The sequence below is a fragment of the Sapajus apella genome, unplaced genomic scaffold, assembly GCF_009761245.1.
Source record: "Sapajus apella isolate SASKATOON/1434 unplaced genomic scaffold, GSC_monkey_1.0 scaffold4, whole genome shotgun sequence".
NCBI lineage: Eukaryota > Metazoa > Chordata > Mammalia > Primates > Cebidae > Sapajus > Sapajus apella.
The window spans coordinates 15,085,532-15,157,620 of record NW_022436944.1 but is presented as its reverse complement, the minus strand read 5'-3'; the positions used below and the strand labels follow the sequence as shown (position 1 = coordinate 15,157,620).

General features: G+C 38.8%; 1 protein-coding gene, 1 long non-coding RNA gene and 1 other non-coding gene across 3 annotated transcripts in view; 2 read left to right on the top strand and 1 right to left on the bottom strand.

Moving 5' to 3' along the window:
- The first annotated feature begins 3,098 nt into the window (after positions 1-3,098).
- On the top strand, positions 3,099-3,253 carry LOC116544930. The gene has a single exon (XR_004266107.1). It is a non-coding gene; the product is annotated as a small nucleolar RNA SNORA62/SNORA6 family (small nucleolar RNA).
- A 14,399-nt stretch (positions 3,254-17,652) lies between these two features.
- Positions 17,653-25,504, top strand: RAP2B (RAP2B, member of RAS oncogene family). Its single transcript, XM_032262940.1, has one exon. It carries the CDS (start codon positions 18,121-18,123, stop codon positions 18,670-18,672), a length of 552 nt encoding a protein of 183 aa, XP_032118831.1. The 5' UTR covers positions 17,653-18,120; the 3' UTR covers positions 18,673-25,504.
- A 36,570-nt stretch (positions 25,505-62,074) lies between these two features.
- LOC116539786 overlaps positions 62,075-72,089 on the bottom strand; it is a 13,614-nt gene continuing 3,599 nt past the window's right edge. The window contains exons 2-3 of the long non-coding RNA XR_004264189.1: positions 65,195-65,204; positions 62,075-62,161 (exon numbers count right to left, since the gene is read on the bottom strand). This is a non-coding gene — a long non-coding RNA (uncharacterized LOC116539786). The remainder of the gene's footprint in view (positions 62,162-65,194; positions 65,205-72,089) is intronic.

The following is a 72,089-nucleotide window of genomic DNA, read 5'->3' as shown; positions in this document are numbered from 1 at the left end:
CCACTGTACTCCAGCCTGGGCAACAGAGTAAGACTCAAAGAACAAGAGAGGAGAGGAGAGGAGAGGAGAGGCGGGGCGGGGTGGGGTGGGGCGAGGGGGGGCGGGGGGCGAGGAGAGGGGAGGCAAGGGGAGGGGAGGGGGGAGAGGAGGGGGAAAGGGGGGAGGGGAGGGGAGAAAAGAAGGAGGAAGGAAAGAAGGAAAGAAGGGAGGGAGGGAGGGAAAGAAAAGCATCACTAGAGGGGAAAGAACTTTTGTGGGCACGGAACTCGCAGATATCCACTCTTCCCTGGGAGCTTGCATATGCAGTAAAACCACAGTGGAATCACCCAACTTCTGTATGGGCCTAGCATCATCATGTTTTGAAAGCTAGATAGAGCCGTCCAAACATTAGAGAGCTCAAGTAAAAATTAATGTCCTTAAGTAATGATGATCCTGTTTTGTTGAAATGCCTTCTGTGTGTAGTTTATACTCTTGTGAGTTGTTGCTATCAATTATAATAAGAGATGGGTTTCCCTCATCCTGCCTCACCTATAAATAGGGATATAGAAACAAGGTAAGGGGCTTCATCCCACTGGCTGTTGTCCAATATTTTTTTTATAGTCATTTAACAAATATTTTATAACCTCCTCTTAGTACATTCAGATATTTACTGATCTGGACACTGGGTATACATACAATGTCCCTGTCCTCATTAGGCATATAGGGGAGTAAGCAAATTAATAAATAAAAAGCATAATTACAGGCAAGGCATGGTGGCTCATGCCTGTAATCCCAGCACTTTGGGTGAATCACCTGATGTTAGGAGTTCAAGACTAGCCTGGCCAATATGGCAAAAATCTGTCTCTACTACAAATACAAAAATTATCCAGGCATAGTGGCATGTGCCTGTAGTGCTGGCTACTTGGGAGACTGAGGTATGAGAATCACTTGAGCCTGGGAGCTAGAGGTTGCAGTGAGCTGAGATTGTGCCACTGCACTCCAGCTTGGGTGAAAGAGTAAGACTCTATTTTGAGCAAACAAACAAAAAACAAACATAATTACATATTTGATAAGTGCAGTCAAGCAAGATATATTGTGTAAAATAGGCTATAGCAGCAGGTGACAAATGTTTCCTGGGAAGGGCCACATAGACTGTATGTGGACTGTTGTATCTTTGTTGCCACAACTCCACTCTACTGAAGAAACCTGAAAGCCATAGAGCTAATATACATGAATAGGCATGACTATGTTCTAATAAAAGTTTATTTATTGACACTAAAATTTGAATTTCTTACAATTTTTACATCATTAAATATTACTTATTTTAACCATAGTTTTTGAAAAGGTTAAAAGCATTCCTAACTCATAAGCTATATAAAAACAGAGGATCAGATTTGGCCTACAGATATGCCTTCTATATTAACTCCTGGCTACATGGTTCAGGAAGAAGGAATGCTGTTGACATAGACAGAGGTTGATATGGCCCCTCTGAAGTGGTAACATCTTAGTTGATGAAAGGAGACCAGTTATCGGAAGAGCTGAAAAGAGAGTACCCCAGACTGAGGAAACACAAACGCAAAGATGCTGAAGCAGTTGGAGCTCTTAGAAACTGCATGTTGTATATAAAAATGTATTAAGAAATAAAACAGTTAAGCTGAAAACCTTTAAAAACAGGTCTTAATGGCTGGGCGTGGTGGCTTATGCTGTAATCCCAGCACTTTGAGAGGCCAAGGTTGGCGGATCATGAGGTCAAGAGATCGAGATCATGCTGGCTAACACAGTGAAACCCTGTCTCTACTAAAAATACAAAAATAAGCTGGGCGTGGTGGCATGCACCTGTAGTCCCAGCTACTCAGGAGGCTGAGGCAGGAGAATTGCTTGAGCTTGGGAGGCAGAGGTTGCAGTGAGCCAAGATCGCGCCACTGCACTCCAGCCTGAGTGGTAGAGCGAGACTCCTTCTAAAAAAAAAAAAAAAATTGGTCTTACTGTATTTGTGGGTATTGATCCATGGTCATTAGGTGATAAGTGTTGTAGAAAGGGATGCCATAGTGCATAAATAATCCTTCAATGAAATTTTATAGTCTCTTCCTGTAATTGTCTCCAGCAAACAATAAAAGGCTAATTTTTTCCACCTTGTATATGATTACTTGGCAGAGTAAGAATCATTTAAAATCTTTGTGTCAATTAAGATAAATTGTCTTGTAGAAATGGCAGACATTTTTCCTTGAATTATCTTACTCTATGTCTATACCATTGAGTATGTAGTCATACGCTTGCCAGCCAAATGTCATAATTCATTTGGGCAGGATTTGTATAGTTAAGTTACATGTACAGATGAATAAAATATTCTTATTTCTATATACATTTAAAAGTATATTCATCAGGCTGAGTGCTGTGGTGCATGCCTATAATTCCAGCACTTTGGGAGGCCAAGGTGGGCAGATCTCTGGAATTCAGGAGCTTAAGACCAACATGGGCAACATAGTGAGACCTCATATCTATTTAAAAAAAAATGTTTTCAGTCTGTTCATCAGTGTTTTACTTATATATAAAAGGTATTTATGCTACCACAGTCTTGAAAACTGGCTCTCTGGGTAGTATGATTGGAGATATCCAATAAAAATTAATGATGAATAGCTATGTCCAAATACTAATACTAATAATATAGGGGCTTTTCTGAACCCATACTTCATTTGTGATTTCAAAGCTTGGCATAAGAAAAAAAATGAAATAGAAAAAGATTACTTGCAGAGTTACCTTATGTTGGAGAGAGATGATACTTCTGTCTATATTTTGAATCTGTGACAGAAATCCAAATCTTACCCAGATGCTGGTAAAGAGGAACATTTTCTTCATTTGAGAAATAATACCCACAGAACACACCCATCTGTCTGTTGTAAGAAAATGTCCAAGTCACATGTTTATCAAAAAAAAAACAAAGTATTAGTGAGAGCTAAAATATTCTAAGAAAAAAAATTCAAGGAAATAGTGGGTAATAGTGTTTTAAAATACGTTCCTGGTGAAAATGGTATCTAGAGTGTCTATTACATAAAAACGATCTCATATTATATTATATTTATGATGTTAAAAGTCTTAAAAAGATGACTATGAGATTCGTCTCTGCTCATTGTTAGAGCTTGGAGTTGAGGCTACCGACTGGCTGATGAACTCGCAAGTGTAGGTGGTGTGCCTGATGAGAGGCAAGTTTTTCGCTAACACCGTGAGGGTTCTCTGGCCCGATGAGTGGAGTTTGATAGTAATTCTTGCTACAGTATAACGTTACTGCAGACAGCTTTGTGGAGAGATGAAAACATTTGGAAAACAGTGTGTTTTCTTCCGCCTTTGTCCATGTTTCTTGTTCAGGCCTGCCAGGCACTTGGCCTTTCTATTTTCACACCAACTTGATGGGTTCTACTATAAGATTCTAAAAAGGTGGATTATGTGATTCAATTTTTTTTAAATAAAAAAAAATAAAATAAGTTAAAAAAAAAAGATTAGTCTCAGATGTGAAACAGAAAAATGTTGAATGATATCATAAAACACTTGGTGTCTATTTCATATTTTTACCAGGTGAAGAAACATATCTTAGTTTGCATAGAAACTTTTACCTTTGTTACCTTGCATCAACGAATAGTTTAAGGACTTACAATTTGTAGGATTTTAAGCATTTTAGATTTTATGATGGGTTATGATAATCTTTGGAAATAACTTCAATTAAATTCAATAATCACTTATCCAATGCCCTATAGGGTCCTAAATGTGAAATAAAAATGAAATATTTCTCCAAGATTTCATATTCATCAGAAAAAACAATTTCAAAGAACTCTGATTTGAAGCAGGGTAATTAAAAGCTATAATAGAGAAAATGCTAAGGGAAGAGAGGAGGAAAATGGTTAATTTTAACGGAAGAAATCTAGGATGTTTCATAGATGAGCTGGCATTTGAGCTGAGCCTGCAACAAATGAAAATGCAAGAAAATGCAAAGGGAAGCACTTTAATACATGGGAAAATATTTCATATGTTTTTGAGCAGGAAGTAGTCTGGTCAGTTCTAGTTGCTTTTGTTTTTCACATTAAAAATTGTAAAATACAATAAATTTATAGAAAAGTATTTACATTGTAAATGTTCAACTTCAGTTTTTTTCTGAAACAAATATATGTATGATTCCCTTCCTCCCAAGTTTAAAAAAGGAAGAAAGAAAAGAAAAGCATTAACAGAACTCCAGAAGTCAGTCTTCAAATTAGGGCTGGCTTCAAGAGTGTGGCAACTTGAGCAATTGCACGGAGCCTGGTACTAAGATGGGTGCTCTGCTTGGTTTAATGTTCCACTGTTGCCATCTTGAAATTAATAATCATTTTTGAACAGGGGATCCAACATTTTTATTTGGCATTGGACCCCACAAATTATGTAGCCTTTCCTGTCCCCAACCCTCATTCTTTAACATATCTAAATGCACAATTCCTCCTATAGTGCTAATCATTATTATTTGATTTCTTTAATCGTTTACTTTCTAATTATATGTCTGAACAAAATAGTTTAATTTTGCCTTTTACGAATGTTATAAACATTCTGTTAATAACATTCTTATAACAGTCTTCTGTTTTGTCTGGCTTTTTTCACTCAACATTATGTCTTTAAGAGTTATCCATATTATGATTCATTCATTTTCCCAGTTATGTTTTCAATGAGCTGTATCTACTAGAATTACATAGGATTGATTGGTACACGGGGGAGAGCAAGACTGGAGGCAAAGAGACCAGTTAGGAGGTGGGGCTAATTGGCAATAACAACGGTGAGGGCCTGGGCCCATAAGTAATAGCACAGGACATCTCTTCTCTCTAGAAATCAGTATTTCAAAACCCTCAGACTTTTAGAACTACTGCAGATGCAGAACAAACTTAAAAATCTAAATCAACAGCAACAACAATGCAAACGCTCTGCCTTGGGGCAAAGAAGTAGGCCCTGAGTATCCAGCAACAAAAACGATAGTGAAGACAGTTCAATGAACTGAAAATTATTCCCAGCATGCTACGTTGACCAAGAAAAAAAGGAATGTTTTAACTGAATATATAATTGGATAGAATACACACACATAAATGTGTTTATGTATATGTGTGTATATATACATTTACACAGACATATGTGTATATATATACTTATATATACACTCCTTTTTTGGCATGAAAGCATTGAGGTATAGAAGTAGCATAAGATAAGAAAGTAATTTCTAAAAAGTATAAAGAAAAATAGTAGAGATGATCTGAGGCTGTGTAGCAAAGTTGGCGGCAGTTACAGTCATGGAGTCTGTGACTCGAAATGGATGGGACAGTGGAAAGGGGCAAAGGGCTAGAGACAAAGCAAAATAAGACTGGACAACTCTGCAGAGTGTGTGGCAGACAATCATCTTCACCGCCTCCTCCCCATATCAGTGATTCAGTAATGGAGGTGCATTCTCCTTGTGGGACATATTAAAATCATCATCGAGACCTTCTAGTGGAAGACTGGTCCTATTTACATTAATAGGTCAATATTTTTTTTTCCTTTTTTGTTTTTTTAAATTTCTACCCAAATGAGAATGAAATTAGGTCAATATTTTATTTAGTTGGTAGCCCACTAAGACACATCAGATCTACCATTCAACATTCTTGGAAAGACATTCATTATTAAATACAAGTGACCTTAAATGACAAAGCCATCCTCACAGCAGTAGGGTGGGAAGGCAATGTCACAGAGCCAGCTGTATATAATGACATGTATTCTACACTAGTTCCAGCAAAAAGCAATGAGCAAAGACATTTTTTAAAATGATGCTAATCTTAACAACAAAAAAAAGGAGTTTAAAAACAGTAAAGTAAACCTGTGAAAATGAATGTGAACAATTCATATCTGTCCAAGTTCTTTGTCACATGGCCCTCTCACAAAGTTTCCTGGACATCTGGAAGAAATGGAAGCATGATTTCCCCTAGAGTGAGAAATTTGGCAAGAGAGACAGAGCCCAGGACAAAAACTGTTGTCTTTTATGGACTAATCTTAAAAGGCCATAAAAGAGAGACCAACCTTATACACCATGGGTAAAGGCTATTCAAGGGTATGAATGCCAGTAAGTGGTAAGATTGGTAGGGGCCATCTTGAAGACTGGCTACCATAGAAATTAAGTTGTCCAAAATTTTACATCTACAAAGTCAAATTTTAAAAGTAAGCCTGTTACACTAAAAATCTAGTGCTCTTTTTACTATAAATTGTACATCAGGACTCAAAAAATGTAAAAAAAAAAAAAAAAAAAAGTTATGTTTTTGCAGATTTCTGTGTAAGTCAAAGTTGGCAGCTGGGTATGGTGGCTCACACCTATAATCACAGCACTTTGGGATGCCAAAGTGGGAGGATGGCTTGAGTTCAGGAGTGCAAGACCAGCCTGAGCAAAAAGACCTCGTCTCCATAACAAATAAAAAAATTAGCTGGGCATGGTGGTGTGTGCCTGTAATTCCAGCTACTTAGGAGGCTAAGGTGGGAGGATCACTTGAGCCTGGGAGCTTGAGGCTGCAGTGAGCTGTGTGATCACAACACTGCACTCTAGCCTGGGTGACAGATGGAGTCCCTGTTTCAAAAAGCATAAAATACTTTTAAAAAGTTGAGTTTGTGAAAACCATACAACCAAACTAGAAAACAAATAAAGCCTTTTAAATATTTTTTAACGAAAGATAAAACATTATACCTTTTGGCCAATACTTATTGCATGGGCATGAAAAAATGATGTGCAAATTCAATAGAAAGAAAAATACTGAGTTTCTGAAGAGTGGTTTTGTGTTTAGGGTAGACACTATAGGCTGGCTTACCCAACACCATTCTCCATTTATTTCTGCTTTGTCTCCCACCTCTGTAGAAGGTGGAAACGTTAAATACTAACTTTTCTAGGCTCCCTTACAGATAGAAGGGCTTCGATGCAGTACCAGCTAAGAAAATATAACTGAAAGTCTCCTGAAGTTTGTGCTTGTGCATTCTTCATTCCACTTTCCCAGGCCACCTTTTTCCTGCCACAAAAACAGACTATGTGTCTGGGACAGCAATTCTTTTCACTGAGCTATTGGACCAAGGCCAATAGTCCAGAAGTCCTCTTTCAGACTTTTCTTTTTGAGACAGAGTCTAGCACTGTCGCCTGGGCTGAAGTGCAGTGGTGCGATCTTTGCTCACTGCAACCTCTGCCTCCCCAATTCAAATGATTCTCCTGCTTCAGCCTCCAGAGTAGCTGGGATTACAGGTGCCTGCCACCACGCACAGCTAATTTTTTTGTATTTTTAGTAGAGACAGGGTTTCACTATGTTGGCCAGGTTGGTCTCGAATGCCTGACCTCATAATTCACTCACCTTAGCCTCCCAAAGTGCTCTGATTACAGGCGTGAGCCACTGCGCCCAGGTCTAATTTTTTTTTTATTTTTATTTATTTATTTATTTTTTTTTTGAGACTGAGTTTTGCTCTTGTTACCCAGGCTGGAGTGCAATGGTGTGATCTTGGCTCACTGCAACCTCTGCTTTCTGGGTTCAAGTGATTTTCATGCCTCAGCCTCCCAAGTAGCTGGGATTACAGGCACATGCCACCATGCCTGGCTCATTTATTTATTTATTTATTTGTATTTTTAGTAGAGACAGGGTTTCACCATGTTGGCCAGGCTGGTCTCCAACTCCTGACCTCAAATGATCTGCCCTCCTCGGCCTCCCAAAGTGCTGGGATTACAGGCATGAGCCACCACGCCCAGCCAGTCTAATATAACTTAAAGCTTTATATATTCAATAAAATTTTATTTGGGCCAGACATGGTAGCCCATGCCTGTAATCCCAGCACTTTGGGAGTCCAAGGCAGGAGGATTGCTTGAAGCCAGGAGTTCGAGACCAGCATGGGCAACATGACAAGACCCCATCTAAAAAAAAAAGTTTATTTCAATTAAACAGAATAAGAATAGGTGGGCCGGGCGCGGTGGCTCATGCCTGTAATCCCAGCACTTCAGGAGGCCAAGGTGGGAGGATCATGAGGTCAAGAGATCAAGGCCATCCTGGCCAACATAGTGAAACCACGTCTCTACTAAAATACAAAAATTAGCTGGGTGTGGTGGCACATGCCTATAGTCCCAGCTACTTGGGAGGCTGAGACAGGAGAATTGCTTGAAGCGGGGGGAGGCAGAGGTTGCAGTGAGCTGAGATCAGCCACCGCACTCCAGCCTGGCACCTGGTGAAAGAACGAGACTTTGTCTCAAAAAAAAAAAAAAAAAAAGAATAGGCTGACAGTTTAATATTTGGGAAATTGTATGTTCCTAGAGTGTGCTAGAGTGTTATCTGTTGTTTACAAAGTATAAATAATGCTTGGAAAGGCAAAGATATTTTCCTGTGCCATACCCAACCTCCTTTAACCATTTTTATTTACATTTGATGAAGGATCTTTTTAGAACCAGAGGCTTATCTGAGGATAACAATATATCCTGTTCTTACACAATTATTGAACTCACCTAGAGGAAATATTGTGGTATCTATGAACATTATTTCTATCTTCTAGCCACCAAATATTAACTCCATGGGTTAGCCTATAAAAGAAGTTTTATTCAAGATAGAAAATTGTACTGCATATGAGGTTTAATGAAGAATAGGTTTATCAGGCATGTAATATTTAGGAATTCTCACTCCATTATTACAATGAATGTACAATTTTAAATACTGCTTATGCCTGGTATTCTAGCCAAATCAAACAGAAGAACAGTTTAGAGAAAATGACCTGAAATCATGTCAGCAAAAGTACTTTTTAAAAAAAATTTCTGATGAAGATTTTGTAGTCTTGAGAGAATAAGTCATTTCCAAAACATGCTAGGACATATTTTAGAAAGAGTAAGGTGCAGATTTCTTTTAAGCCTCAGGAAAAACTTGGAGCAAAAGAGATAGAAGCCTGGGTGCAAACAGACAAAGAAAGCAGAAATGTGTTAGTGATGCAGAAGTCACTGCTGGTGCTTTGAATGGTGCTGACACATCAAAGGGTACTGTTTGCAACAAAGAGGAAGATAATTTCTGGAGAATGACAAAACCATTCAGGAGAATGCAGCTGATGCCCTCAATTCACTGGCTAATTGTGCAGATGGGCAACCATATTCTGCTGCCCAGAGTTCATGAACCTGAACATGGTTTATCTAACCTGCAGGACAAACAGGCAAACAACCCCAACCAGGTTGCCCTAAGGGATTTTGTCAAGTAAGCAACTGCCTGGGCAACTTTTGACTTAGTAGCATTGCAACAACTTTAGCATAAAAAACATAAATATTACCCCAAACTATTAAATAAGAGAGAAAAATCTTAAGATAGCTCTCTTGACTTCTTATTTCCTGACCAGTAGTTTATAGAATACCTGAGGCCTAAATTGAGCTGCGAGTTAAAACAGGCACAAGAAAAATAGACCTACAGAATATATAAAATAATTCTATGATAAAAAGATGAGAAGCCTGTTAACTGTAATGTGAATTTTTTGTTTTTGGGTAATTCGTTTTTACCTTTTTTTTTCCTTTTCTATACTTTCCAAATGTATTACAGTAAATACATACTAGTTATCTAATGAAGAAAATATAACTTTTTTTCTTTTTTCTTTTTTTTTTTTTTTTTGAGACAGAGTCTTGCTCTTGTTTCCCAGGCTGGAGTGAAGTGGTACGTCTTGACTCACTGCAACGTCTGCCTCCCGGGTTCAAGCTATTCTCCTGCCTCAGCCTCCCGAGTAGCTGGGATTATAGGCACCTGCCACCACGCCGAGCTAATTTTTATATTTTCAGTAGAAATGGGGTTTTACCATGTTGGCCAGGCTGGTCTCGAACTCCTGACCTCATGTGATCCGCCCACCTTGGCCTCCCAAAGTGTTGGAATTACAGGAGAGAGCCACCATGACCGGCCTAAATATTTTTAGAACACCTCAGACAACAGCAATGTTTTCTAAACAAATACGCAAATACTTAAAAAAAAAAAGAACTGAATCTCTGAGAGTTTGGGTAGTCAAAGTTTTATTGTAATTTAGAATGTAATAGAAAGAGAAACTCAAGAGACATGGGTAAGACAGTTTTACTGAGTTCATCCAATTTCCCATTAGTAATTGAATTTTTAATTACATAAGTCATAAGTTGATATACATATTTTCACTAAGGATATGGGCATGTGGGAGATATACCGCTCATTTTATAACAACTTACTTGTTTGTGTTGAAAAAAAGCCTTCAAATATTTTAAGAGAATTTGATCTGACAGATTTAAGAAGAATTGTTAGTATCCTTCTTAATAAAAACAAAAAAACCTGAATTGGCATTTTCACAAATTTCTGTAACCCACATTTAGGAGCTTGGTGACTTTGTGCTGTGCTGCACAGTCACTGTCAGAAACAGCTTCATTATTACTCAGATACCCAAACTCACACATCGTATGCAATCTTTCAGCAGGTGCCCTGCCATTTTTATTTACAGAGAGAAGGTTATTTGCAGTGTGAACCCTTACATTTTCACCTTCTCAGTTCCAGCTCCTTTTCAGGTCTGTTGGCTCTTTTTTCCTGTTTGAGAAGGGGGATGCTTCCTCATCCTTGCCACCAGAGTTCTCATATCCCCCCTTGCGCTTTCCTCAGAAATTTATATTCAGTGGACATCCTATTGCTTGGATTTCAGTCTGGCCATGTTTACTGATGCTCTCCTTTCAGTGGAAAAACAACCAAAATTTAACCATAAAAAAATGAAAACACAACAATGCTGGAAGAAAACATTAGTTGTATAAAATATGTTGGAGTGTGAGAAGTCTTCCAATTTGTAGCAAGAAATTCACAAAGAAAACCCATAAAGGAAGAGTTCAATATATTCAAAACAGAAATTAAAAAAAAAAAAACTAAATTAAAAAAACATAAATAAAAGTTTAATAAACTGATAAAGTTATTTTTTAGGCATATGATTGGCATGGGACTAGTTTTCCCCTATACATAACCATAATCCATAACCAACAATTACAAATCAGTAAGAAAAAGATGTTAGAAGTACAATAAAATATGGTAGATATTGGCCAGGCACAGTGGCTCACAACTGTAATCTCAGCACTTTGGAAGGTCGAGGAAGGTGGGTCACTTGAGGCCGAGTTTGAGACCAGCTTGGCCAACAGGGTGAGACCCTGTCTCTACTAAAAATACAAAAATTAGCTGGGTGTGGTGGAGCACACCTGTAGTCCCAGCTACTTGGGAGGCTGAGGCAGGAGAGTCACTTGAGTCTGGGAGGCGGAGGCTGCAATGAGTGGAGACTGCGCCACGGCACTCCAGCCTGGGCGACAGAGTGAGACTTAACTGTTGAGAAGTTTTACATGATTCATGTAAAAGTAGCAACCATACAGAATTACAGTCATGTTGGTTGAAATACACTCACTATTTGGCCATTTTACTATAACTTATGGCCAAGAGTTATGATTCTATCTAATGACAAATTAGTAGTTTATTTTTATTAAAAGAGCCTCCAGAAACAAAGATTTTTTTCCTTCAATATATGGTTTAGAAATTGGCAAACTATGGATCTGTGGGCCAAATGCAGTCCACCACCTGTTTTCACAAAGTATTACTGGAACACATCTATTTACATATTTCCTATGGCTGTTCTCATACTACAAGGTGCAGCTGAAATGAGTAGGTATAGTATGACCTGCAAAATCTGCAATATTTACTATCTGGACCTTTACCAAAAAAAGTCTGAACTTGTTATTTAGGATATTTAGCTTATGTGAAACAGAAATATTTGTTCAGTTTTCCAGAAGCATGTCTTGTTAATTCTACAATATTATACTCTACAAGGTAATAGGTATTTTTAAAATTTAAATGTTTGACAAAAAGAATTTACTTTTTATATTTTGTGAAAATGTGTTCACATTACAATAGTTGAATAATAGAGCAGTAATTTCCGTTTTACATGTGTTTTAAAATAGAGAGAAAACTTCAAAAGATTTACAAACTTCTATGACAGAACTGAATATAACAATCACAAAATTTTTAAATAGCCTGAATACTCCAGTATTACGAGTTATCTTCTTTTTTAAATTATTTTTATGTTTTGAGATAAGAGTCTTGCTCTTTACCCAGGCTGGAGTACAGTGGCCTAATGTGGGCTCACTTCAACCACGGCCTCCTGGGTTCAAGCGATTCTCTTGCCTCAGTCTCCCAAGTAGCTGGGCCTACAGGCGTGCACCATCACACTGGCTATTTTTTTTTATTTTTAGGGGTTTCTTCATGTTGGCCAGGCTAGTCTTGAACTCCTGGCCTCAAGTGATCTGCCCACCTTCCAAGGTGTTGGGATTACAGGAGTGAGCAACAGGATCCCACCTGGCATGTGTTATCTTCTTAAGACACCACACACTCAGTCTTTTTCTTTATCTTCTGATTGACAGACTATAAAACAGAATTCCCATGAGGCAGATTCCTTAAACCAGACCCTATGGCTGGCTTGCAAAGGAAAACTTAAAAAGGAAACTTCCTTTCCCCAATATAGAGTCTCATTGTCTCCATCAAAACCACAAAGTCTGAAAGGCTTACTGGAGCCACTGCTGCAGAAGGGGTGATAGGCTTCGATTGTACATCATGGCAAGTGGTGGACTGTTGTCCCTGTGGGAGAAAAGGGGACCCCTTTAATCTAGTGGTGATGAGAAAAAAAGAAAGTGAGAGGAAAATTCCTTTTAATGGAACTAAGCAGTTTTGCTTATTCTTGCTGTATTTGGTTTTCCGGAACAGAAGGTTGTGAGGAGACAAATCTTAGACTGGGATTTGAAATTGAGCTTTCAACTAAGAAAAACAGGATCAATGAAATCTCTCTAAAATTTCCCTTGAGTGAGTACATTCATCACATGAAAGTCATGCTATAAGCAAGTCTGTTCTTTTCTCTATAGATAGGGTCTCAGGCAAATCTGAGGTCTGATGGAAAAGGTCAGAACACTTATCTTAGAAAAGAGGAATGTTTTTTTTTTATTACAATCAGGTAAAATAATAAAAATATGTGGCTGGGCACGGTGGCTCACACCTGTAATCCCAGAACTTTGGGAGGTAGGGGAAGGCAGTTCACAAGGTCAAGAGTTTGAGACCAGCTGGGATTACAGGTGTGCGCCACCACACCTGGTCTACTTCCACTTTAAAATAATGATATATGGTCACTATCAACTTACCTTTGGTGCTTTCAAAATTAGAATTTGTTGTTTACGTATAAGTGACACCAACTATGAACATCATGAAATAAACCTCCACTTACCTAGTACAAATGAAAAGAATAAGTGGGTACTTCTCTTGAAGACTTAAAAGATTCATATTCTAACAAACCTAATTCTTTCAAGGCCCAACGTGTGTATCTTAGAAGGAGGTCACTGTGTGAGCAAAGGTTAGAAATGGGACCCCTGTTTACGCCAAGTATCAAAGGTTAAGCTGTCTCTTCCTGGTAGCTTTCACATTAGATTGTTTTTCAGAAATGTCTTTCCATAATGGAAATGTTAAGTCTTCTTCAGAGAAAAGTTTTATCTATTGGATGCTTTGGTATCTTTCCTCAAGATAGCACTGATTTAGTGTTTTCACCCCAATAAATGGAGACTTTGATCACTCCAGCATCTTTGTGACTCAGGGAGAGAGACTGAAACATTAGTAAATATTTTTCCACAGACTGAAAAAAACGTTATGTGTTATCAAGGATTGATATGATCTTCTAACACAAATAGAGTTTGGAAAAGGATAAAATACCATTCACACATTCATCAATGAATATTTATTGAGGGCTTTCTACCATACTAATGAGGGGTAAAGTTGGCTCTAAAGAAAAACTAGACATGAACCTTGCCCTCGAGTATTTCACATGGTGGTTAGGGTGACCAGACTTAGCTATGTAAATGTAATAATTATGGTAAAGGATAGATAATGTTTCATGCTGTAAGTAGGGATTAAAATATTCCTAACAAATTTTACATGAGGAAATTATCAACTTTAAAATTTGTACACTGGGCCAGGAGTGGTTCATACCTGTAATCCCAGGACTTTGGCAGGCTGAGGTGGGCAAATCACCTGAGGTCAGGAGTTCAAGACTAGCCTGACCAACTTGGTGAAACTCCGTCGCTACAAAAATTACAAAAATTAGTTGGGCATTGTGGTGCATGCCTGTAATCTCAGCTACTCAGGAGGCAGAGGCTGGAGAATCGCTTGAGCCCAGGAGGCAGAGGTTGCAGTGAGCTGAGATTGTGCCACTGCATTCCAGCCTGGGTGACAGAGCAAGACTCTGTCGGGAAAAAAAAAAAAAAATTGTATACTTTTCATTGCTTCACTTGAAATTCTAAAGCTCTAATATAAATCTCTCTGTGGAAGACTATCTGAATGCAATAAATTGCTATTGAAAAATTCCTAAAAAAAGTATTCAGATTGTGGCATCTTTCTGGTACTAAGGAGACCATAAATGTTCAGTAGTACCCATCCACATGGCTACCTAAATTCTTGGGAATGGTCATTTCTCAAGAGGCTGTCAGGCTGTCTGGGTCTGAGCAGTAATCTGATGCATATATGGGGTTGCTGCAGCTTTAGAAGCATATTTCCATCTATTATCTTTTAATTATTATCCTTCTGGACAGCCTGGCACATAGTAAGGGCAGCTAGGACAGCAGGGTCCTAATTCTGCTCAGCTTTCCCTGCTGTAAAATGACTGATTTGGTGGCCGTATTCTCTCCAAGGTTCCTTGTGTAGCTAGGTGGGTAGGGCAAATTATATTATCACTGTTTCATAGAAAGGGAAGCTAAGGTTAGGAGAGCGTAAGTGACTCGCCCAAGGCCTCAGATAGGAACTGATAGCCAATACTTAAGATTAGACTTCAGGCCCAGAAGGACAAAGCATTTGCTTCCATAACACACTCAGAACCACACCTAATATTTGTGGTTAAGAGTACACATAGAGCCCCATATAACATTAAGTATTTAAGTTATAAATCAAGATAACAAACTGTTAAACAAAATATGATTTGTCCTGCCACCTTTACAAATACCTCTTACACGGAGCTGGATGGCCGGTTGTGATTTGTGAATTCTTGGACTTCTCCAAGGGCCACGCTGGAAGCTGTCACAGAGGATAAAGCTGATCCCAAATGATCCCTCTTCCTGCACTACAAGGGGCCCAAACACCTGGGAGTGTCCACCTTAGCCCGCAGGTCCAGATACTGTCCACACCCCAACGAAGAGCTATTTCTTGGACACAGGGGTGAGTTCAGAGTCCCGACCAGATCCTGGAAGTGGACTTCGCACCATTTGGGCAGGGAAGTCCAGAGTTCTGACTACATGGAGTGGATGTAGTCTAGAAGAGGGTCAGGCTCCAGCTGGGCCATCAATCTTACCAGAGGAGGGGCACTGTCAGAGGAGAGCCAGAGGGTGGCTGTGGGCAGAGGTCCCTTTTGCTTGGGTTTAAGAGCCAGTCTGATCACACTGCCTCTAAATTGACCCCAAGAAAGAATAAAATACCAGAACATTTATATGGCGAGTAAGTATGGTCTAGTGGTTATGAGACTAGGCTCTGCAGACAAATCCCTGGGTTGTAATCTTAGCTTAACTTTCTAGTTGTGGCATCTCAGACAAATTACTGATCATCTCACAGCCTGTTTCCTCATCTTTAAAATGGGTTCCCTCATCTTTAAAATAATTTTTATTGTGAGGAGTGATGGTACATGTAAAGCGCTTGGTGGACTTTACACATTGGGTGAATGTTGGCAGGGTTCTCTCCAGCTGTAGTAGGCAAGTTTGCCTCTGAGAGGTTTTTTTGGAGAATTATATAAGCTTCATTACATCCAAGCACTCTAACAGTCAAGGTGAAAGTCTCCTCTCTCCACTAAACAGCAGGGCGAGGCGCGGGGTGGGCACCACTCACCCCACCCAAGGCATCAGGCCGGTCCATGTCCCACCCGGTTCTGTGCCCAAGGACTTCACACTGTGGACTTGCGTGGAAAGAAGCTAGGGCCAGGGGTTTGGAATAGGTTAACCAGCAAACGCAGCGTGAGTCACGGCGGCACTAGGAACTGAAACCAAGTGTAAGCCGTGCCCAGGTTCACCCTCCGATGCGGACGGTGAAACCAGGGAGCAGTAACATCGGGTTAAAACAAAACAAAAGGCAGGACTGGGAGGCAGCGCTGACGCAGCTCCGCCGCCTCCCTCCCCACCCCGCACCCGCGGTGCGCGCCGCCGCGCTCAGCCTGCAGACAGGTCTTGACATCCCTCCCCGTCGAGGAGCGAGAGAGACTCGGAACAAGTCGGGGCATCTCCCTCGCACCTCCCGGGAGCGCTTGCCCAGCCAAGTCTAGCGATTGCCCGGCCCGCCAGCGAAGACGCTTCCTCTGAGGCAAGCCTGGACACTCCCCAACCCCTCTGGGTGAAACGAATTCCAAGTGGCCCATTTCAGCTCCTCGCCCCTCCCACTCCCAGCAAAAAAGACTTGGCAACTGCGGTCTCTTGCGGACCAAAACCTGTAATTAGCCCTTTGTGCTCCCTTTAAGGGGCAGTCGTGACTGGAAACTGAGGAGTCAGACTCTCTCGAAAACACCAACAAAGAACTATATTTAGTTCTGAGCTCTCCGCCTAAATGCCTCTTATTTTTTCACTTTTACTTCAAAACGCCAGGGTTGGAGAAGTGGGAGGCAGGGGGCGGAGGAGCAGCGGAGAAAGAACAGCTGTGCCTTTGCCTCTCCGCTCGATCTCTATAAATAACCAATCGCGAGCGGAGGCTACTTTTTAGCCAATGAAGAGGCCCAAACTGACAGAGCCTTGGCGGCAGCCAATGAACAACACATAGGGGTGTGAGACTCACGCCCCGGGACCAATGAGTGCGGAGTCTGGGAGAGGTAATTTGAGCTAGAGTGTGGGTGTGTGGTGCAAAAGCTTCCTACTTCCAAGCCCGAAAACCTGCTCCGCGACTGAGCATGCCCTGAACTGTGGGCGCCACGAGACTTCTGGATTGGCGTGTGATCCGGTCTCCGGGTTTTGACCGCAGCCGAGCGGGGAGGTGGGTAGGACCCGCGGGACCCTGCCCCCGGAGAGCTGCAGGTACCACAGTCTACCCCTTGCCTAGTTGGGGCAGTATTTGAGGCCTGGAGTACCTCCCGTTTTCTTTGTGAATGTCTGCAATGCACAGAGTCGGTCAGAGAAGGCAGAAAGTAGCGTTTCTGTGGCGAACGGTTTAGAAAAATCTGTGGGGCAGGGACGCTCCGCCGGCTGCGCGTGCATTCCACGGCACCCACAAGCCTTAGGGTTTCCGGCCCCCAGACACGCCCGCCCGAGGCTAAGTGAATGGCGTCCCTGGGCCTTTGATAACGGGAGTTGGCAGGAGCACAGCCTACTCCATCCCTGAGGCGGCCCGCCGCGCCCACAGGCTTCTCGCAGAGCCGCCGCCCTTGTGCACCATTCCCATAGCTGTAAAAGAAAGCGGCCTGCTTGCTCCTTATGCGCCTTCCTCGTCCCCGTGTTCGCACACACACACCATCTCCCAGCCAGTTCCTAGACTCGCGCCGCTCCCAAAACCGGACTCAAATCCTTAGCCCCGCCCACGGCCCCGCAGAAAACCAGGAGCGGCCGCTCGGGCAAGGCGCGGCCGAAACGCACTGGGCATGCTCACTGGGGCGGGGAGGGCCGGGCTGCGCGCGGCGAATAGGAAGCCCTTGCCCAGCAGAGGCTGCGGGAGAGAGCGCGATGGGCCGCAGTGGTGGGCGCACGTTCCGTGGGGACTCATGCCACGCGCGTCCCGGCCCGACGCGCAATTAGCAGCCACCTCCGCAGCCAGCCGCCACCGCCTCCCCGCCCTCCCGGGCTGCCGCAGCGAGTAGCTCTTGCCGTCGCCTCGCGCAGGCTGCGGGCATTGTCCTCCCGGTTTGCTGCCCGGGCTGCCGCCGCGGACTGCTGCGGGGCCCGGACCCGCGCCCCAGGGACACGCCGCCGCCGGCCGGCCCGGCGCCCGGCCCCCGCTCGGTGGTTTCTGCCTTGCGTTCTTCTCTAGGCTACTGTCTCCTGGGTTTTTCCTGTAGAGCTGAGGAAGGGGAAGAGAAGTCCAGCCGCCAAGCCCAGCCTTCCCCGGCGCGCAGCCCCGTCGGGGCCGCGGCAAGCGCGGCGAGAGCGCTGACGGAGCCATGAGAGAGTACAAAGTGGTGGTGCTGGGCTCGGGCGGCGTAGGCAAGTCCGCGCTCACCGTGCAGTTCGTGACGGGCTCCTTCATCGAGAAGTACGACCCGACCATCGAGGACTTCTACCGCAAGGAGATTGAGGTGGACTCGTCGCCGTCGGTGCTGGAGATCCTGGACACGGCGGGCACCGAGCAGTTCGCGTCCATGCGGGACCTGTACATCAAGAACGGCCAGGGCTTCATCCTGGTCTACAGCCTCGTCAACCAGCAGAGCTTCCAGGACATCAAGCCCATGCGGGACCAGATCATCCGCGTGAAGCGGTACGAGCGCGTGCCCATGATCCTGGTGGGCAACAAGGTGGACCTGGAGGGCGAGCGCGAGGTCTCGTACGGGGAGGGCAAGGCCCTGGCTGAGGAGTGGAGCTGCCCCTTCATGGAGACGTCGGCCAAAAACAAAGCCTCGGTAGACGAGCTGTTTGCCGAGATCGTGCGGCAGATGAACTACGCGGCGCAGCCCAACGGCGATGAGGGCTGCTGCTCGGCCTGCGTGATCCTCTGAGGCGGCTGCCGCGCGCCGGCCGCGCTCTGCGCACAAAAGCCAAACGCATCCGACTGTCTAAATGTGATTTCTTTCTTGCTTTGAGATTGGAGACCACTTTGCATTGGCCAGGGTGTCTTGGGAGCCCTGCTGGACTCCGCGGCCGGCGTCCCCTGCCTCCACCCTGTGCTTGAGGGGGTGTCCCGTCCTTCCCATCCGATACTCTGGTGGAAATGTGGCTCTTTGCAGCATGTACGTTTCTCCCTGATTTTGGTTGATGCATATTTCACCGTTTAAGTAGCCGTTAGGGCGCAGTATCGGCAGCCTCACACCCACCAAGCAAAAGTTTCAGCCTGGGGGGAAAAAAAACCGGGGGGGGGGGGGGTGGAGGAAAAGGAGGGGGAGACGGTGGAAAGGGTTTTTCTTTTCTTTTTTCTTTTTTTGGTCAACAACCGTTTTTCTAGTTCCAAGTTTTAAATACATGGAAGGAAGTCCGGGAGAACCATATGAAGGAGCAGGAGAGGAAGAAACTTTTGTTTTTTCCTTGTTTTCCAGGAGTAGCTGGAAATTAAGATCGGGTTCCTTTTCTGCCAGCTTGGAAGGGCAACCCCATGACTGATTGCGATTCTGAGGATGTCTATGCAAAGTTGGATTCTTGTTACAGTGTATCCAATCTGAAGTATTGCACATCTGAACTGGGACTGTTAACACTGATGCCAATACAGTGTGGGGTGCCAGAAAGTGTCTGCTGATATTTGTGGAAAAAAAAATATATTTTGTTTACCTACTGTATCAAAGGGGAATCTGGGGGAGAACGGTAGTATTTTTTTTTTATCAGCTGTGAAAAAAATGTTACAGATCTGCACATTTTCGTGTGTACTATGGTATGTGTGTGTGGTGTGTGTGTGTGTGTGTGTGTATGTGTATGAGTTTAGCCTTTTTGTTTTTGTTTTTTGGTTGGCAGTAACCGATTTTAATGACTTAGCTTTTTAAAATACAGTACAAAGACTTTGTAAATGTGATTCAGGGCCCCCAGCACCCCTGTGTCTGCAGAGTGCCTTCAAAACTCAGCTGTTCCAGCCGGTGCCAACCTGTGAACTTCCCACCATATCCCACAATCTGCTATTCCCCCAAACCACTTCCCAGTTTCCTTTCAGTAATTTTTCTGAAGGAGCCAGGACAATAGGGCCTGTTGTTTAGTGAATTCCTTTATTATTTTCAGCCTTTAAAATGTAATTTCCATCTTTTGCAATGAATTCGTTTCTTTTTTTTTTTTTTTTTTGCTTCATTTTGTTTAAATTTTCAGGTATCTAGCTCCCCTTTTATATTATTTTTAATTTTTTAATTACCTGTTATAGGGTGTTCCTCCAGAAGCAAAGAGCAAAATTTTACTGTTGTGATGTACCAATTCTAACTAATTGTAATTTTTAATTTCATGCGTTTAATCATTGTCTCTTCATTTTAAGACTTTTAATACAAATGTCATTTTTAAAGAAACAAATCCAAAACTTTTGTTTGTGTTTCTGTGTTTCATATTCAGTGATTAATACAGTATCATAGCTGAGGTGGATTGGGTAGGTGCAAGATACTCTCCAGAGCTATTTGTCAAATTTTGAAGACAGAAGTGTCTCAGTGATAAGTTGGATGACATTACTCCCAACTTTTTAAGTTTGGAGAAAATCATCAAGGTCAAGGAAGGCCTGGGTATGGCCATTCCCATCTGATTAGAAGATGAACAGGTGTTTTGAATCTGATCTGACATGGAACAGTTTACCTCATTGTGGGTATGGAACAAGAGAACTCAGCTATTAATATTGCCTTAGATCTGGGAAAGTAACCATCCATCTGGCAAAGTAGGATGGCACTTTTTTTCTTCCTTTTTTTCCCCCAGTTATATTACACATCATGTCAAAAATGTGTTTGGGAAAGATGGTTTTCAATTCTGAAGTCATACCTAGTGATGTTTTTTGCCGTACATTTGAATGGGTTGTGGACACTGTCTAAACCCTTTTGAGATTTTGATTTGGAAGTAAATTTAAAAGAAAACAGCCTAAGATAATATCGTTGTTCTCATTTACACCCTTCAGTTTGTGGACCATATTTGACCTCATGAATTTTCCTTTTAACAGTAGGAGGCAGTGTGAGCTTTTTATTTTTCTTAAGGTGGTCTTAGTAATGTAACTGCTATATATGTTCATACATATCAAGAAACTGAGTACTTGGTCTATGAAATCTGAAGAGTCTAGACAAAGGGATTTATTCCCTTGACAAAACCAAAAGAAATTAACAGGCCACAGGTTTCTTTAAAGCTGTGTTAACATATCTTGCCTTAAAATGTGTGTGTGTGTTTGCTTTTCCTTTTTAAAATTTCTTATTTTCTTTTTGCCCAAGAGGCATCTTGTTACTCCAGCAATGGAGGAAGAATAGAGAATTTTTTCCTGGTGATGGTCCTACTGCCATTTCTTCCCCCCACTCTGATCTCATTTAAGTTTGATATCAAACACAGTTGGGAGGCAATAGTATCAATATTCTAAATGTGGAAATTAAAAGATACTGTATAAATTTATGCCTTTGCAAAGATTCATTCTTGCATTTGAATAAATTTAGTTGCCAAAGTAGATCCAAAATGTTGAAAATGCTGAAGTCATGTCAAGTACTGTCTGGAGGGTTTTTTTAAGAAAAGGCATTTGGCATTTAACTGTCCCTTGTTTTATTTTTAATTCTTTGGAAACCTTTTGACATAAAATGATGCCAAGTATCTAAGAAATGTATATACTGACAGGAAATATTTGAAAGTGGAAAATTGGAAATGAAATAGGTTGCTGGGTGCATTAATCACCTTTGCACGGGATTTAGTCACTTGCATGACTTCTTTATAGGTCTAGGATGGCAGAGCAGAAGATTTTAATATGCTTTTACTAAGTACTGTAAAATAAATGCTTTTTCGATTCTCAGTGAAAGCAATTTTATGTGTGCCTGAAAGCAAGAAAATAGTGTTTTTGGCTTTATCCCCTATTTTCTTGGCAAAATTGAGAGAAATTAGGAACATTGCTGTTTTTTTCTTAAAATGTTTTTAGGAATATGTTAGTTTCTTTGCCTGGTAAGAACCCCTTTTGGTATTAGGGTGTGAAGAGATTAGAGCATTTGTTTCAATGAAAAAGTGTTAAAGGAAGTGAGTCAGGGAGGGCGGAGTTTGTTATAAGGCAATCATCTGTCAAAACAGAAATTGGGTGGGAAAGGAGTCTTTATCTTGGGGAGCAAAAGCTGACTTTTAAACTTGACCCCTACTGTTTTTAAACAGCTTTTCCTTTTGGTCTCTGACAGTCAACCCAGGTTTTATGTTATGTCAAAAGGGTTATTTTTGTTTTCCTTTTATAATAGCCTCAGGAAAGTTAAAGGTATCATCTTAGGTCTAACACTCTAGTTTTTGCCAGTTGTGGTTCTTTGGTAGAACAATTTCCATGTTGGTAACTGTTGTAGACTTCATTGAATCAGATTTTGGGACCAGATGTATTTGGGGATAGAATTCTTTAAATTTATGAACTTCATGCTTCCTGATCACTTACTATTTCCTGTGGTTGGGAATCCTAGAATCCCTGATCTATTTGATCTATTCAGGTAGTTTTGTCATTGTATCCTCTTTTGGGTCATATTCTACTATTTCTCACAGGGGCTATGAAAAACAAAGCTATATGTAGCAGTTGGTCTTGAGTGTAGCACCTTGACTGTCCTAAAAGCATAGTTTTTTTTTTGTTTTTTTTTTTGTTTTTTTTTTAACAACAGCTGGAAATAGTTTCTGCATTATAAATATAAAGGGAACCGAGATTTAATTTGGAGATCATCACTGTTAAAATGATATCAAACATTTGTCACAGTGTCTTACTTGGAGAAAGTTTGCTAATATAAGTTTTGTCTGTGAAAATATAGTAAATTTTAAAATACTAATAGAACGTGGTATTCTTGGTTACAGTATTTTATGCAGACTATTAGGGATGATTCAGTGCATTTAATTGAACATACTGCTAGTTCTAGGTGAGATCTTTGTTAACTGGATTTTGAAAGTTTGAGAAGGCTGTAGGAATCATCTAGTCCAAAGGTTCTCAAACTTGACCACATATCAAAATTGCCTGGAGCTTAACACATGTACTGCTGGGACCCTACTCCAGTTTCTTATCCAGTGGGTCTCGGGTAGGGTCTCAATTTTCATTTCTAACAAGTTTCCAAGTGATTGTGATATTGCTATTCCAGGGACCACACTTTGAATACCAGTGATCTAGACTGAACTCCAAATGAGTGCTATGCTACTGAGAGCCACCTAGATATTTAGATACACAGACTTAATACTCACGTCACACATTTTGGAGTGCTGTCTATTACAGTTAGAGAATAATCTCTTGAAATCTACATCTGAAGAGGACATATATCATTTATACTAAGACTGTTTAACTATTGTGTGTGAAATAGAATAAACATTGCGGGTAGCCTTTGATCATTTTCACATTATTTCGGGAACATTTTGACTATGGTTTTCAATGTTAATTCAGAAGTTGACTTAAAATGAGAGTGAGGTTGGAATAGGAGTGTAGCCTAAGGGATCAGAATCAACATTCCCCTTCTCCCCCACCCCCCCACGTAGGGAAAACAGCTCACAAATTTGGAAAGTATATCTTCCATAAACGGGGACACTTTAAAGTATTTGTCTTCTCTTTAGTTCAACATTAAAAAACAAAGATTTTAACTTTTCATGGCAAGGGTTCTAAAAATCATTGTATTAGAGAGCTTAAATCTTCAGGTCATGGTAAGCACATGTGTATGTCTGTGACTCAGTTTCTTAGCCAGACTTCCAGGTATTAGTTAATCCCTTCTCGATTAGTTCTGTAGTCGCTTCTGGGAAATTGCATACCACAAAACTGTGTACCTTGCAGCTTCTTTTGTTATACATCTTAATTCCCTCAGAAGGTCCCAGAATTTAAGATCTGGGTTTTAAAGGTAGTTTGGGGGGCTTCTAAAGAAACAATAGTAGATCTAATTACAAGTAGTGGTTGCTCACTTCAAATTTCTCATTTACAGTTCGCAAAGTTTAGTACCAGTTTATAGACCAAGGGAGTAATAGCTACTATTTATATGCTAAGAATAATGTCATCATGCTTAGGTGGGGAAGAAAGGACCTGACTCAAATCTCCATTTTCATTTTTAATGCTTCCTCCTAAACTTCAGTTATTTTCTTGCTTTTGCCTCAAGAAGAATAATAAATATTTTTGGTGAAAATATTTTTTTTTGTTCAACCCTATTGTTGTTACTGTCATTTTCATAGCACAATAGTCTACAGCTTTCTGTAGTAGCTTAATAGCTATTTGCTGAATGAATGAAATATAGAATGTTACATTTGAAACTATTTAATAGAATAGTTTCACCTTCTAATAGGAAGGTGAAAAATGTTGATTGAAGAATGGTAGGATTTTATCTTCCCTACCCATGATAAATTTATTAAGATTGTCTTTGGAGCTATGTCTTCCATTCTAACTATACAGAAATAAAATATTTTTTAAGTTCAGTTTGCCCATCTGATAAAGGAACATTACTATATACTATTCTAAGGTTTATTTTCAACAAAAGTTAAGACATTTATGGTTGATAGTTTGAGACCTATGACAGTTTTAGGGAGCCCCATAATCAAAAGGCTGGTGATAGTACAATGAAATGCTGACTTCAGTATATTTTTAATCTTGGCTTTCATTTTACGGTTATTTCTACTACTGTTAATATGGACTAATACTTGATTTTGTTAACCTGTTTACAAAACAGTTTTTGTTAACCTTTTTATTTTAAGGTTATATTTATGTTGGATTAAGATATTATAAAAGTGTCCTATGCTATGAATTTATTTGCCATGTGTAAGACAATCAGAATTATTTGATAGTTCATTCTAATCCTGGTTAATAATCATTAGGACTAAACTAGTTTACATTAAAGAATGAAAAAAAAATGAGATAATTTTGTTAAAAAAAAAAAATTATAGAGACAGGGTCTTGCCATGCTGCCCAGGCTGGTCTCGAACTCCTGGGCTCATCCTCCCTCCTCAGCCCCACAAAGTGCTGGGAATTACAGGCTAAGCCACTACATCCAGCCAGGGGTGACAGTTTCTAAAGCCTTAATTAGTGAAATGGTTTGTTTTGAGAAGCAGAAATGGCTAAGTTGTATAGACATGCAGGAAAAGCAAAATGGCCTTATGGCTATTGAAATTATGAGTGTTAATCTGTTTTTTAAATTGGAGGAGACAGCTATTTGCATTTTTTCCTATCCAATTGACTAAACTTACTCTTTTTAAAATGAATTATCTTGCAAAATTATGTGAAGCTAAGTTTGTCAGAGGATTGGAAACGTGTGGTTGGTTGATTTGTGGTAATTGTGAAAAATTGCAAAGGCAGAAACATTTTTTTAAAAAATAGAAAAGAGATTATTGATACCTTGTGAATACACGTGTCCCCAAAAGGCCTGAGATCAAGCTTAATTGTTAACAATGTAGTTGCAGTGGAAGTTGGTAAACAGCTGAAATTGATTTATTGATTATTCAACACTTATTGAGCACATACTACTATTATTAATAGCTGTTGTGTGAGCACTAATACTTAGGAAGTCAGGTGAAAGCGCAACAGCTTTTTGCTCTTTTTCACTATAATCTGTGAAATAGTGTTTATTAATCCTATATGGAAAAGCACATCTACATGTGTCATCAGTTACAATACTGTGGGTCTGTTTGGCAGACAATAGAGCAGATAAATTTGTTGAACATTGAGTCTTTGAAAGGTATGTGGAAATTGTAAATAAAAATGGATTCCATGAATTTTAAATAATTAATAATTGTTCTGTTGTATGTGGAACTGTTTAATAAGACTGTCATTTATTTTTCTGCATCGTTTTCAACTTCCTTTTTGAGATTAGCTGAAATTGAATACTTACAAGGAGGAAATGATTTTACTTTTATATTTTCATGTCCAAGGGAAGAGGAAAACATGAAAAAGATTTATAAAATTTATTAACTTATGTTTTTCTATAGTGAGGAAACAAAAGGAGAGGATAACTTAGGTTATATTCTCAAAGAAATAAACAGTCACTGAAATACAGTCTTTCAGGTTCTTCATGTAAAGAAGATTCAGGACAAGATATTTCTTTTGAAAAAGATAATCTTGTAAAAATGAGCGTGCCAAAGAGTTAAGTTGATGTTTTAAGTTTGGTAAACTAATATTTTACACAAAAGCTCTCATGCTTATTGGAAGAATGCAACCAGCTCAGAGAAAGAAATGTTGGGTAACAAGCTGGAAGAGATAACAATAATAGCAGTTATTGTAAAACCATATGAATTGAAGGGTGGAGTTGTGATTATTAACCTCCTGTGGTTTGCAAGATGATTTCTAGTCACCATTTTGTATAGACTGTCTCATGAATTTAACAACATGCTTTTTAAATGTGGAAAGTTGCAGAATTATAGGGGTAGCAGAATCATTTATGTTATGTGGAGGTACTTCATTAAAAAAAATTTTGACTGCCATTGAACCATTTATGAAATGCAAATTTATTAAAGTTTCATAGCTTGAGTAAGGGATTTAATATTTTATATGTTATCTGGCCACTTATAAAGTTTTCAAAATCTGGTTATTCATGCACTCAGAATATTCTAATGTTATTTAATATTATACATATTAATATTAATATAATATTTTAGATATTCTCTTTAGAGGCTAACATCATATTGAATTGTATCTACTTCAGGAAAAGAGCCCCTAGGGATCTGTACTAGCATAATTCTATAAGAATATATATTTCAGTAGGACATACTTTAAATTATATTTTAGATAGTTTTGAATTTAACCTTTTAAGCAGGTAATATAATTACAAGTATATTTCAACATTATTCATCAAGCAGTGGAAAAAGTATTGAGGCTTGACTTTTTTTTACTGTGATTTTAGTTATCGTATCTTTAGTCAGTCATACTGGCTGGGTGTGGTGGCTCATGCCTATAATCAGAGCACTTTGGGAGGCCAAGGTGGGAGGACTGCTTGATCCCAGGAGTTTAAGACCTGCCTGGACAACATAGGGAGAATCTGTCTCTACAGAATAAATAAATAAATAAATACTTAACCATATTACCTGTTTTTTTTTTCTTTTGTATATCATTTCATTCATCTACATCTGGTTTATGCAAATGGTTTTCTAGTGTAATCCATATCGGTTGATTAAAAAAACCTAAAAACTACTTAACTGATGGCTATATAAATGTGCTTTTTGAGATATTTTTCCACTATATTTGAGGTGCAGACTGAAACAGATCTAACCAGAGATCATTGCCTCCTAAACAGACATTACCTTTAGGTTTGGGCATAAGCTCTGTTTTGGTTTTAAAACTAATAAATGAAGTTAGTTAGAAAATAAATTAGATTGGCCGGGTGCGGTGGCTCACGCCTGTAATCCCAGCACTTTGGGAGGCCGAGGCGGGTGGATCACAAGGTCAAGAGATCGAGACCATCCTGGTCAACATGGTGAAACCCCGTCTCTACTAAAAATAAAATAAAATAAAAATTCAGCTGGGCATGGTGGCGTGTGCCTGTAATCCCAGCTACTCAGGAGGCTGAGGCAGGAGAATTGCCTGAACCCAGGAGGCGGAGGTTGCGGTGAGCCGAGATCGCGCCATTGCACTCCAGCTTGGGTAACAAGAGCAAAACTCCGTCTCAAAAAAAAAAAAAAAAAAAAGAAAGAAAATAAATTAGATTGTAGAAATGTTTATCTTAATATACTTCGAACTGCCAAAAAATATTTGCAGACCATCTCTTCTTCCTCACTGATCTTGTGCTGAAGTTAAAAAAAAAAAAAAAGAGAGAGAAATAAGCTCAATGCATCTCTAAGAGAATATTGTATCATGAAAGGCAGAGTAAACAACAATGAAAAACATTCTAAAAAAATTGTTTTTCTGCATTTTTGTACAAACCAGCTTTTATTTTGTTAATGAGGAAGTATAAATAGTGGTAAGGGTAATGAAATATCTTTCTGCATCATTTTGTTAGCATTTAGCAGGACATCTTTGTACTGTTTCCTTGTTGCTAAGACATAGAATGTGATGGAGCTGAGAAGAGGGAATAACCTGCAGGCTGAGGTGGAATTGTTCTTCAGCTCACACCTCCACTCCTGTGTTCCTCCAGTACTAGAGGATTTCCTTGTGTTGGAAGTGATTTGCTGTGACTCAAGATTGAGGCTCAGGGCTCCCCCTGGGCAAAGGTGAAAAAGCCTAAGGGATGCAGTGCTGCTGCTGCTGTAATAAATTGGACTCACAGCAGGATTTCTCAGCTTCGTCCCTGTTCACATTTTGAGTGAGGTAATTTGTTGTGGAGGCTGTCCTAGGCATTTTAGTACGTTTGGCAGCAGCCCTGGCCTCCACCCACTCAATGCCAGTATCATCCTCCCTACCCCAGTGGTGAAAACCAAAAGTGTCTGCAGACATTGCCTCTGGGAATGGAGAGGGCAAAATAGTCCTTGGTTGAGAACCACTCCTCTGAACTAGACCTTGTGTGGATGGAGGAAGCATAAACCAGAGAGGAGATTTCAATCTAGAGTAAGCTAGCAGCAGTTAAGACTTTCCTTGCCCTAGAGCATTGCAGTGCATGCTTCTTTTTAAAAATAACAACTCTCTCCCTCTCTCGCTCTTTTTTTTTTTTTTTTTTTTTTTTTCAGACAGTCTCATTCTCTGTCACCCAGGCTGGAATGCAGTGGTGCAATCTTGGCTCACTGCAACTTCTGCCTACCAGGTTCAAGCGATTCTCCTGCTTTAGCCTCCCAACTAGCTAGGATTACAGGTGCACCACCATGCCTGGCTAATGCTTGTATATTTGGAAGAGACGTGGTTTCTCCATGTTAGTCAGGCTGGTCTTGAACTCCTAACCTCAGGTGATCTTCCTGCCTCAACTTCCCAAAGTGCTGGAATTGCAGGTGTAAGCCACCATGCCTGGCCTACAACACTATTGTGCTTCTGACAATATAACTTCAGTCAGTTCGTTACATCCTCACTTAAGATAAATACATAGTATTCAGGGATTAATATTTGTTGACAATTTTGGTTCCCTGGAGGGAGAAGGAATATTCAAAAGAGGAGTGTGTTCTGGTTGGGGTGATGAACTTGGATGGTCAAAGATTATCACAGGGAAACCTGATGACTAAGCAGCCATGTATAAGTGTGAGAAGTCCTGAAGGGGAGGTTGAGAGCAACTGTGTTGCACTTTTGTTTCCTGCCCCTTTCAGTCTTTATTGGGAGACCCTTAGAAGGTGTTCATCCTTTACTCATCTTCCTCCAATTCACCTCACAGCCTCTTTCCAGCCCACTCCAGGCTTCTATTCAATACCTGACCTCCCTGCTGGGATAGAAAGGATGCACTTTATGCATTCTGCCCTTTATTTTCATTTTTACAATTAGCTCCTTTCATTCTTTCTGCTTTCTTTTCTTTTCTTCCTTCTTTCTTAAGCTACCTTCAGAACAAATAAGTGAGTGTGTCCAGGGCAACTCCCGCTGCTTAACTTCACACATCTGCCTGTGCCCAAACCTCTCAGCAAGGCTGTCAAGAAGAAGGCAGCAGAGACAGTGGTGATTGCATTATGATATAGTGCCTCAAATCTGACAGCCTGTGGTTAGCACGTACAGGTGGCTGCCAACCCCTGGAATACAGTACGAAGTATGCTGTTAGCAAGTTCATTAATGTGGAATTAACTCAATGATCATGGATCTTTAATTTAGTCTGAATCAGACATGGTTGCTTTTGTCCTTAAGTTTTAAATTAAATAGACATTTAAAAACCTCTGCAGTATATTCCTAAGCTTTCAGCAATCACACTGTTAGCCACCCTACCTATTGGGACAATTATAATTCTACATTTTATAGGTGGCACATTTGGAAATTAAACATTCCTAGTATATAGTGAATGTCAAAGTTTTTTTTCTTTCTTTTTTTTTTTTTTTTTTTTTTTATGGAGTCTTCCTCTGTCACCCAGGCTGGAGTGCAGTGGTGTTATCTCAACTCACTGCAGCCTCTGCCTCCTAGGTTCCAGTGATTCTCCTGCCTCAGCCTCCCAGGTAGCTGGGATTACAGGCATGCACCACCATGCCCAGCTAACTTTTGTATTTTTAGTAGAGATGGATGGGGTTTTACCATGTTGGCAGGCTGGTCTCGAACTCCTGACCTCAGGTGATCACCTGCCTTAGCCTCCCAAAGTGCTAGGATTATAGGCGTGAGCCACCGTGCTTGGCCTAAGTTTTGTAAATGAGCAAAAACAATCTCAAGTCCACCAAAAGGTTCTAAGTAACTAGAATAATTTTTGTAAGCAAGGTAGGTAATAAATGAAATAATTATTTACAATAAACAAAAAAATTCAAAGTGAGTGATTTGAGTAGTTAAAACTTGCTTTTCAAAGTTAGGAATAGTCTTGTATTAGAATGGATGATGTTGGTAGAAACATTTTATTTGTAATGTCTTTATATAAATTAAAAATGGAAACAATTTTAAAAACAATTTTAGATTCAGGGGATACATGTTTGAGGATGTAGGTTTATTACATTGGTATATTGAGTGATGCTGGGATTTGGGCCTCTAGTGAACCCATCACACAAATAGTGAATGTAGTACGCAATATATACATTTTCAGCTATTGCCTCCCTCTTTTCTCCTTTTTGGAGTCCCAGCGTCTATTGTTTCCATCTTTATGTGTATGTATACCCAGTGTATAACTCCCACTTTTAAGTTAGACATGGAGTATTTGATTTTTTGTTTTTGCATTGATTCACTTAATGGCCTCCAACTACATTCATTTTGCTGCAAATGACATGATTTTTTTTTATGGCTGCATAGTATTTCATGGTGTATGTGTACCATATTGTTTTTATCCAATTCACCATTGATGAACACAGGTTGATTTCATGACTTTGCTATTGCAAACAGCTCTGCAGTGCTTCAATGAACATACAAATGAAGGTTTCCTTTTTTTTTTGTGACAGGGTCTCTCTCTGTCATTCAGGCTGGAATGTAGTGGCATGATCATGGCTCACTGCAACTTTGAACTCCTCGGCTCAAGCGATCTTGCCTCAGCCTCTGAGTTGCTGGGACTATAGGCATGTGCCACCATACCTGGCTAATTATTTTTAATTTTTTGTAGAAACAGGTCTTGCTATGTTGCCCAAGTTGGTCTCAAACTTCTGGGCTCAAGTAGTCTTCTTGCTTCAGCCTCCCAAAATAGTGGGATTATAGGTGCAAGCCACCAAACTGAGACAAGGTGTCAAATAATTTTTTTTCCCCTTTGGCTGGACACCCAGTAGTAGGATTTCTGGGTAGAATGAAGTTTTGTTTTTAGTTATTTGAGAAATTTTCATACTGTTTCCATAGAGGTTGAACTAATTTACATTCTCACCAATGGTATATAAGCATTCCCTTTTCTCTACATCCTCTCCAACGTGTTATTTTTTTTTACTTTTTAATTATAGCTATGCTGATTGGCATAAGATGATATTTCGTTGTGGCTTTAATTTGCATTTCTCTGATGATTAAGGATGTTGAGCATTTTTTCTTGTTTGCAGGCCACTTATACGCCTTCTTTTGAGGAGTGTGTGTTCATGTCATTTGCCCACTTTTTAATGGGGTCATTTGTTTTTTCCTTTTTGATTTAAGTTTCTTATAGATTCTGGATATCATCCTTTGTTGGATGCATAGTTTGCAGATATTTTCTCACATTCGGTTTATTCTGTTGATTGGGAAACATAAGATTTAATTTGTTATGTAGTCATGATTAACAGAGAAAAGAGATTTCCTGTTTTTTAATACTGTTTTCTTCTTTTATATGATCCTATGTGCATTTTAGAGCAACGATGAAATCTGTATGAAACTTGTTATCTAAACAATTGATCTTTCAGGGTACTTTTCTTTTTTTTTTTTAATATAGTTTATACTGTTTTCTTATTTTATAATCTGTGTTATTTTACAGCATTTCTTATCTTTAGGTTTTATTGGCTTTGTGGAATTTTATATTTTCTTTCTAATTAAAAAGTCTAGACTGGGCGCAGTGGCTTACACCTGTATTCCCAGCACTTTGGAAGGTGGCAGCAGGCAGATCACTTGAGGTCAGGAGTTCGAGACCAGTTTGGCCAACATATTGAAACCCTGTCTCTACTAAAATACAGAAAATTAGCTGGGTGCGGTGGTGTGTGCCTGTAATCCTAGCTACTTGGGAGGCTGAGGCAGGAGAATTGCTTGAACCCGGTAGGTGGAGGTTGCAGTGGGTCGAGATTGCACCGCTGCATTCCAGCCTAGGCCACAGAGCAAGACTTCACATCTAAAAACAAACAATAATTAAATAAAATAAAAAGTCTATAAGAAGAGAACATATTCAGTTATGAATCACTCTACCCAGTAGCCAAGAACATATATCTATTCATAAATTGAAACAATTGTGCAAGACATTTTGCAATGTCATTATTTGCATTTACCTTTTATAGCCTGGGAATGATTTTCATTGTAACATTTTCAGTGGAAATGAAATTCACCCTTTGATAAATTATAATTTATTATTTTAAAAATGTAATAATTTTTAAAAGTATGAACTCTGTTTACATTTTATAGCAAATTTAACAATTTTTCTCTTTAAACTTTTTTACTCAGAAGAGTATTATTTTATGCATAAGACCAAAAAAAAAAAGGCATGTATGTGAATTCCCGTAAGTCATTTAGTTGTTTGCATTTATCAAGGTGGTGAAAATTTTGGCAAAATATTTGCCCTCTTAAATACAAGCAATATAATTATTAATAATTGATTTGTACTGGCCAATAGGGATGCATAAAAATGTATTCAGAATGGCATGGTGTAAACAATTTTGTATAATGAATAGAGTTGATAATACAGCAGAAATAAATAAACCAGGCTGGGTGTGGTGGCTCATACCTGTAACCCTAGTACTTTGGGAGGCTGAGGCTAGAGGAAAACTTGAGCTCAGGAGTTTGAGACCAGCCTGGGCAACAAGGAAGGTCTAGGTCTGAAGGCTGTTGTTCAGATTCTTTTGTCCCATGACAAAAGAATTCTTTTGTCAGATTCTTTTGTACATCAAGTACATCAGAGTACTTGATGTAGTACTCTGCCTCTCTTCCTATGGATGTAGGTTCCTGAAAGCCCAGCTGTAATGATTGTTATCTCACTTCTGGATCTAGCCACCCAGCAAGTCAACCAGGCTCTGGGCTGGTACTGAGGGTTGTCTGCACAGAGTCCTGTGATGTGAACCATCTGTGGGTCTCTCGGCCATGGATACCAGCACAGTGTTTGGGGTGTCTCCCCGGTGTGCAGGAGCAATCTGTTTCCTTCAGGGGGTCTGTGGGTCCCCCAGGTTTCCTGATTTATTCCTGCAGTCATTCTGGAGCAAAAATTCATGATGCGAGCTTCCACACACTGCTCCATCTATCCGACTCAGAGCTGCAATCTAGTCCTGCCTCCCATTTGCTATGGTCCTATGTGCATTTTAGAGCAAAGATAAAATCTGTATGAAACTTGTTATCTAAAATTTTTTTTTTCAGTATTTTTCTTTTGGTATGTTTAAAAATATATAGTTCACTTGAATAGAGTTAAAGTTTTTGTCCGAAATACTAAGTTATGGTTTGCATAGCAACAGTAATTTACTTATATAACTATCTGCTTCATGCCATGGTGAATATATGAAATATAACTCACACATATCTTTCCTTCGATTAAATGTGTAGTTTTTAACAATAGAAGTTTGAGGAAGGCCAAAGTCAATGTGGTATTTGTAGAATTTGCAGATTAAGAACAGGTAGATTGCTAAGTAATTGAAGTATTTACTTAGAATTGCAGCCATAATATTTTATGTTTTGAACTAGAAAAAATGATGTTAAAATGCACATTTAAATTCATAATGTATAGAACTCATGAATGAGATTTTTTAGCTCATTAGACACTATAGATACTGAATGATTTTTTGTTGTCGTTGTTTTTTGAGATGAAGTCTCGTTCTGTCACCCAGGCTGGAGTACAGTGGCACGGTCTCGGCTCACTCCAATCTCCACCTCCCAGGTTCAAGCAATTCTCCCATCTTACCCTCCAGATACTTTTATTCATGGTAGAGTTTGAGAATCACTGCTTGATGTAATATAGAAAGAAAAACTTGTTATGGATGGTGGCTGTTTTGTAGACAAGATAAAGACACATGCACAAATGACAGTAATAACTAATAAAAGTGACATTTGCCATAAGATAGTCATAAAGTGGACGGGCGCGGTGGCTCAAGCCTGTAATCCCAGCACTGTGGGGGGCCGAGGCGGGTGGATCACAAGGTCAAGAGATCGAGACCATCCTGGTCAACACGGTGAAACCCCGTCTCTACTAAAAATACAAAAAATTAGCTGGGCATGGTGACGCGTGCCTGTAATCCCAGCTACTCAGGAGGCTGAGGCAGGAGAATTGCCTGAACCCAGGAGGCGGAGGTTGCGGTGAGCCGAGATCGCGCCATTGCACTCTAGCCTGGGTAACAAGAGCGAAACTCCGTCTCAAAAAAAAAAAAAAAAAGATAGTCATAAAGTGCCATTGGAATTTGGGGGAGATGTGATTACTTCACTATGAACATGATATCCCATTCATTCATTCATTCATTCATTCATTGAGGCATTCTAGGTCCTAAAACTAAGGCACAGTCTTTGACTTAACAAGCTCATAAACAGGTGGTTCTCTTTGCTAATTACCACAAGGCTAGATCACACAATCCAATGATCTCCAAACTTGAAAGTGCATCCAAATCATTTGCCAGGCTTATTAAAACACAAATTACCAAACCCCATGCCCAGAGTTTCTGGTTCAATAAATGAGTAGGTGCTAGAAAGTGGCATTTCCAAAAGATTTTCAGGAGATACCGATGCTGTTTGTCCAGGGTTTGCAATTTGAGAATTACTGATATAGTCAGTAATTTAAAGTAGTACTAATGCCCAGAAATGTGACATTCTTTATCAAAGCTGGCCTAAGCTAGAAATGAAACTGGGTTCCTCGTTCAACACAACCTCCACTGCAGCCTGCCTTTGTGACACCTGAAAAAGGATGCCCGCTTGATCTCACAGGATTCTAACACTTAGAAGAGTAAAGAATGGTTAACTTTAGGATACTTCATCTGTCTCTTGTTTATATTGTATTTTAACTTCTTACTCCAAAATCAGCCATGTTTCTGACATCTACAGTGCAACTGTGAACCATCAGGCTTTCCATTCTATGTATGAAGAGCTGATCTATACATAAAAGTAACATTTGAATTACAATATCACTTTGAAAAGGGTAACACATAATATATTTTATTGTCTTGCTGATAATAGGAGGTTTTGAGGACAAAGATCCTCAATTACAAAATATTTCTCTCTAGTGCCTCTCTGTTAGATGACTGTAAAACTAACAAAAGACCATGTTTGTTGACAGAAAGCCATAAAAGTATGTACTGAGAGACAAATGAGTGGAGATAATATGCTGTGAATTCTTTGACTGCTGATAATTCACTCTATTTCAAAAGTATGTGTGGTTTATCCAGAAATCCATGATTAAGTTTTCTAATTCTGTAAATTAGGGAAAATATATTAATATTTTTTGAATGAAGATATAGATTACCCCAAATTTAATTAATCTACTTTGTATTATTGAATGATTACATGAAAAACTCAGACCCCTGTGCATAAATTATGCAACTGCATTTTAAACGATAGTGTGGAAAAATTGGGCATGCATGAAAATAATTATACAATTCTGAATTGTATAATGACTTTCTTTGACAATTTCAAAAAAAATTTGTTTTTAAGCTGGCTTTATTTTAAATCAAGTCTTTTCAGGAAACTGTTTTGATTATTTGAAGGTAAGCACTAAGAAAGACTAGAAATGAGGAAGAGAAGTAGTAGCCTTGATGGTATTTTACTCCCAATAGATGAATTCTGGTGGATATTGGATGGTTGGTTTGCTTAATCCTATAGTGATTAACGGCCTATAAAGGGATGAGAACATATTTTAGACACTTATTTCATAAATACATGTGCTAATTTCCTACCATGGAATCAATGCTATTACATAAAGGATAGGGAAAATATCTCTGTGTTTAGGTTTCTCCTCTCCCCTGCAATTAATCTCTCCTTTCTCCCATTTTGTCAAATAGGGTATAAAAAATGTTAAGACTCCAACGCAGTTAAATCTTAGGCACTTTCACTTGTCACAGTCATCACCCAGTCTCCCAAATTAAAGAGCAGCTGTTCAGACTCTCTTGGGTAGGACATGATGAGTCTTATTTCCTACTTCCTGTGGAGCTCAGTTTGAACTATTTCTGATCCTCTAGAACTTGAGATAATCATCTACTCTTTAAAAGAAGACAAAATCTCAATATTACTTTCTTGAGTAATTTGGATGACCATTTATTGCTTTTATCCTGAGAACAACTGGATTTGTTTTGCCCCCAAATATAGCATTCTTAGAATTGCCTGAAAACATTTGTTTCATATACCTATGTTGCATTGCTAGAAATAGCACAAAGTTTCTGCCCGCTGTGAAATAAAGCCAGATAATTGGGTGATCTCTTTTTTAAAAAAAGAGTTTTTATGGTTTCAGTAATCCCACTGGGTCAGAAAGCTGTTTTCTACTCAGTTTTCTGAAATTGGCTTCTTAGGCTCTAAAAAGAAAAAATGGCGGTTGAGTGAGAGGGTGGAGAGAGTTTTAACTAAGGAAGAAATGGATCTCTCATAGGTTTTTTTCCTCCTATCTACTTTTCCTGTGAGTAGAGGTTTAGGGAAAATTTTAGTTTTGAAGTGACTTTCAGTCCAGATTTCCTAGCTTTTAAGTACATAGAGTAATTTTGTCACTGAATCAACTTGATTTTATTGTTACAATGTAAAAATCAGGGTGACAGTGGGGTTTTGGGGGTGGGTGGTGACTTACACCTGTAATCCCAGCAATTTGGGAGGCCAAAGTGAGAGGATCATTTGAACTCACAAGTTCAAGACCGACTTGGGCAACATAGTGAGATCTCAGTCTCTCCTTAAAAAAAAAAAAAAAAAAAATAGCCGGGCATGGTAGCATGTGCCTGTATTCCAGCTACTGGAGAGGCTGAGGTGGGAGGATCCTTGAGCCCAGAAGTTCAAAGCTGCAGTGAGTTATGATTGCACTGCTGCACTCCAGCTTAAGCAATAGAGTGAGACCATGTAGAAAGGAAGGAAGGAATGAAGAAAGGAAGGAAGGGAGGGAGGGAGGGAGGGAGGGAAGAATGAAATGAAACAAAACAAAAGAAAAGAAAGACTGTGGATCACTTGAGATCAGGAGCTTGAGACCAGCCTGGCCAACATGTTGAAACCCTGTCTCTACTGAAAATACAAAAATTAGCCAGGCATGGTGGTGGGCGCCTGTAATCTCAGCTACTCTGGAGGCTGAGGCAGGAGAATCACTGGAACCTGGGAGGTGGAGTTTACAGTGAGCCCAGGTCACGCCACTGCACTCCAGCCTGGGTGACAGAGCGAGACTCAGTCTCAAAAAAGAAAGAAAAAAGAAGGAAGGAAGGAAGGAAGGAACCAGTTGTTTCTAATATTAGTGTATCAGATGGTTTTACCATTGTAGCTCAAACTGTAATATGCATGTAAATCACCCAGAAATTTGTCTGAAATGCTGGTCCTGATTGAACAGGTTTGAGATTCTGCAATTCTAACACGCTCCATGATGCTGCTGATGGCTTTCACTGGGCATAGTCCTCCCTTTGAATATCTCAAAAGGAGGTAGTCCCTTTGAATATCTGAGGTATATACCATATAATTAATAAGCTAGTTGATATATGAAAGTTTATTACTGTCTTGTTCTCTACTTTTTTTTTATTTACGTGAGACAACTTCTCAAGATTAAATAATTTCTTTAGATTTCAAAGTTTCCGTTATAGAAAAAGATTATTGTTATGGAAAAGAGCTTTAAAAAGAATTGTTTTCTAAGTTAGAGAATTGGAGCTTAAAAGAAGGTTTTGTTTTCCATAATCAAAAGAAAGTAAGGTTGAAAACTTAGCATCCCTTTAAATTAAAAAGTTTGAAAATGTGTCTAACTCCTAATGATTCATTTTGACTACCCTGAATTCTTCAGTTCTCATTTCAAAATGAATGTCAGTGCTTAGAAATTTAGTGTCACTCAAAATCAGGTCCCATTTTATCAATATCAATGAATGGTTTCAAACCAAATTTAATTTTAGAATGTTATGTTTTAAGAGTCTGGATACCAACTAAATATGACATGGTTCAATGACAGTTGAATTGTTTTGTACTTTTTCTTTCTCTTTTAATAAAATATATATTTGAGGAAATATTTTTAGGAGTCCAGGAAATTTGGAGTGCCAGTGAATGAATGAATAGCATATTCTGCATCCAATGTGTAATTAAATTGTGGGCCAAAAAGCCTCACGGATAAGATTAAGCCTTTTTTCTTTTTTGAGACAGGGTCTCTGTCACCCAGGCTGGAGTGCAGTGGCGCAGTCACCACTCACTTCTGCCTTGACCTTCTGAGTCCAAGCGATCCTCCCACCTCAGCCCTGTCAGTAGCTGGGACCACAGGTGTGCACCACCACACCCAGCTACCTTTTGTATTTTTTGTAGAGCTGGGGTTTTGCCATGTTGTCCAGGCTGGTCTCTTTCTCCTGGGCTCATGTGATTGCCTGCAATGGCCTCCCAGTGTGCTGGGATTACAAGCATGAGCCACTGCTCCTGGCCTTCTGTTGTATTTCTGGATCGATGCACAGATACTTTTATCTGTCAACTTTACCAATCAATTTCAATAGCAATTGCTTATTTAGCACCTACTGTAGTGCCAGGTACTATATATTTTTATTAGAACCTACTGTGTGCCAGGCTGATCTCAAACTCCCGAACTCAAGTGATCCACCTGCCTCAGCCTCCCACAGTGCTGGGATTACAGGCATAAACCACCACACCCAGCCAACTGAGCTGGTTTTCTAACATGTCTGTTCTCTGGCATGATCTCAGTTCACTGCAGCCTCTGCCTCCCAGGTGTAAGCGATACATGCCTCAGCATCTGAGGGGCTGGAGAATATATATATATATATATACTCTCATAATTCTGGATATAACCCTACATGTAGATAATGTTTCTTCTTTTTTAGCGCAGAGAATTTAAATGATTTATAAGACTGGCCAGATAAAAATACACTGAGCTATCTTTCTTCCCTCCCTCCTTCCCTCCCTCCCTCCCCATCTCTGTCTCTCTCCCTTCCCTTCCCTCCCCTCCCCTCCCTCCCCATCTCTGTCTCTCTCCCTTCCCTTCCCTCCCCTCCCCTCCCTCCCCATCTCTGTCTCTCTCCCTTTCCTTCCCTCCCCTCCCCTCCCTTTCCCCTCCCCTTCTCCTCCCCTCCCCTTACCCTCCCCTTCCCCTTCCCTTCCTTTTCCCTTCCCCTCCCCTCCTTTTCCCTTCCCTTCCCCTTCCCTTCCCCTTCCTTTCCTTTCCTTTTCTTGTTATTCTCATGCCTCAGCCTCCCAAGTAGCTGGGATTACAGGCATGCACTGCCACTCTTGCTCATTTTTATAGTTTTAGTAGAGACAGGGTTTCACCATGTTGGCCAGGCTGATCTCAAACTCGTAAACTCAAGAGATCCTCTGCCTCCCAAAGTGCTGGGATTACAGGCATAAACCCCCACACCTGGCAACTAAGCTGGTTTTCTAATATGTGTGTTCTCTGGCATGATTTCAGCTCATTGCAGCCTTAGCCTCCCAGGTTCAAGCGATTCATGCCTCAGCATCCTGAGTAGCTGGGGTTACAGCTGTGTGCCACCACACCTACTAATTTTTGTATTTTTCAATAGAGACGAGGTTCTACCATGTTGGCCAGGCTGGTCTTGAACTCCTGGCCTCAAGTGATCCACCTGCCTCAGCCTCCCAAAGTGCTGAGATACCAGCCATGAGCCACCGTGCCTGGCTCAGTGATGATGTTCTTAATCTCACGTGCCTCCTATACTGCTGCTTCTGAAATGCTAATCAATCTTAAATATTTGTGTACAACAAATATAGCTGTGGGTCATGTATTTCCTGTTATAGAAAAAAATAGGTTACATTACATTCTTAAACCAAATGTTATATTATGATTATTTTATTTTTGATTTTCCCATTTGCTTGTCTTATTCTGTTAAATAAGGGGATTTAAACCTTTTTTTAAAAAAATTAGATGACCATGATAATAGTTGTTTTAAAAATGCTAATCCGAGTTTGCAGTTCATTAAAGGCAATCATGACAGCTCTCTCTGAGTCTTTGCCCTGGATATAGTTACTGGCATTTCTTCATGATTTTATTGCTTAGTTTTTTATTATGGGTGTAATGTTTAGTGTAAAAATAATTCAATCATTAGTTTATAAGTAAACAGATCTGACTTGCCCAGAAAAGAATTTCTCTAAATTTTTTCCAGAAAAATTTTCCACGCACTCTTCTAAAACTCTTTATTTAAATAATTGTGGCTTACAATGTGCCTAGAATATTTCTTCCCAAATTAGTTTTACTTGGCAAAATATTAAATGATAATCTATCCTTAGGTAGTTGAGAGGGAGAGAAAGTGGAATGCAATATTGTAAGCACTGTTCACGAAGTTACATTTGTTTACTATCAGATGCATTAATCTGGAATAGTTTTATTCTTTATTCTCCAGTTGGTTTGTTAGACTGTCAATTGGTGTCATTAACCTCACTGAAGGACAGTGTTTGTCACATGTTCACTTAGGCAAGATGCCCATATTCTGGCTTTACATTTAAAGTTATTTCAGTTAGTAGGGACTTCTTTTGCATTTATTAGCAAGATTAGCAGGATTTGTTTTGTTTTGTTTTGTTTTGAAATGAGGTCTCACTGTGTTGCCCAGGCTGAAAAGCCCTGGGCTCAAGGGATCCTGATACCTCAACCTTCTAAGTATCTGGAACTACAATTGTGCACCACCACACCCAGCTAGATTTTTATTTTTTAGTAACTTTTTCTACCATTTGATTAATGGAGTCACTTTTAGTTTGCAACAATCATTTCAATGCAATTAAGGTATCCATTTGTAAATGCTACAAACGTAACCGTTTTTTAAAAATGAAATTTTGGGTGCCTAACCTTCATTTGTGAATGTGCTTACTTACCTAGACTCAAAAGATAAAATCCTTGTTTCTTATTAAATACTTTGAGCGGATATTTGGAATGTGACTGAGATGTGTTTTATTGAAGGCAACTTTTCATTTATTCTTTTGCTGAATCAACTGTAACATATAGTGTTTTAATTAGAGCATAGCATCAGTCAGTTATGCTTTAGATTTAAAAGAGTGACGGGAAGTAGATTACAAAATATTAATCTTAAGAACTCAATCCATTCAAGCATTTCAGATTTTTAAATAATTTTAACCAATTATTTAAATAATTGGTTTAAATAATTGGTTTCAAGTCATATAATAATTTTAAGAGATTGTTGTGAATATGGTAGATATTACTCAAAATAAGACAATGAGATAAATGTTTCAGGCTTGAATCTGGGAAGTACAACTGAATGTATTTTCTTAGCTTGTGCATGGGAAAATTGTCTTTAATAGCTCTGAAGTATAAGTCTGAAAAATATAGGTATATCTAATAGGAATCATGAGATTTTGTTTTGAAATTGAATATACAGAGGAAAATCTTATCTTAAAAAATCCAAAATATGATTCTCCATCAAAGGATTACAATATATCAATGTATCATAAGTAATTATCTACCAATAGTAATTACATTATGAAAGTTGGAGGAACAGTAACTTTTCTTTTTTTCCTTCATTTTTTAAATTATTATTTTAAAAATTGAGACAGGGTCTCACTCTATTGGCCAGACTGAAGTGCAGTGGCACAATCACAGCTCACTGCAGCCTCAATCTCGCAGGCTCAAACAATCCTTCTGCCTTAGCCTCCCAAGTAGCTGGGACTACAGGTGTGTGCCATCACACCCGGCTAATTTTTTTTTTTTTTGAGACAGAGTCTCCCCCTGTTGTCCAAGCTGGAGTGTAGTGGCACGATCTTGGATCACTGCAACCTCTGCCTCCTGGATTCAGGATTCTCCTGCCTCAGCCTCCTGAGTAGCTGGGTTTACAGGCGTGCACCACCATGCCTGGCTAATTTTTTTTTTTTTTTAGTAGAGACAGGATTTCACAATGTTGGCCTTGGCCTCCCAAACTGCTGGGACTACAGACATGAGCCACCGCATTTGGCCCTGGCCAATTTTTATAATTTTTGTAGAGACAAGGTTTCACCATGTTACCAAGGCTGGCCTTGAACTTCTAAACTCAAGTGATATGCCTGTCTCAGCCTCCCGAAGTGCTGGGATTATGGGTGTGAGCCACCAAGCCTGGCTAGGTTACTTATTGTCTTTACAAGCAGAGTATATTCAAGATGAGCTATTTTATGATGACATTCTTATTCTCATTTGCTTGTATTCTCATGAACTCTCTTGAAAGGAAAAAGAGAAACAAAGTTAGAGGGAACATTTTAGAGACTGCTTGGGAGTGTGTCTGCAGGGCGAGATCATTACTTGTGAAGGTTTCTGCAGAAAAAAAGCTGACTGCTGCTCTTACCTGTCATTTGTCCACAGTGAAAGTTGCTTTTTTAACTTGAAATGTCCTATTGTGTAGAAAACAATGGGAAATGAGATAAATTTCATATGGAGAAAACAAATACTTACCTTTTCATTTTGATTTATTTTAGTTTCCAAAAACAGACTCAAACCAATCAGATAAAGAATAAAAATCGAATAAAAGAAAAATCTTAAATTTATATTTCTTAGGTGAAAATCAGCAAAATTTCAGAAGGATGAAGTTTATTTTTAAATGTGTTTTAAGCATGCTGCTAAAAGATAAAAGGCAATGTTATCTGTATTTTTGAATTTATTTTTTGCAAATATATTTTAGAATTTGGGAGCAGGCTGGGTGTGGTGGCTTGTGCCTGTTATCTCAGCACTTTGGGAGGCCGAGGTGGGCAGATTATTTGAGGTCAGGAGTTCGAGACTAGCCTGGTCAACATGGTGAAACCCTGTCTACTAAAAGTACAAAAAATTAGCTAGGTGTGGTGGTGCCCACCTGTAATCCCAGGTACTCAGAGGCTGAGCCAGGAGAATCACTTGAACCCGGGAGGCGGAGGTTGCAGTGAGTCTAGATAGCGCCACGGCACTACTGCCAGGATGACAGAGCGACTTTCCATCCAAAAAAAAAAAAAAAGAATTTGGGAGGAAAAGACAAAGAAATTAGCCTTTTGATTTTGTGCTTATGGAAATGTGTCCAAAAACCTACAAATACTTTTGCAATGTACAGCATCTGAATTTTATTTCTGGAAAACAAAATATTGTGAGAGGGGGTTACGACAGTATAGTGAAATTACCTGTTGCTTTCTTTTGTGTGAAATGAAATGTGATTTCAGGCTAATTTAGGGAGGTGAGAGAATTATCTTGAGCTGTTTTACTACTCAAGTCTTTATTAGCTTCTCTTTCTCCCATTATTTCTCAGATACTCAGATAGATTCACTAAGTGCCCAAGGGTACATCATAGCACTTTGACTCCTGGCAGATATATATCAAATCTGAAAAACACAAACCAATTGTAACTACTAATAGTAGTTTTTCAGAAAAGCAGTGCACATTATTTAATTACAGAAGATGATTTATTCATAAGCATTAGGAATATGAAATAAATTTAATTTATGAAGATTGGTTTCTTACTCTGTGCTGTTATATGTAATAAGATATAAGGTTAACTGGCTTATCCTTAGTGACTTGACCTTTCTCTTTATTTTCATTATGTTAACGATTTGATTTCATTAAATAAGCATTAAACAAGGCATTTTATGGTGAATAACTCAGGCCTTGCACTTTAGAATTCATCTCTTTGGCTATTAGTTACAAATAGATTAAACTGTACATCAGTAACTCCTACAGCACTTAAAACTTTTCATTCAAAATTCTTAAGTCCTTGCTTCACATCGAAGTTACTTGTGCATTAGAAATTATGGAGTTTTATCTATAATTTTTTTTTGTAGTGGCAAAGGGTAAGGGATCTAGGAAAATCTGGTTTATTATCTAGATATTGTATTAATCACTAAAAGCAAGAAAATGCATAACTGATGATCTTTGTCCTTTCATGCTATGGAACAAATGACATATTAGAAGAGCACCTGGTACTACACTCTGTTTTTATTTTAAAATGATTTTCTACTCAGAATTTATTTGAGCCTAGCTCCTGAACAAATTTATTTAATCCCAAAAAAAACCTATTCTAAAGTTTATAATACAGACTCTGCTTCAATTTATTATATTTTTTCCTCCAAATATTTCCATTTAAAAAAATTTTAAATACTAAATGAGTAAGTCTGGCTGGAACCTAGGACTAAAATCTGTAACTCTTAACATTCTATTGATAACTTTTGTTCTATTATTCCTAAGTTTGCATTAATGTGGACATAAATTCAGGGGCCAAATGATTTGTAAATTGGCAGCTAATAGCAAGACAAAAAAGTTGATTCAGGACTTATAAAGTAATAATGTTAATTGAACAAAACCCAGTAAAGTATTTCTGAAACCCACCTAAATTTTTAAATTGAACTAATGTCCTTTGCATTTTCAAATTTTATTATTTTTACAACAAATTTTTAAAGTTAATTTAAAACTAGTTTTAAAAATTATGTAACATCACCATTTCTCAAGTACAAAAATATAACTTCATTTTTTTATAGTTTTTTTGGCACTTGGCATATCTTCACTCACAGTTTACAAATAAGCTCTCTTAAAAATATTATTCCCTGTGAAATAGAGAAATAGTTATAGGAAATTCATTTATCTGTGATGCTATTCATCATTATTGTTAAGCTATGACTTGACATTTCATTTTATTTAATGTGGGGAAGACCTCCTTTCACATGGATTTGGGTATCGATAATTGTGTTTTCCTAAAATTTTTAATTCTTTGCACTGACTTATAATTATGATAGCATTCATATAGTGTATTTAGGTATCAATAAGTTATTACAGCTTTATAGAAAAGTAGTCAGATATAAGTGATGTGGTATTTTAATGGGCTAAATTGTGTCCATCCAAAATTCATATGCTCATGTCCTAACTCTTAGTACTTCAGAATGTGACTGTATTTGGAGACAGAATTGTTATAGAGGTAATTAATTAAAATGAAGTCATTAGGGTGAATCATAATCCAGTTTTACTGATATCCTTATAAGAAAAAGAAATTAGGACAGACACATATAGAAGTAAGACCAGGTGAAGACACAGAGAGAAGATAGCCATTACAAGCCAAGGAGAGAAGCCTTGGGAGAAACCAACCCTAACTAATCTTGATCTCACACTGCTAGCCTTGCGAGAAAATAACTCAAATTAAAAAAATTTTTTAAGACAGGTTCTCATTCTATCACCCAGGCTGGGGTGCAGCGAATGATGACAACCCACTGCAACCTCCACCTCCCAGGCTCAAGGAATCCTCCCATATAAGCCTCCTGAGTAGCTGAGTAGGTATATTAGGTGTATGCCACCATACCTGGCTAATTTTTTTTTTTTTTTTTTTTGGTAGAGACTGAGTCTCACCATATTGCCCAGGCTGATTTTGAACTTCCCTCTCAAAGTGCTGGAATTATAGGCCTGAGCCACTGTGCCGGCCAGAAAATAAATAACTGTTGTTTAAGGCACCCAGTCTGTGATACTTTGTTATGGCAGCCCTAGCAAACACAGGCATACTTAGGACCAGAAAAAAAAGACAATTCGAATTTGAATTTCAAAGTTTTAATAATACAATTTACTTGTTTGTTGCTTTTACTACATAATGATCCAATGTGAGATTCCTAACTCAGATTTATGTGAGAAGCATTGAGGGAGAATTTGAACTTAATGAAAATTTGTCACTTAGTCCAGTCAAAACACACATAAATTAGAAGCTGAGGGACATGTAATATTTTGTAATAGTGATGAAATCATTAACACTTATCATTAACACTTATATAGTGTTATAAGTGTTATAACACTTATATAAGGGAGGGAAGATGAGTTAAAGTTGTTAAAGTGTCTTGGGTTAGTGGCTGAGCCACTAAAATTATAAGTTTAATAACTTATAATTTTAATAATTTTTATAATTATAAAATTATAAAATTAACAGAAGCGAGGTTGCTTCTAACCTATCCAGAGAAGATCACAGACTTAATCCTTCCTAGTCCTACCATAGTTGATTGAACTATCTGCCTACACTGCTTACTGTAAAATGAGCTTCAGTATTGACAGCTTCTCCAAGCCTCCAAGGTGAAGTATTGGCAGCTTCTCCAAGCTTCTCCAAGCACTCCAAGGTGTGGTGGCTCACCTCTGTAATATCAGCACTTTGGGAGGCCAAGGTGGGGGTATTGCTTGAGGCCAGACATTTGAGACCAGCCTGGACAACATACTGAGACCACCATCTCTATAGTCAGTAATATTTTAAATAAAATTATTATTTTTTTATAACAACTTCTCTGAAATCAAGGCAATAACCTGAGCTGACAGGAGAAACAAAGATCAACTCTTTGTCGCCCAGGTTGGAGTATAGTGGTGCCATCTCAGCTCACTACAACCTCTGCCTTGTTGGGGTTCAAGTGATTCGTGTGCTTCAGCTTCCCAAGTAGCTGGGATTACAGACATGGGCCACTACACCCAGCTAATTTTTGTATTTTTAGTAGAGACGGGATTTCATCATGTTGGCCAGGCTGGTCTCAAACTCCTGACCTTAAGTGATCCACCTGCCTAGGCCTCCCAAAGTGCTGGGATTACAGGAATGAGTCACTGTGCTCAGTCATTGTAAGTTATTTTTAATCACTATCATATAAATAAATAAAATTTACAATTCCAGGTCAGCAACTCTTAAATTCTCAAGCCAGCGCTAGAAGAGCACTGTGACCTAAGTTGGCCATCTGTAGAAAAAACAAAGCAAAACAAAAAACACTTGCTTAATCCATCTGTATGACATTCTGGAAAAGGAAAATCTACGGAGACAGTAAAAGGATTCATGGTTGCCAGGAGTTAAGGAGGAGGGAGGGATGAATGCGAGCACAAAGGAGTTTTGAGACAGTGGAACTCCTCTGTGTGATACTATAATGGTAAATACATATCATTATACATTTGTCCAAACCCAAAGAATGCACACAAAGATTGAACTCTAATGTAACTCTGTGCTTTGGATGATAATGATGAGTTGGTGTAGTCTCATCAATTGTGACAAATGTACCTCTTTGGTGTGGGATGTTGATAATAAGAGAGGCTATGCATGTATTGTGACTAAAGGTATATGGAAAATCTCTGTACTTTTTGCTCATTTTGTTGTGAACCTAAAACTGCTCTAAAATATTAAGTCCATGTGGGATAAACAAAACACATTTGATTCATTGTTTTCTGATTGATTCATTCATTCAACAATTCAACCGACATTTATTGACTGCCTACTGTGTCCCAAACATTGTTTTAAAGCTTGGGGATACCTCAGTAAACAAAACAGGTCAAGCTCCTGTGTTCACGTAGATTATGGGAAAGTCAGATAATAAGTAAATACATGTAAAATATCAGGTAGTGAAAAGTACTATGAGGAAAATTAAACATCATAAAGGGATGGAGTGCTCTGGGTGATGAAGGACAGAGCTCTTTAGAATAGGCTTTTAGGAAAGGCCTCTCTGAGAGGTTGCCTTTAACAGACACTGGAGAAAAGTGTAATGGGCTGAACCATGTAAAGATCTCGGGTTAGAGCAACTAAGGCATAAGATTAGCAACAGAAAAGGCCCTGAGGCTTGGTATCTTTGAGGAAAATCAAGGGGGCCTTTGAGCCTGGGGCTCAGTGAGTGATGGGAGAGTATTAAGAGAGGCTGTTGGAGAGTTGAGCCAGATACCAGAGCACTCAGAGACTGGCCAGCAGGGTTGCAAACATGGGTTTTATTTTGTTTGTGATGGAAAGTCGTTGGAGGGTTATAGTAAGGTAGAGAGATAAATTATCTGATCTAATTTAGTCAATGGGGACAAGAGTGAAAGCAGGGTGGCTATTAGGAAGCTGTGTATAGGAATCTGTTTGAGCTCCTGATGTCTTATAAATTTGTGCATAGAAATTGATAGGAAGTGAATTGAACTCAAGATCTATTTTTAAGGTATACCCTAACATGCACATAGATTGAGACTGAGAATTACGGATGTTACTGAGGGTTGGTTGAGATAGGTGAATGGTTGTATCATTTATTAAGATGGAGTACACTGGGGAAAGATCAAGTATGGGTACAAAGAGTTTGGTTAAGAGTTTGGTTCTGGTTAAGATGGAGCTGCTTATTAGTATGCAAGTGAAGATGTTGAGAAGGCAGTTGGATATTTGGAGTTCAGGAGAGAGGTCAGACCTGAGATGAATATTTGTGAGCCATATTTGCGTGGATCACCCAAGTAGTCAGTGTGTGGGGAGAGCTCAGGCCTGAGCTCTGGCTTTCTCTGATGTTTAGAGGGCCAAGTAAAGGAGACAGAGATGGAGGCACTAGTATGACTAACCTACTAAAAACAATGCAAATTGTAACTGTAATATCAGAATCATTAAAATTTATTATCATTATTTTTTGAGATGGAGTTTCACTCTTGTTGCCCAGGCTGGAGTGCAATGAGGTGATCTCAGCTCACCACAACCTCTGCCACAAGGATTCAAGTGAGTCTGTTGCCTCAAACTCCTGAGTAGTTGGGATTACAGGCATGCGCCACCGCACCTGGCTAATTTTGAATTTTTAGTAGAGTCAGGGCTTCTCCATGTTGGTCAGGCTGGTCTTGAACTCCTGACCTCAGGTGATCAGCCTCGGCCTCCCAAAGTAGGCATGAGCCACTGCGTCCGGCCATTAAAATTATTAAAACAAGAGCCTGGGACATTCTATGTCTTGGTGTACCCATGAATTAATTTATGCCTGAAAAGACGCCCCCAAATCCTCATTTTTGTCTTTGCTCTATTGAAGGGTATAAATGAACTACCATTTTTTCCCCAGTCACCAGAGAAACTATGATTTTGAGGTTTAGCCATGGATGAAAGAAATGCCAACATGTGAAAAACTTGTGAATATAAGAATATGCCAAATAAGTGCATTTTTTGGATATGCTAGAATGCCAAGTTGTGAATAAACAAATATGTAAAAATGAAATATTTATTGATTTATTGTGAGTTGCTTTTTCAAAGTTCTAAGCTCTTGTTAATGCTTGCATATCAGTATCACCTGGGAAGCTTTATAAAAATACCAATGCCTGGGATCTACGCAGACCAGTTAAATCAGAATTTCTGAAGCATCAACATTTTTTACAACACTCCTCAGGGGATTCTGATATGCATCCAGGGTTTAAAACCACTTGCCTTGCCAGGTGTGGTGGCTCACACCTGTAATCCCAGCACTTTGGGAGGCCAAGGCAGGTGGATCACCTAAAGTCGGGAGTTTAAGACCAGCCTGACCAACGTGGAGAAACCCCATCTCTACTAAAAATACAAAATTAGCCAGGCATGGTGGTGCATGCCTATAATCCCAGCTACTTGGGAGGCTAAGGCAGGAGAATCACTTAAGCCCTGGAGGCGGAGGTTGCAGCGAGCCAAGATGGTGCCATTGCACTCCAGCCTGGGCAACAAGAGCAAAACTCCATCTCAAAAAAAAAGAAAAACACTTGCCTCTATGTATATATCACTTTATGTAGCTGTAATTACTATAATACATGCAATATTGTTTTGATTCTTTTCAGATATTTTCTTTTTGCATAATCATAATTGGAGATTTGATAAGTAAAATAATGTTGACACAGTATTATATACAGTACTTAGTCATTGTCCAATAGTTAAGAGTAAGTTTGCATTTAATTTTGGAGGACAGATATAACACTGCAATTGATTTTGTCACCAGTCATATTGTATCCTTAACCAAAATAACAGAACATGATATGCAGTTCATTATATTCACATTATTTTCTAAACCTTTAAAATGATTTACAATCCCCTGGAGTATTTGGGGAAACAGATTCATCACAACCATACCCAAGTTGAGTGTTAGGTATTTTCTTTTCTAATTTCTAGAGTAATACAGTGTATTAACAAGAGCTCTTTTTCTTGCAAACAGTAGAAATCAGCTTGAAACCTCTTAAAGGAAAAATGAGAATTATTTTCTTATGTGACTAAAAGTCCAGAGGTTATCAGAATTTTGGCAGCGATGGATCCAGGGAATCAAATAATGGTGCAAGATTCAATTTCTCTTTTTCTAGTAGTCAGCCTTGCATTATTCTTGATGAACTTTATTCTTGGACAAGACCTCATATCCTGCTAGTTTAGACTCTTAATACTCCAGCATAAGCCTGGGATCCATTCTGATTGGCTCAGCCTGAACTAATCATTTTGGCTACATGCCTCTCTTGAACTCTGGTTTGAAATCTCCACATCAGAAGAACATTGATTCAGAACTGGAGGAGAATGATGCTCTAGAGAGGTGCTAGGCAAGCAAAAACCATGTTTACAACATAGATTTGAGATTATATGTAACTTTTCTTTTAGCATGTGTTTATGTTAATGTTCTAACATTATTTTAATACAGTATTTAGGACATTTACATAGCAATATATACCATATTATTTATTTATTTATTTATTTATTTATTTACTGAGACAGGGTCCCTTTTTATCACCCAGGCTGGAGTGCAGTGGGGCGATCTTGTCTCACTGTAACCTCCACCTCTCAGGTTCAAGCAGTTCTCTGCCTCAGCCTTCTGAGTAGCTGGGATTAATGGCACGTGCCACCACAACTGGCTAATTTTTGTATTTTTAGTAAAGACAAGGTTTCACCATATTGACCAGGCTGGTCTGGAACTCCTGAGCTCAAGTGATCTGCCCGCCTTGGCCTCCCAAAGTGTTGGGATTACAGGTGTGAGCCACTGTGCCTGGCCTATTTTAAAAATTCTATTTATTTAAATAAAGAGTCCTATAAAATATTTATAAAGGAAAAATAAGTGATTTTCAGAATAACAACTTTGCTTGTTAAGAATTCTACATATATAAACTTTTTCTTGACATCTGTAGGTCAAGATTTGGCTCAAATGCTTATGTAATTAGTAATGATGGGCACGGGACATAGTGTAGAAAAATAAACATAAAAAAGAAATTAGCATTCAAATTATGAAATTAGACATGTAGAATCTCCAGTTGCACATAGGGTGTTCTATGTGATAGTTATTCTGAACATACTGTGCTCTCACAAATCATGTCTCTTGAATTTTAGGAGTGGGAGAATATTCAGCAGCTACTGAGATTTTTTTTTTAATCTGTTGGTGGTTTATTAAAAAGAGAAACTGTAACTTTAACCAGTACATCATTGTGATTTTAAAGTTTGCAGAACACACCTGTAATCATATATAATTGAAGTTGTATTGGTAAAGACGAATTATTTATCATTTATTCAAGGTGATGGAGCACAACACTCATGCCTAAAATATTCTTATTCTGAAGGGAAGATGAAAAAGCAATATAGCAATCTCTTGAGAACCAGCTTATCATTTATACAGTACAAGGCACAGAAGTAAAAAGAAAGAGATTATGTTCATTTCTGAAAGCACCACTGATACATTAGAATTCAAAATGTGATAAGGACAAGATTAGATCAAATGTTCTCAACAATAATACTGAAACATTTGGTTACATGAGAAAAAATATTGTATACGGTTTCCTATTTGCTTCTTTGATTTAGTTTTCATCTATTAAAATTAATGTGATGTCTAATAGCTGCATATCACATTCTTAAACATAAGGTATATTTTAATGTGCTATATTAACAAGAATACAGCCTAGGAAAAGGATTTTTTTTTTTTTAATGTTTTTCTTTTTTTTCCTTTAGGAATGGGATCTCGCTATGTTGCCAGGCTGGAGTGCAGTAGCTATTCATAGGAGCGATCCCACTATTGTTCAACACCGGAGTTTTGACCTGCTCCATTTCTGACCTGGGCCAGTTCACCGCTCTTTAGGCAACCTGGTGGTCCCCTGCTCCCAGTAGTTCACCATATTGATGCCAAACTTAGTGTGGACACCTGACTGGCATAGCATACTAGAGCCCAGAACTCCTGGACTCAAGCAATCCTTCTGCCTCAGCCTCCTGAGTAGCTGAGACTACAGGCATGTACCACCCTACACCTGGCTGTTTTTAGTGTTGACAAATTGAGGTCATTTGGCAAGAGAAAGAGTGGAAACACAGCAAGGTGGAGAACATTTGTTATTATGGCAAGGTGTAACATTTTAAGACATGAATCTCTATTAATTACTTATAGATGCTAAGGGCAACTGATAAAATATATCTGCTAAGGATAAATATACAACAAAATAACATATGTATGGATTGATATTCTTAAAAGTGGAGGCTAACAGTAATTTGGCTTTTAACTTTTCTTTAACTCATCAAGTTTATTTGTAATTCATAAGATATTAAATTAGTTCAGAGACTGTGTAGAAGTAATACTGGTATTCATCTTTACCTAAGAATGAAGACATTCTTTACACCTAGAATCTTAAAAACATTCTGGGTTTTTGGCTGAGTGCGATGGCTCATGCATGTAATTCTAGTACTTTGGTAGGCTGAGGCAGGAGGATCACTTGAACCCAAGAGTTCAAGACCAGCGTGGGAAAGCCCTTCTCTACAAAAAGTAAAAAAAAGAAAAGAAAAGAGCCTCGCATGGTAGCACATGCCTGTGGTCCCAGCTACTCAGGGGACTGAGGCAGGAGAATTGCTTAAGCCTGGGAGATCAAGGCTGCAGTGAGCTGTGGTTGTGCCATCAGAGTGATACCCTGTCTCAAAAAAAAAAGTTTCTTCAGCTATTGGTTGGATACAGACAAACTTTCCATTACGTGTGAATTTCTGGATCTTCAGGTCTGTCAAATCATGCCTTACCACACATTCTATCCTTATAAATATTCCAATAATAGACATTATAGATGATTTCTACATTTCTATGATTCTAATCTGTATACCTTCTTGCAAATTAACCTTTCCTTAATTTAGTCATAAAATAAGAGCTAACACTTAATGTTTTTATATGCCAGGTATTCTTCTAAACACTTTACCTGGATGTTGGTACCATTTTACAAATGGAGAAACTCAGTGGAGGGAAGTTAAGTGTCATCGCTACAAACATATAGCTAGTAAATGAAGTTATTCTGGCTTGGATGTCCAATATTCTGTGACCTCACATGGAGCCTTATCACCTTTAGGGTGGAATTTCTTTTCTTTTCTCTTCTTTTTTTTTGCAATAGCTGAAGTGTCCACCTATAGTTATAGAGCAGTGAAAGGGCTAAGAGATAGTTGAAGCCTTTCTAGGACAACAATTAATGAGCTCTGAAGAAAACACCAGAAACCAGTTTTAAAATTCTGATTAGAATTCCCATAAAGCATGAAATTAGAAATTCCTCAGACTGAGAATCGCTTGAACCTGGGAGGTGGAGGTTGCAGTGAGTCGAGATCACGCCACTGCACTCCAGCCTGGCGACAGAGAAAGACTCTTGTCTCAAAAAAAAAATTTCCCAGGCTTTAGTGGTCCTCCCACCTCAGCCTCTCAAGTAGCTGGGACTACAGGTGTGCACCACCACACCTAGCTAATTTTTGTGTTTTTAGTATAAATGGAGTTTTGCCATGTTGCCCAGGCCAGTCTCAAATTCCTGGGCTCAACAGATTCTCTCGTCTTGGCTTCCCAAAGTGCTGGGATTACAGGCGGGAGCCACAGAAGCTGGCCAGGTATATTTTTATGAACTTATTATTATTTTTGAAAGTAAGTCTCACCGTGTCGCCCAGGCTGGAGTGCGGTGTGCTGATTTCACCTCATTGCAACCTCCATCTCCCAGGTTCAAGCTATTCCCCTGCCTCAGTCTCCTGAGTAGCTGGTTTTATAGGTGCATGCTGCAACCACACCCTGCTACGTTTTTGTATGTTCAATAGAGACAAGGTTTCACCATGTTGGCCAGGGTGATCTTGAAGTCCTGACCTCAGGTGATTCTCCTGCCTCTGCCTCCCAAAGTGCTGGGATTATAGTTGTGAGCCACCGCACCCAGCAATTAACTTATTTTTATCTGTTAAAATCATTATAAACATGATAGAACCATTAGTAAACACAAATGAGAATAAACAGAATTTAAAAATAATCCATAGTCATAGTTCTCTGTATTACAACCACTTTAACATGGATACATCTTTAAAACAAAAATAAGATGAGACATTTAATGTCACATTTCTGCCTAGCTGCTTTTAGGACAAATATTGGAGAACTGGCTACATTAAATCCATACTTTGAAAAGCAGGTTTGGGTAGTTTTAAGGCATATGCAATTCCTAAGAATCCTCAATTTTTGAAAAATTGAATACCTATTTATAAATAGTAATGTTCAACAATACCTTATTTGTAAGTTTTTCAAATCTATACTAGTACTATGTACTGAACTATTATTTCTGTGAATTATTAAGTTGCCTAATACTTTTAGCTTATTCATCCTGAGGACGATTCAGTTTTTAATCATTTCTAAATGATTCAATCTTTTATTGAAGTCTTTTCTTCCCCTTCCACAGAAAAGAAAAGGAGGTAACTGAGAAAGGCAACAAGCCTCTTGTTTGGCAGCAAGCTTTTAGCAGAAAATTGCTGTCTACACAAGTGGTATCAACTGTCATTACACCTGCTTGCAAATATGAAGACAGGCAAGGGCATGATCAGTCAATCTGGTTATTGACTTCAGGTATCTCACTTCAGAGGTGATTGCAATTTCACCAAGTGTCCCAGCCATGTGTGAAAACTATGTTTTAAGGAACTCTGCGACCAATAATAAGTTACATGAGAACATTGCTTTGAAAGTTTATGAAGATTCCACAGGCAATGAGAATATGAGCTGTGATTCTAGCCCCCTCAACTAGCATTTGCAACCATTCTTTTAAATTCTATTGTCAAATTTCGAGTATCACATTATAGTTTTTCTAACAGTAGCAAATTACAGAAAAGAAGATCTTACTTTTGACTTTTAAACAGCAATTAAGCATTTGCCTATAAAATTCTAAATTTGCTTCCTTTATGGTAAGGTCTGCTTGGTTGAATTAGCTAAAAACGTGTACTTATTCATATACTGACTTCCAGAACAGTTCAAGGGATCTTTTGCATTATGTACTTGTAGATATATGAGATTTAGAGAAAAAGTAAAAGCTGAGTCAGTCATTATTGCACTCATTTTGTGATTATAAATTTGCTTGGAGGTCTAGGGAGTAAAAGTTTTAATACAATTGATAGCTCAGCCTATTTAAAGAAACAACAGGTCTATGGCTTTGTGCACTAGGCTTAGCATGAAGTTTGCACTGCTTTCTGATGTCAATACTTGTTATTATCTTTGTGATTAAATCCAGTTTCCATTTATCATCCAAACCAGGCAATCAGTAACTTTACATTTCTCTTCCATTACCTTCAAAGGAGTATTTTGTGAATCCTCCATTTACTTATCTATATTTTCAAATGCCCTGATTCACTCCTCAACCTGTCCATATCTCATGAGGGTGAGCACAAAAATAAATAAGGCCAGAAAGAATGGAGGTTTATAATTATACAGTGTATTATACAGTGTATTGACCTTTGGAGTGGTGTTTTCTAAATTATTATTTGTGTGTGTGTGTGTGTGTGTGTGTGTGTGTGTGTGTGTGTGTGTGTTTCAATTAAAGATTCAGACAAAGGAAGAATCCTGGACTTGCTTTTCATGTCATCTCCACGAAGATGTTAAGAAGAGCTGCTCTGCACCCATCCTGTTTGTAAAAACAACCTTCCCAGAGGAACCCCAGACCATTATTGTTCTCCCCTGTTCCTGCTGATAATTGATTCAGGAAGCTTTCTTGAAGAATGAGGGGTTCTATTTCATTATTACTACTGCTGAATATGTTACACATGAATTGTAAAAAATTTGAATGCAATAAAATGAATAGCAGTACAACTATAATGAATATAATTTAGGCCTTCAGGGTACAGAATTTGCAGTACTGCAAACATTCATTTTGAACATCAATGATAATTACATTGTAGCTATAAAAATATAGAAAACGGACTGAAATGACCTTCCTTCTGTAATACTCTGCAAGTTGTTTGATAAAAGGAATTCTATCACTTGTCTGTTTCATATGTCGGGGAAGATGGAGGTAAGGGTGTGGGGAATGGGCGACAATGAGAGGAGGGCAGATGGGAGTGTGGGATGTAGCTCTTTATTTTGTAATTGTGTTATAGTGTATAAGAAATAGTGATGTTAGTAAGCTTCAGCAAGGACCCACCATAAATGTAGGTAGAGGCAGGGACAGAGACGAGGACACTGAAACAAGTTATATGGTCTCAGTAATGGGACAATGCCACTTTGTTCTCTTTTTTTCAGAGAATGCAAGTCAAACAATAAGTGGAAGACTCTCAAACTTATTCACCCAGATCATGACATGAAGGTCAGTGTGGTGTCTCTCTTCACTTCTTCCCACCTTACAGGGATAGCAGATATCCTTCTGCTTGTGGAAGGATAGACTTATTGCAGGGCTACAGCACAGTGCCTATTGTCATCCTGAGCCACCCTGGCTTCCCCACAGGCCTCCGGAGTTGCATCCTAGGAATGTAGTAAGAGATGACCCAGTGTGGCCAGGTTTTCCTCTCCCACACACCAAATATCCAGTGTGGCCACATTTTCCTCTCCCACACACCAAATATTTCCACAGCTTTGGGTACCACTTTCCTCTGAGCAAATTCTTCCCCACTCTCTTTCAAAATGTTAATTAGAGTTTATCTACTATGTTCTCAGCATTACCACTCTTTTGAGCAGGAAAGTCAGATAATTCTTCTTATAAGCTTCAGCTTCCTACTGAGTTGTGTCCTCTCTCCTGGAATGATTGAGGACAGGTGCTGTGCACAGTTTGTCCCGTTAATGTGTGGCTGCTCCACTCCTCCAGCTGAGACCATTTGTTTGAAGGATATTGCCATCAGTTACAATGGAATCTTGAAACATTTCACTCCAGTATGCTGCAATCTCCTTGAGTACTGGAGGGATTATTTTCTTAAGGCTTTTTTTTTTTTTTTTAAGTTTTACCAATAGGAGGAAGCCTCCCTCAAAATGATCGAGACTCAGCAGGTCCGGCACAGCTAAACTTGATCGTTCTTAGCTGGTGTCTTATTGCTGCTTCTTGCCCAGCTTCCTTTCTGTTTTTTAACCTGGCCTCCTCTTTTATGTTCACTTATTTCATTATTTGAAAGAAAACAGCAGGACCTGGAAACTCTAGTCCAGTTATGCTCCTGGATTCCTGTCTTGCCCTGCGGTCTCTTTTGATCTAAATTTGTTTCTTACTGTTACAAATGTGGTAGCTGAGAAGCCTGCAGAATCTGAAATAAACTAAGGGTTGGTATGAGGATGTATATATTAATATAAGTGTGGGAAGCAAGGTTCATCTTCTATATATTCCGGCCTGATCTCATGTTGGTGACAATTGTAGATATTGCATCCTTGCTTCCCAAACAGAATTTTTATGGCCACAAGGAAGTGTGAGTTCCTACATTTAATTACAACATATGGTGAGTTACAACATGCTCTGCTGCTGGTTTTAAAACACTTGAGAAGTAATTGGGGGATTGTCCATTGGTAGATATTTAATTGCCTCAGGGCTGCAGAAGAGGTGTTGCCACAAGCTGGTTTCACAATGAAAAGCCACCTCTGGGATGCAATAGATTAGGCTGGCCTGCTTTTCTTGGGCAAAGACAACATGAACTCCAGCCTGCCTTCGTAATGAACTGCTCTTTCATCTTTATTTTTTGCTTTCTTGGCTGGATCTTAAAAGAAAAAGTCAAATTTTAAAAGAAATGGTACTTAAATTGGAAGTTGGCTGCCCACTACACAGGGAGGGCATATGTGGCATTCTATTAATGACCTATCATGTGCATATTTTTTATTTGAATTCCTATAAGTGGCTGCCCTTTTCCTAAATCTCCTTATTTATTCAATTACAATTTTATCCCCTAAATATACGAGACACTAAGGGTTTTAAGTTTCATCTTTTAAAAAAATATTACATATTTCTTATTGGATATTTAAAATAATATTTTGAGTTTACGTTAATATACTATTTTCCATTTGAGCCATGTTGACTTTCTTAAAGAATTTCAAGATAAAACTTATATCTACATTTGCACTATAATGTGAATTCATGATTTTCAACTCACTTGAAATACTAAATTTTTAATTGAGTTGATTTTTTTTGTAGACTAATTTTATGTGTAATTGAAATGTTTCTTTTATAGATACTTTAGTACATTTTGTTGCCATGGATTCATTTCTCACATCTAATTCCTAACCCTGGAAAAGTAATTTTTAAAAATTAGCACAGAACATTTCTTTTTAGATGAGTCTTAAAACCTTTCCAGTTCCACATTGCTTTCTGTTGAAAGGAGAAGTTGTGTTTTAGAAAGACACAATTGATCTCCATGATGTCAGCTTCAAAAATCAATCAGCCTAAATAAGGAACTAGGGCTTCATGGAGAAAGGCTAATTTCAAGATTGTGGCAGGGAAGGTACATGATAAGCCTGGGGTTTTTGTGTGTCAGAAAGTAAGGAAGTGCTCAAACGATGATCAGTGTGCGTCAAAATGACTCAGAAGCCAGCTTGAATGAATTCCAACTGGTATCCCAATTCAAATCTGGGATAATTTCAGCAAGAGTGAGAGGGAGAAATTAATTAATTATAAATAAATGAAATAACAATTCACAGGTCCAAATTCATAATAACTAAATAAAGAAGAAGAAAAAGCTGTTTTTTACAGCAAAATGTTGACTGATAGATAAGACAAATAGATAAAAGTAGAGTTAGAAAATTACCATTTTGTACCCATCACAGTGTAACTGATTCTGGCTAGAATGATCAATAAATGCCAGATCTAGCAGAAGGAATTTTGATGAAGAACAAGTTATATACCCAGTCTCAAAATATGACTCCACAAGTTAATTAATAGTATGAGGGAAAATAATGTAGAAGTGGAAAAACATCTTACTTAACCAAGTAGATCAACACTGATATCATCAACAAGAAGCAAAGGAACACCAAGTACCTCTCTATGTGATAACACAAGCAAGACACAATATCGCTCATGTAGTAATCCAACCAAAAATGGATTATCTCTGTCTAATCATAAGGAGGCAGCAGAGAAACCCAAATCTTAATAGGTATAATCTATGAAATAACTGACCTGTATTAATCGTAAATGCCAATGGCACAAAAGACAAAAAAATATTGAGAAACTGCTTTAAATTAAATGAGTCTAAAGAGACAGGACAACTAAATGCAATATGTAATCCTAGACAGTATCCTGAACTGGACCAAGATTCTTTAAATAATATTTTGGGAAAAATTAAGGAAATTAAAATGAACTTCAAACTATTCTATCAATGTTAAATGTCCTGAGTTTTAAAAATATTTGATAATTATACATTTAATAATTATACTGTAGTCATGTTAAGGGAAAAAATTTGTTCTTATGTAATATAAACTGAAATATTAAAGGATAAAGAGGCATGATATGTGCACCTACTCATATAGTTTAGAAAAAAATGTGTATTTTTTAAATGTGTAATATATTTAAATAGACATAGATAAGACAAAGCAAATGCTAAAACTTGAAAAATATGAGTAAAGACTTTTTCTATTTAAGTGTTCTTTGTACTGTTCTGGCAATGTTTCTGTAAGTTTGAAATGACTTCAAACACAAAAATAAAAATAGGAGACAACCAGCCGAATTACTTTTGTGAATGCTTAATATAGCCTAATTACTCTGAAAAACAAAAAGGTATTAAGAGATATAGAACTACCCATTAGAACTTTAAAATCTATGTGCTGTCCAAACAAGACGAAAGAAAAGAAAGAAAAAGAGAGAAAGAAAGAAAGAAAGAAAGAAAGAAAGAAAGAAAGAAAGAAAGAAGGAAGGAAGGAAGGAAGGAAGGAAGGAAGGAAGGAAGGAAGGAAGGAAGGAAAGAAAGAAAGAAAGGCCTTTAAATCTTGTTGAGAATAGTATGTTAGCATATAAAACAATTAAACGAATTAATCTTTGTTTTTTTTTTTTGAGACAGAGTCTCACTCTTGTTGCCCAGGCTGGAGCGCAATGGTGTGATCTCGGCTCACTGCAACCTCTGCCTCCTGGGGTTCAAGCAAGTATACTGCCTCAGCCTCCCGAGTAGCTGGGATTACAGGCATGCACCACCATGCCCAGCTAATTTTTATTTTTAGTAGAGACGAGGTTTCTCCATGTTGGTCAGGCTGTTCTCAAACTTCCGACCTCAGGTGATCCACCCACTTCGGTCTCCCAAAGTGCTGGGATTACAAGCATGAGCCACCGCACTCGGCGTTTTTTTTTCTTTTAGACAGAATCTTGCTCTGTTGCTCAGGTTGAGGCACAGTGGCGTGATCTTGGCTCACTGCATCCACCATCTCGCAGGGTGAAGCAATTCTCCTGCCTCAGCCTTCCCAGTAGCTAGGATTACAGGGGCCATTCCACTGCACCTGGCTAATTAAATGAATGATTTTTAAGTAATAAATCAGTTATTTATTACTGTTTATTCATACAAGTTATGGAATAAACCTATGCAAGTTAGGAATGTATTTATTTATCCTAACTTTCTAACTTTCTTTGTGAAGTCATGTAGACTCAATTTATTATCTGGACTTTACCCCCACCCACCCCTCATTTGTCCGTGTAATAGAAAAGCATTGCCCTAGGATTCAGGATATATAGTGCCTTGCTCATCTCTGTCATTTAAGAGTTGTTTGACTTTGCCAAGTCACTTGACTTCTGTGGACTCAGTTTCTTCACCTGTGAAATAAGAAAGATGAACTCAAAAATCTTTGAGCCCTTTCAACTTTAAAGACCTACAATGCCACATGGGATGAAAACCATAAGAGCTAATGAAAATAGCTATATATGTTAAATTTCCTTTGGTGATTTATGGTTAGGATGCATAAGCAAATGGTCAGACTTCTATGGAAGCTAGACACTTTGATGGTAAAATCACTTTATATTCCAATGCTGCTTTTATTTCCTCAAGTGTTTCCATACCTTTAATATGATTTGACATTCTAGCAAAGCTGCTGTGACATAAGTAGGGCATATATCATCAACTTCATTTTTCAAAAAACAAAACTGAGGCACTGAGAGATTACTTACCTTTATGTCTTTTTTTTTTTTTTTTTTTTTTGAGACAGAGTCTTGCCCTGTCACCCAGGCTGGAGTGCAGTGGTAGTATCTTGGCTCACTGCAACCTCCGCTTCTGGGTTCAAGCAATTCTTCTGTCTCAGCCTCCTGAATAGCTGGAACTTCAGACATGCACCACCATACCAGGCTAATTTTTGTATTTTTAGTAGAGATGGTGTTTCACCATATTGTTCAGGCTGGTCTTGAATTCCAGACCTCAGGTGATCCACCGGCCTTGGCCTCCCAAAGTGCTGGGATTACAGGCAGAGCCACGGCACCCAGCCTCTGACTTTTTTTGGGGCCCCTTTAAAATAGTATTTAGTTGAGGCCTGGCTACCTTTATGTGTTTAAACAAATTAATATTTGTTTCTTGATCTATCAACTCAGAAATCTGGATTCATCATCCCGTAAAACAAGAAAACTAATGCCCCACATACTCCTTCTGTCTCTCTTCTATGTGCATTTCCCAACTTTTTACATTGTCAATATTTCTGTCAGTTGGGTTCTGTTCTCAATGGCTGATTATTCTGTTCTTTGACAATAGGTTGATTAATGTACTTTTTTAAGTAAAAAGATTTTGCACTATTATAATGTGAATATTATAAGGCACAAGTAGCATGATTGGACCCATAAAGAAGGAGATATATAACTGTGTGTTAATAAACCTGTACTAATTAAGGAAAAAATGCTAAGGGCAGCCAGAGAGAAAGGTTGGTAACCCACAAAGGGAAGCCCATCAGACTCACAGTGGATCTCTTGGCAGAAACCCTACAAGTCAGAAGAGAGTGGGGACCAATATTCAGCATCCTTAAAGAGAAGAATTTTTGGGAACTGGGTGTGGTGGCTCATGCCTGTAATCCCAGCACTTTGGGAGGCTGAGGCAGGTGGACCACAAGGTCAGGAGCTTGAGACCATCCTGGCCAACATGGTGAAATCCTGTCTCTACTAAAAATACAAAAAAATTAGCTGGGCGTGGCGGTGCATGCCTGTAGTCCCAGCTACTTGGGAGGCTTAGGCAGAGAATTGCTTGAACCCAGGAGGCAGAGATTGCAGTGAGCCCAGATCGCGCCATTTCACTATAGCTTGGGTGACAGTGTGAGACTCCATCTCAAAAAAAAAAAAGAATTTTCAACCCAGAATTTCATATCCATCCGAACTAAGCTTCATAAGCAAAGGAGAAGTAAAATCCTTTACGGGCAAGCAACTGCTAAGCAAGTTCTTAACGACCTACAAAGAGACTTAACTCCCACACAATAATAGTGGAAGACTTTAACACCCCACTGTCAATATTAGATCAATGAGACAGAAAATTAATAAGGATATCCAGGACTTGAACTCAGATCTGGACCAAGCAGACTAATAGACATCTTCAGAACTCTTCACCCCAAAATCCACAGAATATACACTCTTCTCATCACCACATCACACTTATTCTAAAATTGACCACATAATTAGAAGTAAAACACTCCTCAGCAAATGCAAAAGAATGGAAATCATAACAAACAGTCTCTCAGACCACAGTGCAATCAAATTAGAACTCAGGATTAAGAAACTCACTAAAAACTTCACAACTACATGAAAACTGAACAACTTGCTCCTGAATGACTACTGAATAAATAATGAAATGAAGGCAGAAATAAAGATGTTTTTTGAAACCAATGAGAATGAAGATACAACATACCAGAATCTCTGGGAGACATTTTAAAAGGTGTGTAGAGGGAAATTTATAGCACTAAATGCCCACAAAAGAAATGAGGAAAGATCTAAAATTGACACCTTAATATCACCATTAAAAGAACTAGAGAAGCAAAATCAAACAAATTCAAAAGCTAGCAGAAGACAAGAAATAACTAAGATCAGAGTAGAACTGAAGGAGACAGAGATACAAAAAAGCCCTTCAAAAAATCAATGAATCCAGGAACTGGTTTTTTGAAAAGATCAACACAATAAACCACTAGCAAGACTAATAAAGAAGAAAAGAGAGAAGAATCAAATAGATGCAATAAAAAATGATAAAGGTGATATCACCACTGATCCCACAGAAATACAAACTACCATCAGAGAATACTATAAACACCTCTATGCAAATAAGCCAGTAAATCTAGAAGAAATTGATAAATTCCTGGATACTTGCACTCTCCCAAGATTAAACCAAGAAGAAGTTGAATCCCTGAATAGATCAGTAACAAGGTCTGAAATTGAGGCAGCAATTAATAGCCTATAACCAAAGAAAGTCCAGGACCAGACAGGTTCACAGCCAAATTCTACCAGAGGTACAAAGAGGAGCTGGTACCATTCCTTCTGGAACTATTCCAAATTATAGAAAAAGGAAATTCTCCTTAACTCATTTTATGAGACCAACATCATCCCGATACCAAAACCTAGCAGAGACACAACTAAAAAAGAAAGTTTCAGGCCAATATCCATGATGATCATCCATGTGAAAATCCTCAATAAAATACTGGCAAACCAAATACAATAGCACATCAAAAAGCTTATGCATCACAATCTAGTCGGCTTCATCCCTGGGATGCAAGGCTAGTTCAACATATGCAAATCATTAAACATAATCCATCACATAAACAGAACCAAAGACAAAAACCACATGATTATCTCAATAGATGCAGAGAAGGCCTTCACCAAAATTCAGCAGCCCTTTATGTTAAAAACTCACAATCAACTAGGTATTGATGGAACGTATCTCAAAATAATAAGAACTATTTATGGCAAACCTACAGCCAATATCATACTGAATGGCAAAAACTGGAAGCATTCCCTTTGAAAATCAGCACAAGACAAGGATGCCCTCTCTCACCACTCCTGTTCAACATAGTACTGGAAGTTCTGGCCAGGGCAATCAGGCAAGAAAAAGAAAGAGTATTCAGTTAGGAAAAGAGGAAGTCAAATTGTCTCTATTTGCAGACGACATGATTGTATATTTGAAGACCCCATCGCCTCAGCCCAAAATCTCCGTAAGCTGATAAGCAACTTCAGCAAAGCCTCAGGATATAAAATCAGTGGGCAAAAATCACAAGCATTCCTATACACCCATAACAGACAAACAGAGAGCCAAATCATGAGTGAACTACCATTCACAATTGCTACAGATACTTAGGAATGCAACTAACAAGGGATGTGAAGGACCTCTTCAAGGAGAACTACAAACCACTGCTCAAGGAAATAAGAGAGGACACAGATGGAAAAACAATATTGTGAAAATGGCCATACTGCCCAAAGAATTTATAGATTCAATGCTATCCCCATCAAGCTACCATTGACTTTCTTCACATAATTCGAAATAACCACCTTAAGTTTCATATGGAACCCAAAAAGAACCAACATAGACAAAACAATCCTAAGCAAAAACAAACAAAAAACAAAACAAAACAAAAAACAAAGTGAAGCTGGAAGCATCATGCTACCTGACTTCAAACTATACTGCAAGGCTACAGTAATCAAATAAGCATTAAAAAAAAGAATTTTCGCCGGGCGCGGTGGCTCAAGCCTGTAATCCCAGCACTTTGGGAGGCCGAGGCGGGTGGATCACGAGGTCAAGAGATCGAGACCATCCTGGTCAACATGATGAAACCCCGTCTCTACTAAAAATACAAAAAATTAGCTGGGCATGGTGGCGCGTGCCTATAATCCCAGCTACTCAGGAGGCTGAGGCAGGAGAATTGCCTGAACCCAGGAGGCGGAGGTTGCGGTGAGCCGAGTTCGCGCCATTGCACTCCAGCCTGGGCAACAAGAGCGAAACTCCGTCTCAAAAAAAAAAATAAATAAATAAATAAAAATAAAAAAAGAATTTTCAACTCAGAATTCAACATCCTTAAAGAAAAGAATTTTCAACCCAGAATTTCTGGTACCGAAACAGAGATATAGACCAATGGAACAGAACAGAGGCCTCAGAAGTAGTGCCACACATCTACAACCATCTGATCTTTGACAAACCTGACAAAAACAAGCAATGGGGAAAGAATTCCCTATTTAATAAATGGTGCAGAGAAAACTGGCTAGCCATATGCAGAAAGCTGAAACTGGATCCCTTCCTTACACCTTATAAAAAAATTAACTCCAGATGGATTTAAGATTTAAATGTTAAGACCTAACACCATAAACACCCGAGAAGAAAACCTAGGCAATACCATTCAGGACATAGGCATGGGCAAGGACTTCATGACTAAAACATCAAAAGCAATGGCAACAAAAGACAAAATAGGCAAATGGGATCTAATTAAACTTCAGAGATTCTGCACAGCAAAAGAAACTATCATTAGAATGAACTGGCAACCAGCAAAATAGGAAAAAACTTTTGCAATCTACCCATCTGACAAAGGGCTAATATCCAGAATCTACCAAGAACTTAAAGAAATTTACAAGAAAAAAATAACTCCATCAAAAAGTGGGTGAAGGATATAAACAGACGCTTTTCAAAAGAAGACATTTATGCAGCCAACAAACATATGAAAAAGTGCTCACCATCACTTGTCATTAGAGAAATGCAAATCAAAACCACATTGAGATACCAGTTAGAATGGCGATCATTAAAAATGTCAGGAGACAACAGATGCTAAAGAGGATGTGGAGAAACAGGAATGCTTTTACACTGTTGGTGGGAGTGTAAATTAGTTCAGCCATTGTGGAAGACAGTGTGGAGATTCCTCAAGGATCTAGATCTAGAAATACCATTTGACCCAGCAATCTCATTATTGGGTATAAACCCAAAGGATTATAAATCATTCTGTTATAAAGACACATGCACACGTATGTTTACTGTGGCACTGTTCACAATAGCAAATACTTGGAACCAACCCAAATGCCCATCAGTGATATACTGGATAAAGAAAATGTCACACATATACACCATGGAATAATATGCAGCCATAAAAAGGCTGAGTTTATGTCCTTTGCAGGGACATGGATGAAACTGGAAACCATCATTCTCAGCAAACTGACACAAGAACAGAAAACCAAACACCGCATGTTCACACATGGACACAGGGAGGGGAACATCACACACTGGGGCCTGTTGTGGGGTGGGGGGCTAGATGAGGTATAGCAGGGGGGTGGGGGTAGTGGGCTAGGGGAGGGATAGAATTAGAAGAAATACCTAATGTAGATGATGGCTTGATGGATGCAGCAAACCACCATGGCACGTGTATGCTTATGTAACAAACCTGCAACGTTCTACACCTGTATCCTAGAACTTAAAATATATATATGTATGTATGTATATATATATATAACCTGTACTAGTTGAAGTGTCAAGGTCAAATGGATTCTCTTCTTCAATTTATGTAAATATTACACAACTTTATGGGTTTTTTAAATATTTATACCATGATTTCTTTACACATCTTTTCAAGAATTTGAATTTCTAATTCACCTTTTTTGTGGGCAGAATTATAATATGCCTCTAGCTTTCATCTTGTCAAAGATCATCCAGTTTGTAATAAGAATATTTCCTACTTGAATATTTCTATTTGCAACTTACTCTTCAAAGCCCTTTGATTTCTTATTACTGTTTGGACTGTGGATTTTCTATGCTTGCTGGACAGCTCTCATCCAATAATATTTTTCCTAGATTTCTAGGTCAAGTTTACTTTTTTATCGGCTGCCATGATCTTCTTTGTCTTGGGTACTTTTAATTTTTCCTCTGGTATATCCTCAAATAATTGTTTTTCTCAGAAAGTATGCCTGGGAGTTAAGAAAATAAATTCATCTGTCCATAATTCTAGTTTCAAGAGAACTTTCCCTCAGAACAATTAAAGCATTTTCTATGATCCTCTAGCAACCAATTTTGCTGGGAAGGGATTGGCACCAGTCAGATTCTGATCTCTTTAGAGATAATTTGTTTCTTTTCTCACAAAGTTTTTAGGCTTTATGTTTTGACATGGAAAAAGGTGACTAGGTGTACATTTTTAAAAAATTGTGTATTGTTTGGTGATCTCTTTATGCTAAATTGCTTAGTCAACTAAAACAGAGAGGCACCAATTATGGGCCAAGTACCCATAACAGGGGTCTTGGCCCTTTATAGGCAGGTTGTTTGACTTCTTTAGAGAATACGATTTTGGTTTTAGTTTAAACAAGGGTATACATCACCTTTGTGTGTAGATGAGGGAGTAGAGAATGGGGTGAAGGTGGACTTGCACAGCTTTACTGTAAGCGTGAAACCCGTACCCTTGATTTCTGTCTCACTTTCCCCTGGCATTCTTGCCAGTTTCAAGCTTTGAACTTGCAACTTTCTTCTGTTTAATTTCTTGGCTGTGGATTCTCTGGCTTCAATTTATAACAACAAAATCTAACTTTTATTAAGCAGCATTCCAGGAATTGTCCTAAGTGCTTATATTGTGATTAACTTGGCCAATTATCACAGAAACCCTATGAGGTAGCTACAGTCGACTCTATGTATATACAGGGAATTGGTTCCAGGAACCCCACGTCTGCCAAAATCTGTGCATACTCAAGTTTGGCAAATTGGTCCCTCAGGAAATGGCATATACAAAAAGCCTTTATTGTAGGCCAGTTTCGCATTCCACAAATACTGTATTTTTGATCTACCTTTGTTGAAAATCAATCCACATGAAAGTGGACCCATGCAGTTCAAATGCATGTTGTTTAAGGGTCAACCGTCCTATAATTATCCTCATTTTATAATGAGGAAACACAGTTGCTCAAAGTCATACAGGTTATAACCAGCAGAGCTGACATTTGCATCCAGGCAGTCTGTGATCCCATCCTGCAACTATCTTGGAGAAATATATAGAAATCTGTAATTCCTTAATCCTGGGATTTATTATGAACTTATTCTCTTTTATATGCATATATTTAAAATCAGCATTTCATCAGAATGTGAGGTTGAGGGTCCAAGAAGAAAAGTCATGGTGTTCTGTCTGTAACAGTTAATTAAAATTTACCCATAATTTCTTTTTTTTTTTTTGGGACGGAGTTTCGCTCTTGTTACCCAGGCGCGATCTTGGCTCACTGCAACCTCCGCCTCCTGGGTTCAGGCAATTCTCCTGCCTCAGCCTCCTGAGTAGCTGGGATTACAGGCACGCACCACCATGCCCAGCTAATTTTTTTGTATTTTTAGTAGAGACGGGGTTTCACCATGTTGACCAGGATGGTCTCGATCTCTTGACCTCGTGATCCATCCGCCTCGGCCTCCCAAAGTGCTGGGATTACAGGCTTGAGCCACCGCGCCCGGCCCATAATTTCTGAGTGCCAAATTTACCAAGGCCAAATCCAAGTCTAGGCAGTTGCTAAGGCTGTGAGTTTACGCAGCATAATGACCAACAATGAGTAGTCAGAGGCTTACTTTTAATGATCTAAGACTGCTGTAGAAGAAGCTCTCACTGATAGAACTTAAAGATGCAGGTTCCATCTAAAAAACACTCCCTCTGCCCCCATTTCCATCCATGCTTATTTCTCTAATTGGACAGGTCTAGGTAGGACTGGTAGGTAGAAGGAGGCAGACAACCGAAGGAAAGCAGCACTAAAGCTAAAAGAAGGAGAGAGAGAAGAATGAAATTTGTATGGGAATCTAGGCTTGACTCCTGCTTCCTGCTAATTACCAGAAGTCTATAATGAGTCATGTGTTGTTATAGGTGTTCTGTGTATATCATTCGATTGTTTTTTCTTAATGACCTTGTAGCAAAAGTATAGCAAAGGTATTATGCCGATTTTATAGATGAGGACATTAAGGCTCAGAGACATTAAATAATTTACCCAAGGTTACAAAGGTAGTATGTTCATCTGACTTTAAAACCCATGCCAATTCCCCTCTGCCATGATGCCTTTTGACTCCCTATGGCAGCATTTGGAATGGAGCTGGTATTTGTGCATGCTCACCCTCCCTTTCTTTCTCTCAGTACACTCATATACTCATAGACGCACACACACACACACACATGCAAAGAAACACATGAATTAACTAATTGAACCAATATTTCTTGAGCAATATACATACTAGGTATTTGGTAGAGTCTACACTGTCTTCTGTGAGTCAAATCATGCCTTTCAAGCACACAGTAATGAAACTTTCTAAGGGTTGGGGATAGAGGGAAAGTGTGTGGAATCGGTATTCAAATAGGTGGCTTCTTAACGATCAGGACTGGAATTCTTGCACGAGTTCTTTGAAGAAGAGCAACTTTTTCTAATTTGCACTGGGCCTGCAATTCTGACTCTGAAGCTCAGTTCTCTTGAGGTGAGATATTTTGCCGTATTAAGAAGCAAAGCACTTTCTTAGGAGTCCTTATCACCTTATTGTGAATTAACTTGATGAATTTTCTCAAAATGATAGTGTAATAGATCACAAAATGGTCACAAATTACTTATAACCCTCACAATGGGTATGAGTGGGATTGCATACAGGGATATAAGTATGGTCACAAATTACTTATATCCCTTTGCAGTGGGATTTTTGCCAGGCCACCCATCAAAGGTTGAGTTTATTTCTTATCCTTTAATCCTGGGCTTGGCTGGGTAACTTGCTTTGGCCAATGGAACATTGAAAAATATGGTGCAGACTGGACATGGTGATGCATACCGGTAGTCCCAGCTACTTAGGAGGCTGAGGCGGGAACATCCCTTGAGCCCAGGAGCTTGAAGCCAGCCTGGGCAACAAGCTGGACAGACACAGTATCTGGAAAAAAAATGTGCAGAGGCTTGAAAGGGGCTTGCATATAGGGTTTACCTCCTCCTGCTGCTGAGAATGTTTTTGCCACCATGTAAAAGACTTTGAGGATAAGCGAGCATATGAAGAAAAACCTTAAACATACCAGTTTTCCTAGCTGTAGACCCAGATGTGAGAGGGAGGCCACTTTAGGTCATTCAACTTCAAATTGCTGGCCTCATCCAGAAGCACAATCACCACCAAACTGTGAGAAATAGTAAGTGGCTGTCTTAAGTCCCAAAGATTTGTAACATTTTGTTGTGAAGCAGAGGCTACCTGATGTATGTAGCTAGTTGAAGTAGGCTGGGGAAGGGGGAGCAAAGCAAGAAGGAAGGGAATGGAGTAGAAAGCACCTTGATTATCATTTGTGCAATTTAAGGTCCCTGAATGTTTGAGTAGAGACAGGGCAACCCCTAAGGAGAGAGAAGTACAGAATAGAATGAAGGGAGTACACTAAATACAAAGTTCACCCTTCCTCATGACTGATCTTTTTATAATTTCAAGAAGAAACATCTAGAATGTGAGCACTTTATCCCATGGTCAGGGTTTTGCTGAAATTTGACAAATCAAAAGTGATCTGACACTCTTGTTTACTCTTTATTTAGTGGTTCAGCAGAGATAAATAACTTCCCCAGTAGATTCCTTTGAATTTCATCTTGACCCAGAATTCTTGAGTGTAAATACAACCATAAACTGAAACTGTGAAACATCAGAAGTGGAAGACATCTCAATCTGTTCTCTGTCCAACTCCTGCCACTTTGTTTTAACACTGTACTGTGTTAAAGAACATCGGACCATAATATTCTAATTCAGTATCACATCTTTATTTGAGTAATATGCTTTCTCCCTCCTCGGCCCTCAAGTATAATTCTTTCTCTGTGTTCTGCAATGTAAATGATTCTCTTTGTTATGTGGTTATTCAAACGGATGTCTGTTGTCTTCAGAGGCTTTAAACTTTCTCTGGGACAGATCTTGTTTTATTTAGGAATTCTGTTGTTGATTTATTCATGCAGGAAATGTTTATTGTACGTGATGATTCAGGCCTGCTTGTGAGTATCTTATTATCTAAGTACAAGGAAAGAAAACCAGTTTTTAAATAAAATGAAATAAAATAAACCAGTTTTTAAAGAACATGTTAATGTTAATATTGAGTATTTACAAAATGTGTGAGCACAGAGGAGAAAGAATTGGCTTGACTCATGCACCTGTATTCTAACTCATATTTCCCCTTCTACACTTGACTCCTTAACATTGTGTGCTCTCAACAGCCAGAGTGATAGATTAGATTATATCAATCCTCCACTTTAAACTTTCAATTTAAGTTTCTTACTGGTCTTATGAAGCCAGTGGGATCTGGCCCCTGACTGTAATTCAATCATGCTGGCTCCTTTCAGTTCTTTGGGAACTCTAGCTTGCTCTCTGGTTCCTGTTGCCAAAATGCTATTCCTCCTATCTCTGTATGATTAGCTTCTTCTTGTCATTCAGAACTCAACTTAGGTGGCTAGATTCCTGATACCTGATGTAAGTAACCACTCAGTCACTGGAAGTCATTTGACTCTGCTTATCATTAGCCATGATTTGTTAGTGTCTTTCTTTTCCTATATCCCTCTCTTCCTTCCTTCTTTCCTTCCTCTTTCCTTCCCTCCTTCCCCCTTCCTTTCCTCCTTCTCTCCTTCCTTCCTTTTTTCCTTCCTTCTTTCCTTCTCCCTTTCCCCCTTGCCCCTTCCTTCCTTCCTTCCTTCCTTCCCTCTTTCCATACCTCCTCCATTTTTCTTTTCTCTTTCTTAACTTTGTATCTCTCTCTGCACTAGAATGCATGCCCCATCAGAACAGTAACCTTGTTCTCTCCTACTCGCATAATAGATATTCAATGCGTACTTCCGGAGTACATGAACAGATGGATAGAAGAATTCTAAATGCTGGAGGATTTGCAGGTACCTGCTAGGTGGAATGCTGTGGGGACAGAGGATGGCTTTTTAGACAGAGAAACAGCACCATATTCAAACACCTGAGACAGTGAACAAGAACAATACAAGTATATTGGTTTGGTTGGAATACAAGGTTTGGGTTGAGTTTGGGGAGAGCAGGAAAACAAGGTGAGAATTGAAAGATAGTTTTGCTCTCTTTCTACACACATACACACACACGCACACATGCACACACATACACACCCTCCCAAGAAATTATTTTTCAGTCTGAGACCTAGTTTGTTGATTCACACACAGAAATTCAGACTTCTGCTATTTTTTTTTTTTTGACATTTCTACCTTGTAGGAATATAATGAATTGGACTTGTCAAAAGCTACTGACATATTTGGTCTGTTGTAAACAGCTCATTGAAGAGTTTTGACTTTTGATTTTTAGCAGGGATTTTTTTTTTTAATTTTTGAATGAATTGGAAATAGATTACTGAACCTGGCCAAATGCAGGAAATATATAAATCATCATTTTATATCATTTA

Bases quoted from the DNA above. Each gene is read 5' to 3' on its own strand.
- RAP2B (XM_032262940.1), top strand. From the start codon at position 18,121: ATGAGAGAGTACAAAGTGGTGGTGCTGGGCTCGGGCGGCGTAGGCAAG.